The sequence below is a fragment of the Haemaphysalis longicornis genome, unplaced genomic scaffold (genome assembly GCF_048455015.1).
Source record: "Haemaphysalis longicornis isolate Haplotype H1 unplaced genomic scaffold, Haemaphysalis longicornis Haplotype H1 scaffold_6, whole genome shotgun sequence".
NCBI classification, from domain to species: Eukaryota; Metazoa; Arthropoda; class Arachnida; order Ixodida; family Ixodidae; genus Haemaphysalis; species Haemaphysalis longicornis.
The window spans coordinates 31,042,404-31,114,492 of NW_027526407.1; the positions used below are offsets into that span (position 1 = coordinate 31,042,404).

The 72,089-nt window shown below is 47.1% G+C and overlaps 1 protein-coding gene across 2 annotated transcripts; it reads left to right on the forward strand.

Annotated features, from left to right (window-relative positions):
• The first annotated feature begins 8,719 nt into the window (after window positions 1-8,719).
• Window positions 8,720-56,398, forward strand: LOC144142430 (uncharacterized). 2 transcript variants are annotated; one of them, XM_077673935.1, is made up of 7 exons: window positions 8,723-9,236; window positions 14,666-14,762; window positions 16,988-17,318; window positions 32,403-32,690; window positions 40,013-40,491; window positions 45,194-45,596; window positions 53,921-56,398. In XM_077673935.1, the coding sequence occupies exons 1-7, from the start codon at window positions 9,048-9,050 to the stop codon at window positions 55,896-55,898; spliced, it is 3,765 nt and encodes a 1,254-aa protein (XP_077530061.1). In that variant the 5' UTR covers window positions 8,723-9,047; the 3' UTR covers window positions 55,899-56,398. The 2 variants fall into 2 exon arrangements, with proteins under 2 accessions (XP_077530062.1, XP_077530061.1); XM_077673936.1 differs by lacking the exon at window positions 32,403-32,690 and having other exon boundaries at window positions 8,720-9,236.
• The last annotated feature ends 15,691 nt before the right edge of the window (window positions 56,399-72,089 follow it).

A 72,089-nucleotide genomic window follows, 5' to 3' on the forward strand; every position in this document is an offset into this window, starting at 1 on the left:
GAAGAACAGGTGGGACAGGAAGGATGGCCAGGGCGTCGATAGACGCTGTGAAGAATGTGATGGGAGGGCAGGGAAGACGTTTGAGCCTGCCGAATAAGGCACGGATCCCCACGAGTTAGACGGGAACGAGTGGGTGGGTACAGGGTGCGTGATAGGCTTTGGTCGCGTAGTTCGCAACGGCGGGAAGTGCGGTGCCCAATGCGAACCGTCGGCGGGTGGTACGAGGTTGGCCAGGGCATGGGCGGACGTGGGAAAGGTACTCGGGTGGGCGAGTTTCTAGGGCTATTCCGCATATGCCAGCGTGGCTAGGAACACAAACCAGTGTGAAATTGGACCGATAATTCGAAGAGAGCATCGAAGTGACGAAGTCAGTGGTGTAGGGGTGGGTCTCATGGTGAGCGAAATTACGAACGGCTGACTCACAGTCGGAGAAGATATATACTGGCGTGTAGGTAAGAACAGCGAGAGTAGCGTGCTCTATTGCAAGGGTAAAGGCGTATTCTTCGAGAGAGGTCGAATCAGGTGGGAGTGTCTAAAGAAGGGAGTTGGAGAAATGAAGCCGTGCCCGTTGAGTTCGAGAGGATATCGTTGGCGTCAGTAAAGTAAACGATGGAACCGTAAGAGAGTAGAACGTGAATTCGTTTGGAGAGGCCCTGAACGCTCAGTGCACGACGATCAGGGAGTCGGTGAGGATTGATGTTTCGGGGCAAAGTCTCGACCTTTTAAATTAGCGAAAGTGGTCCAAGGCGGGAGTTCCGGTGGTATGGGAGGAGGTTGCGAAGTGGGGTAGTTAAGTGTGTTAAGATGAGCATGACCTTGGGCAGAAGTCGGCAGGTGTTCGAGTTGGGCCTGGCGATGGCACGTGCTGCGTTCTTCAAGAGTATTTTATATCCGGAGTTCCAGAAGTGTGGTGATAGGGGGCTACTCCCGCGGCAGTGCGGTAAAGTGTACAAAGGTAGCCCTCGAGGCACGAGAGCTGAGATGGTGAAGGTTGCAACTGCGGAATAGTATATAGAATACGGGGCATAACAAAAGTGTTGGTATGCGGAGCAGGTGATGTTCGTGCAGTCTTCGGTTGGCAACCCTGCGGAAGAGATAGGAAAGCTGAGTGACCTAATTGTGAAGTGTGCGCAGAGTCGGTACAGAGCCGCCAGCATAATGGAAAGTGAAACCGAGGATCCGGAGGGTGTCAACGTGTGGTACGCGGCTGCCAAAAATGTGTGCCTGATGAAAAAAAAAGCGATTCCGTGCGACCTCGCTCCTATTACTGACTACGAGGAAAGCGCATTTAAAGGCCGACAGACGTGATATAGCACCGGATGGCGTCACACGCTTGCTTAAAGGGACCCAGAAAAGCCTCTTGTAAAAGTTACAAAAGGCCTTTATTGTCGCGTAGTACCAATATAGCGATGCAATGCCGTTGGAATTACTGATCTAAATTCAGTATTAGCTGCACCAGAAGCAATTAAGTGCACCTCTCCCCCCTTGCTGATCGATTCCTCCTCCCTCTCTGCTTCTTTCAAAGCAGCTGGAAACACTGGGAATAGCCATGTGACGTCGCGACGCTCGACTTCCGTTCTCCACTAGCTACATTCCTGCTCCTAGGCACGCGTCAGTCGCTGCAGACCCGCCTTTGCCTCGGGATCGCGCAGGAAGGAGGAAGAGCAGCCCGAAGCCAATGCCAGTGACGTTACCGGCGACCGAAGATCGGCCGAATCAGGGGGGCGCCTCGCCGTTGCGTCAGCCGCGATCGCCGTTGCGTCAGCCGCGGTCGGCTGGCTGCGGCGGCGCGCTCATCGGCTGAGAAAGGCGATCTTCAAAAATTGTTTACAAATTATCCGTACAACGTATGGGGCTCAAGCATGGCTCAAAAATCCCCCGTCATGTGTTATACCACCTGAATGCATTTCATTGCCACCTTCAGAAAGCTTTTCTGGGTCCCTTTAAGAGTGCCCCAAAGTTGACCTGGGCTGCCCGTGGTTGATCAGAGCGTGATGACATCCGCGTATATTGAGTGCGGCTGCACGCACACACATTCCAGCATTCCAAGGCAACATTCCACATTCCAACATTCCAAGGCCCAAGGCATGCGCCGCTGTGCCCGCATTATTTCCTGCGGTACACAGGAAGCTAAGTACACGCTGAGTGGGCATACGCGTGTCTGCTGCTCGCGCTCTATTGGCCTCAGTGAAATCTTACTAAACCCCCGCCACCGGTTCACGCACTAGCGGCTGTACGCAACCATCAAATTTACACATAAGATAGAATGCAATTGCCGAAAACAGGTTTAAACGGGGCATGCTGCAGTTCCGCTTTCTTTGAGCGCACCACTACAGCAGCTTAAGCCGACAGGACGTCATAAAAAGTTGAAGATACAAGGCAACTTTAAAAAAAAGTTGCACTTAACATCTATGTTTGGGTCTTAAGATTTACAACGCTATCCGTTTCTTCTACTCCAAAGGAGCCTTTCCGAAAGAAACTGCTACGTTTACGATGTATGCTTCACGAGCACTGAAGGTCAGCGAAGACAGAAGGACTAGCAGCAACGGTGTTTATTCGCCGTAACCCAAGGGACACTAGGGCCGGTTCCGTGCTTCTTTGGCTTAAGATGTGGCCGTGAAAGGTTGCGCTACAGGGTGTTGGTCAGTTTGAGTGAGAAGGTAGCAGTGGCAGTGTTTTAAACTGTTTATTCCCTAATTACTGTGCTGAACATAACTTTTTGTGTTTTTGCGAACACACAGAGAGAGATAGACTGTGAAGATATTTGTTGAGAAAGAAATACTGCGGTCTTTGAAAATGGCATGGAAAGGCGGAAATGGAGGCCTGGGGTCATGGATGCAGCTGCTGCTTACCTTGCCCTCCCTATCATCGCACGCTGATCTCGGGGTAACGTGCTGGTCAGAGCTTCCTCACATGCTTTGATGAAGTGGAATATGTGATGTGTAAATTGTTCGCCCCTAACCATAGACCTCGTCTGTACAGTCCTTGTATGCATGGAAGAGTGGGATGTTTCCCTAATTAGGCAGAGTTTTAGGTTAATATGTGATATTCCCCCCAACATCTTTGCCCACAATTATTTGTAGATACTTGTGTTGGTGCATCCCCCACAGAGTCCTCAATTCTTTGTCAGTTTTCATTAAAAACCCCTTGTAGCACGGTGGAAGATCGCATTCCGAGGTGTTAGATTAAGAAGGGTTCCTAAGTTTTCCGGGGAGGGGAATGTGCTAGTCGTGGTCGCAAAGAGCATGGTGCGTGAGTTCGCGTGCCTCTTGGTGGATGCCTGGATCTCTTCAAATCTTATGTCTGAGTGTTCTGTTGGCACCGGTAGCTTTCTTCATTGGGGATGGGAGTATCTTAAGAAAAGCATCTAGGTATTCTGCGTGCAGCCAAAAGTTTAATGCTCTTTCAGAGTATGTGATGGCGTTACGCTTCTATTTGAGACTGCCGCTGGTAGGAGGCCAAGAGGATTGCTTTAACTTCTGCTTCTTTGTTAGTGTGTGTAATAGGGTCATGTCCGAATAGTTAACTAGGACAATTACTGCCTCCTACTTCTAAACACCCCAGAGTCGGTCTATACTGTGTTCTCATCATAATTGACCTTCATCAAAATCTAGGTAATCTGATCCTGTCATATTGCCTCTCCTTCTCTAGGCTTGGATTCATGTTTTGGTACAATGTTTTAATAAGGATTCGCACGACCGGTGACATGAACGTGACGGATTTGAGTCGATACTTTTTCCGGTGGGGGTTCCTGCCTGCCATACGATGGCCAGTTCGATTTGGTTTTCTAAGCCACACCCTTGCTGCCAGGACAGCGGTTTCTCTAATTTTTTTAAATGTGTTTCAAAATACCATTTCTGGACCTACTAAATAATCAACATCATCAACATCAATTTCGGTACACGGCAGAACGAAAGGCTGTTCCATTGGCTTTCACCCGGTCCTGTGATCCGCGACCTGGGTTGATTCTTTGCCTGCAAATTTTCTGATTTCTTCACTTTGCAGAGTTATAAGACTTCCCTTTTTCTCAGACCCGTCAGATGGGCGTCTCTTCTGATACCCTAGTCGCCCACTGCTTGTCACTGTCCCACGGTAAACATTTCTATGTGGAGGGCTGCCTTATATACCGTCCTAAAAATAGTGCTAATTTGATATTCTTCGGTGCGGCCAACTTAATCGTGTGGTAGGTGGAGTGTAATCCGACTCCTGATGAATAGCTGAATGAGTCCTATCGTTTGTCTTCTCATTAGGGGCGAACCTACCTCCCAAGAAATAACAATCTTCCTACACAAGTCGTCTTGTAATAATTGCAGTTGTTCTCCGGTTCATTACGTCTCGACTGTTAAGTACTTGGGAATATTTTTCGATTCTGACATGCTATGGAACAGCCAGTTGGTCTACATTTGTTCCCATCTTCGTAAAATTGCCTGTTTGTTATTTTCAATGCGCTCAATATGTTCGTTTTCACTCCGTAAACAGATCGTGCACGCTCTTGGGGACAGCGTACTACGCTATGGTATTTGTTGCTTTTATTTTTGCTCGGCCTTTTGGCGCAACCAAGTTGACAGTTTATTGAAACTGGTATTGAAATCGATGTTGTATGGTACAATATTGATGGAAATGTCTGTATTTTCTCATGGTCTCAGATGCCAAAATTCTTAGTTCTGTATACAGAAACAGTAGTTCTGAAATATGTTTGGACGAAAGAGTACTGTGTTCCGTACATTCCTGTGAGGGACCTTAGTCAACGCAATCGTTTCGTTTTGCCTAGGACACGAACTAGGTATGGGGAACGTATTCGCGCTTTTTATGTCCCGCATACAATGAATCAGTTACCAGACGATGTTTTCTCCCTTAGTAGCCGAAAATTAATTAAGAAATGTCTGTTTGAACTTTTCTATTAACTACTTGCTCATCACTCACCATATTTTTTTTTGTCCGTACCGGCGAAGCGATTGGCCTCGGTGCCGCCAACTGCCGGGCACTGCCCTTCAAGCATTCTGTGGCTTCGGCAAGCCCGCAAATGTACCTTGTATATTGCAATAAACATATATTATTATTATTATTATCGTTCTTGCTCTTCAATAGGTTAGGCGTTTCATGATGTGGGCAAGTTGGTAAAAATTGTCTTTCTTTGGGGGCAAATGTTATAGGCTCTGCTGCTTTACCCTAGAGCCACGCCGAGGATTCTTACGTCTATAATTTTCGTTACCCTAAATTACAAACTTCTGAAAAAAAAATAGCAAAATGGCAGCATCTCCACTCCGTGGATGATGGCAAGGGTGCGGGGTACGGGGACCCGAAATGACATCCAAGTTGCGCCCCGAGTGACATCCGATTTGCGCCCCGGCCTTCAATTCGATTTGAGCGTGAGTTACCCCTTGATTATTACCTAAATGAAACTGCAACTCACGGCTCAAGCAGAATTTCGCTTGATTCTCGCTTGATGGTGGTTTGTGCACAGATGGACGCGGACGGACATTGGGAGGTCCTAAGGTACTCCGCACCGTTTGAAGCGAGGGAATAAGCCGTTTCACGCTCGGGTACTAACTTACAGTCGTAGCCCAATGGGCAAGATGACTGACACTAACTCTGTGGGTACTAACTCACGGTCGTAGCTCAATGGGCAAGACGACTGACACTAACACTGTGGGTACTAACTCAGGGTCGTAGCCCAATGGGCAAGACGACTGACACTAACTATGCCACGTCTACCAGACAAAGGCTCGAGTCCTGCCGGTGCCTGTGTGATTTTTTTTTGCGATTGTAAATGCTATGCACACGGACGCGGACGGACATTGTGCGGTCGTAAGGTGCCCGGGAGCTAAAACATCTGCCAAGATATTGGTCGCCTAGACAAATAAAGCTGAAGCAATTGCTGCAAGACATTTTCGTGCTCTTGTTCGGAATTAATACAAAATTTCTAGGCTCCCAATTGTAAAAAAATGTAACTCCTTATCGGCAAGCCGCCAGCTACGTAGGTGCAGCTGTTATCCAATACCGTAACCGTACAGTGGCGATAGCCAAAGCACTACGGGCAAATATGGTATCAAGGTAAAAAAACAGCGATTAGGACGGCATGAACAAGCAGGCTACACAGAGACCCGCTGACGCATGTGTCATATACCTCCGCTGTTTCTGTAGCTTCTATCTTCATCCCATCCTGAGCGCTGTTTCGTTTCTTCGTAATCAACCAACAAGCTGAAACACTTCCCTTGCAACAAGTCTGAGACGCCACTATGTCGAAATGTCACACTAACTCAACGAACACCGGAGGCACTCAAACCAACATCCGGGGATGGCGTATCCGCTGGCGTCGACGACTGCAGTTCCGCGTCTTCATTGGAAGAATCGTGAGCAGCTAGCTCATTTGCGTATTTTCCATTCGGCCGCTGAAATCGCGACACACGGGCGTGTTCGTTTTCCGTTTCTATCACAAAACGGCCGCCGCGGCCGGGAATCGAACCCGCGTTGTTGGGCTGGACAATGATTGAACGGTTAAGTGAAAGATGTTGCCCATAAATGGTTTGGTGAACACTGTACAGTAGAATCTCGATAAACAGAAATCGCTTAAACTGAATTTCCGCTTAAACGGTACAGCAGCCTGTTAGTTGGTTGGTTTTGTATTTAGATAACGTAAAAAAACTCTGGGTAATCAGAACGGTAAAATTTCTGCGTCACCGTGTAAGCGGAACCAGAAATAGAACTTCTTGTGAAACACACTGAGATGAGAATCAGATTTTTACTGTTCCGGCTGTTTCGTTGTTGTTTTTTTTTTCCTCCATGTTTTTTTTAGTATTGTTGGCCTCACAAGCGCGGTCAGCGTGGTCAGTGGTCAGCCGTGCTAGCCCAATAAATCCCACATCGCAGTTCTTGTTCCAATCGTTCGATCTCAATTGAAGACACTGAGGTGACAGGGCTCAGCTCCTGCAGCCTCGTTGGTGCCACCGTGGTGCTATTCGCGCTTTATTACCGCGTTGCCGTCTCGTAAAGTCGGCGCCTCGTAAGCTCTCGCGAAGTAGAGGCCTCCAGCCTCCGTGATGATGCTGTTGCAAGGACTAAAAAAAATATTTGATGCATTTTGTAGCGCACAGCGACTAATTGTTGCCACATCAATTTTGCGAATGCTGTGCCTAAACCTGTCGTAGTGTTCTTGCTTTCTGAAAAACTACCAGCTATATTCACCTTCTAGTGCTTAGAGTTCCATGAAATGGTAGTGTGTACGCACATAAATTTGCACCCCCCCCCTCCCCCACCCCCCACACACACACATGTATCTCAGTAAACGGAACTCCTGTTAAACGTTCCTTCAAGTTCCATTTGTCGAGCTCCTTCTGCATACACAAATAAAATAGACGATTAGAAACTTGAAGAGTACTGTTCGATGCAGTTCTTGCTTTGTAGGTGGTTTAAGGCAGCCGTGTTCTGCCTAAAAGCGAACGTCTGGCTACTCAGTGTGCCGAGGGGATTGATTGTGATACGTCAAGACCCGTTTTATTAGCCTGAGACTTACTATACGCTCAAACTCCACTTTTACTGGCCACGTTTTTTTTTATATTTTTTTGCTGGCAGCTCGGCAACTTCACAGCGACCTTGGAAGAGATGGAGGAAAGAGAGAGAGAGAGCTAGAGAGAGAGTCCAAATTTATTGTTGAGATCAAAGCGCTGCATAATGCACAGCTTGCTACCCCATATGGTTTATGAGTATGTAACAGAAGTTAAGCGATAAAACGGATATAATAATAAAAAGAAAGAAAAAGATAGACCATTACATGGGGAACCCGCGCATTCATAACCGAAAAAAAATAGCGGCAGACGCAACCACAAGCCCACGTCTAGTTCACAGTCTCCCAGGAAACGAACAAGATCTTTAAAGCCTTCAAAGGAAAGTCTTTGCTGTTACAGGGGCCTAGAAAAACCCTTCATGCTGATATTTTCCGCCCGTGCGGGACTTCACCCCGTCATTCGCGATGCGTAGAACCGTGGACAAACACAAAACACGTGTTCAATGTCGTCTAGTGCGCCGCAAACGGGACACAGAGGTGATGTCACCAGTCCAATTGTTTTCACATATTCTATGAAGGCTTTATATAGGGGTTGAGTATACTCCGCGTATTTCTCTATCACCTGATTGATAGTGTGAATACGGTACATTGTTGAATAGCCTTTGCGCAACCTGGCTTGTTCTTTAGGTTCACTAAAAAATAATCTGGCAGAAATCCTGTTAGCAATTACCTTGGTAAGTGCTTGTAGACGACTGACAGTGCGCTGAGCGGCCTGTAATTTTTTAAGACCTTCATGTCAAAAAGTTTTTTTGGTATATGCTAAAAATTAGGAATACCGCTTTCTAAGATTTATATCATATTTGTGCAAGGTTTCGCGCTTTTGAACGACCATGCAACTCAGTTCGGGATAAGCGTTTCCAACCACATCTACTTTTACTTCTGGGTTTACCACGCGTATTGTCTCGCTAAACATGTCGTTTCCAGGAACTCAAGCCACATGCAGGTATAGTTTATTAGATGAGTATCCAAATGGCGTTATGAATGCCCCGCGGATGGCAGGCTACCTGTTAGTTTGTTATCACCAGATACTTTGACGAACAACAAGGAAGTCTCCCGGCATAACTACGCATGCGTCAACAGCAGCCCCGCCCCCGAACCAGCGAATTCAGTTCATCGCTTCGCAGTCGTTTGCGTATGGCTATTTCCAGCATAAAAAAAGTTAATGCCACGAACCCAGCCTCCTTAGAGCAAAACGGCAAAATGCGCTCATAGAACGCTGACCGCTTCAGGTCTATCTGATAACACGTGCTGTTTCCCTTTGTCATGCTGATTTGAGGGTGTTGCGCAAAGATACCGTTTTCTAGTCAATTCCGCGCACTCAGCAGTTAAAGCCGGACGCAAAAGTGATCTTGGTAGCATTCGGGTTATACGCGACGCTGAATCCATACTGTCCAACGCATAGGTTCGGCGGAGCCCTATTTTTCGGGTCACCTTTGTTCATCCGAGGCCAATCTAAGACAGTACTGCGTTCGCACGCGGGCATATGGAGCAGCAAGGCCAGGACGAGGACTCTGGTACACCGGAGGGATCACGAAAGCGACGTGCAACCCCCAGCGAGCCGACAACAGAAGCAAAAGCTGCAAGAGAAGATGAATCAAGTGATGTGTCCTCACGGCGTCAGCGAGAAGTGGGGGCCTCAGCGTCAGCGAGCACTTCGTCTGCACAAGTTGACGTAAGTGTTCTTCAAAAACTTATTTTCGGTGGTTTAACACGCCGAAGGACACTTTGGGTATGAAATGCGCCACCGAAGATGTATGTTCAGTACATTTTCACCAGCTATAGACCTTAAATGTTGGCTGAAATATGAACGGATGGACGTTCTCACTTTGCGTCTACGCAGATACGCTTGTTATTCGTTGAATAATATTCTAGCAACATTTACTCCAAAGATGTGTCTAGAGTGCTGACAGAAGGTAGAATAAGCACATTACTAAAGCGTCGTCCAGCGCAGTTTTAAGGGAAAAACGCCGCGTGTGACACTACATCACTCTCAATAAACGTAACCTATCGTAAGCTAACGTACCTAATCTAACGAACACTAGAAAATTTTATAAGACCTTAAACAATAGCGCAAAAGACAAGGACTAGGAAAGAAGCACAGACAAGCGCTGCAGCGCTTGTCTCTGCTTTTTTCCTAGTCCTTGTCTTTTGCGCTGTTGGTTAAGATCAGAATGAACCAACTGGCCCCAGTCGAGACGCTAAATCGTTTAAGACACCGAGAATTCAACTAAGTCATGAGAATTTTAATGAAGTTTAGAGACTTAATAAAATAGAAGAGGCAAGAAGAGGGAGCCAAGAAGGAACCTCTGCACCACAACGTCGAACGCTCTGGGCTGTGTCAGCCCAGTATGAAAAATTCGTACGTCGTCGGACGACACCCCAGCCATGGCTGTAGCGCTGAGCTCTAGTGTTGTCGGTTGGAACTCTAGACATTGCGTTCCTTGAAGACAAATTGAAGAGCTTGCTTCCGTAAATGTTTTAGTGATAGCTCCTCCAGGCAGTAATTGGTTGCAACTGAGGAAAATATTCCTTTTGTTTGCCTTTAACAGTGGTGCCACTGATGAACGGTGATGTGGAGCAATTTTTTTATCAGCAAATTAATAATTTTGGAGCAATTTGGAGCACCTAAATGCCAGTTTTGGAGCACCTTGGAGCAACCAAATATCAACTGCTAGATGTGTCCAAAGCTTCTCTCAACACTAAAAATTGACCAGTACAGTTCAGTAATTCATGTGGAGGCCGTCATGGAATGTGCTTCAAGGTGCTTTTACAGATGCGATCACAAATAGACGGCACAGCTGAAGAATAATACTCTTCTTGTCCTTACTAGGGGAAGGACTTTTTCAAAACGCTTCATAGTTGGCAGGCTCGCACATGCATTAAAATAGCTTTCAGTCAGATCTCCTAATAGCCCAAGAATAGCCAAATAGCCAATAAAAAATTTCGCCAGCCACAAGAAAATGTAGCCCTATTTGGCTATTTATTGCCTAACCTGGCATCCCTGGGGCAATGGGATTTTTTTTTTTCACTTATTTCGAAACAGTCGCTAGAAGTGGCCAGACATTTGATGCAATTAAATCCCCTAAGTATTCACGCAATCGCAAGAATGCAAAAACATAATTTGCAAGGTATTTAGTTCCTTTCTGGTGCGGATGAAAGGCAACATGCAACACGATAATGAACATTGAAAGGCTTCGACAAACCTGCGTAGCAAACAACAACGCGTCCCTCGCGCATCTTTTCTAGTTTATTAATTGTTGAGGCAAGCTCTCGTGTTTCACTTTTTTTTCCTTTTATTAGATGCCGGCGCTTGCTATCAGTCCTCGTCCGCATTTCCACGCTAGCTGGAAATGCGCACGAGAAATGCGCATGGAGCAATTTTACATGCGATTTGGGAGCGTCGGCGTTGCGCGTGCGGTTTTTTTCACACCCGCGTAGACGATTCCACGCGCGCGGCACCTTCTGTGTCGCGCAGAAAATGACGCGCGTCGCGCGCGGCAGTGGGAAGCGCCTGGCGGCTTGCGCCAATGGGGAGGCGCGCGCCTGATGGCGGCGGTTTTGAAGCGCTCGAGACAGCCCGGTCATGGCTGGCTGTCTTCGCCGGAGGTGTGTAGGGTTACCACCCCGGCTGGTATTGCATGGACGCTTTCACTAGCGACGCGGATAAAGTTTAATAGTACCGATTTCGCCCACATTAACAGATCCTTTATCGCAGAAGCAATTTCGGGTGTGCCTTGAGCGGTATTTTAGAGAGCGCTCGAAAGTGGTCGCTCGAGCTCCCCACAGCACTTCGCGGCCGAAGCCGCCGCCATGTTTGCGCGCCGCGCGCAGCGTGCGGGTAGTTACGTGGCACCGTCAGCGCGCCTGTGGCGTGCGCCGCGCGTTTTCGCAAGCAGAAAACGCTCCATGAGGTTCATGCTTTAGAGAGACTGGCCGTTTTTCACGGCCCGCTTCACTTGCGATGGTCCACTCCGCGAGCCCAACAAGCGAAGCGGGAGCTTGCAACCGAGCGTGTCATGCATGCCACGAAACGGCGCTCCCGCTGGCCCTCGGAGCGGAGAGGGCCGGCAATAAACTCCACCTAAAACTACCTATTGTTTATAGCAGGAACCATTGAAAACTACAGCAAGAATGAAAGTTTTTAACCGTGGTACGCCAGCGCTCCAACGACTTGCTAGGCGAAAACACTGTATCGGCAGTACAGTGACGGCGCCAACCAAACTCACCGCGGCAAACACGATGACGGGTGCTAGGGGGTTCAAGTTATCAAGCCGAATTAGTTATATATATATACACGTCTAGGGACCACTCTAAAGTAGTGCTTCTAACAGGCTTCACGCGATTTGCGCGACACAAATTTTGGCGCACTTTTAGTGAACTTGCTTGCAAAATTGTGGTTTTTTTTATCACGATGGCGCAGGATACCTCATTTTGTGCGAATTGGCGAATTTGCGCAGGAGTGGAGCACTGCTTTAAATACAAAGTAGAGGGAACGCACTGCGTGGTTCTTTTCTCGTGCGAGGCCGGCTTTCGCTGGTAATACGTATTCAAGTCAACCCCAACCAGCCGAACATTACCACCAGAACATTTTTTTCGTCCTTTTCTTTGCGTTCTTATTGCTGCTGAGCTAGCTCCAGCAATAACAGTTTAACAAAGACCCTCCTCAACTTGCGGTAAAGCTGGTTTTGCAGCGGTACCTAGCTGGCATATTACAGAAAATCCACAAATTAAGAACCGAAGCAGGAGCTACTGTTATTGACAACATTGCACAGAACGCACGCAGATACAAAAAATCATAAGGAACAGAAGCATCGCAAGGCCGAGACTCGCTTCTTAAGTGCAGAGCACTTAGTCCTAGCTCGCTCGCTGGAACCAAGCATATCGCCACGCGTTACGGTGTAGCCTGTCACGGTCCCTTCTCCGCGGCGTAACCCAGAGGCTTCGAAAGCCAAACAGCTATGCCAGGATATACGCAGCGTGAGCTACGGTTCAGCTGGTTATCATGCTTACTGTTGCTTATAATCCAATCCAGTGCAACTCAATCCAATGCAATCGAATCCAATCCTCGCACTTGCGCAGCACGGCTCTCCAGGAGCTACTCTAAACTGGTCAACCTCGGCCAGTGTAGCCAATCCAATCAAATCCAATCGAAGTAACGCAGTTGTTCTCGGCGTACCCCAGAGGCTTCGACAGCCAAGAGGTTTGTATAGTAGACTCATACGCGTTCGAAACTCGTGAAAGGCTGGCGCTTGTCATATATCTTCCCGTTGTTTAGCGCAAAGAAAACTATAGGTACATTTCAGGAAAAAATATACGTAATTAGGAACAGAACTCCCGCTGGCGCAGTTTCAGGCATGGGGTGCGCGAGCACTGCGAAGGCGGAAAATTTGAATTGCGTGGGGTGTTACTGTAAGCGGATAACGGCGGTACAGCTCATTACGGCGAATCACTGCTCTGCACGTCCGACAGCTTTCACATTGAGTGGAACGGCTTTAATTTTTTGTCAGACCAGGCTCATAATCCCCAGAAATTCGTTGTTATTTACGCCCACAGAGATGAAGGGCCTGTAGATTGCGACGCCCGCTGCAGGCAACGCGCGTGGTGGTCGCGCGCCTTCAGGCTGGTCGGTGGTGGTGAAAAACGTTCTTTACTGAGCTCAAGGGGTAGGGAAAGGGGTGTGGTCAGCCTCCTTCGTCCAGGAGGCCGCGGGCCTGCGCGGCTTCCGTGGCGCGTTGCACCAGCGTGAGTTGACGCTCCGGCGCCAAGCTGGTCAGCGCAGACTCCCACTGCTCAGGGGATGGGCGAGCATTGAAAACATTCCTCAGCTCGCAGTGGCGGCTCGAGCTAGCGACCTTCACGGCTGCAGATTGACGGTGCGCGTCGTGGGAAAATACCACGATTTATTCTCGCTTCCTTGCATCAACCGTTTTGTCTGCGCGTAAGAGAAATCTGTTTTTTTTTTTTTTTTTAGCGCCGCACTATTCATTTTTGCCGTTCACGGCGGCTATTGGCAACGCCGACTGCTTCTTGAGCGCCGACAATTCGCAAGTAGCAGACAACACGCTGCCGCATGATGACCCGATGCGCGCCACGAGATCTGTACTCTCCTTGTCCCGGCAACGCGCATGCGCGCTGTTTCCGCCAGGCACCGTTAGACCATTAGGATGCTCTACTAGTAGCTCGCGCCACGCGATCCCGTGTTCCCGCTAGGTGGAACCGCCATAGTACCTGTTGTACAGGGGCCATGGATACAAAACATGTTTGTTTTATTCGAAAGATTTAGTGTTCTATAGGGTCCTAGGCGCTCGCTCGGCTTCAAGCGATGCTTTATTCACTGAAAAATAAATATTTTAGGCCAAAATTTTAACTCTCCCGCTATCGTGTTTTCGTGACGCGAAAAATGACGTATTAAAAGCAGGGCTTTCAAACTAAATATAGCCTGCTGACCAGGCTGCAACCATTTCACAGGCGCCCGCTTATCTTGCTTATCGCCCACTTTCACAGATGGCGCTGCAATACTGCTTAAGCGCCAGTGTCCGCACTTGGCTTATTTTGTTCGGACTTTGTTTGCACTTGCTTGTTCGCAACTGCCGTATTTTTCCCGGTTCGTACCAATCCGTTCCTAAAACTTAGCTATGACCCGACAAACATGGTATTGTAAGCGACCGTGCTGATTTTGTCAGTCGGTTAGTGTTGTTTCAAACAGTCCAGCGCGTCCGACGGCTGTGTGTCAGGAGGCAAAGTGCCGCACTAGCTGCTTCGGTGATTACGTGTTCGTTGGTAACTTAAATTGTTCACCTCACAATTCTGAATGCGCCCTAAATGTAAGCGCAAATAGCTCGTTCGGCAAGCTTATAAGCCCTGCATAATTTGCGTTTGCTTTTGCCGGCGTCAGCCAATCGCAGAGCTGGCGCATATGACATCATAGGTTGAGCTAGTGGGTCGCATAACCATTCGCTTTTTTCGTAATTATGTAGCTTATTCGAGCGAATTTTACTCTAAAAGTGGTGCCAGCATGAATCAAACTTGTTTTTACTCAGGATGGCCCCTTTAAAGGCTGTTATTATGTTATTCGGTTATTCAATAAACTTCGCCTTACAGGACACTGGGGACGAAGAAGAAATGAGCCAAGGTGTAGAACGAGAGCCAAAGGAAAAACCTTCAACTTCGGTGCCGACCAATCTTCCCCTAGACACTGGTAAGATCTTTGCGCCTGTGAAAATGGGGAGGGGAGCTATGGCGTGCTCTACCATCTGTTGTTCACAGTGACAGAACGTGCAAAATATTCGCGTCTAGCCATACGTTTTTAACTAATGGCACATGCAACGGCTATAGAACACGCGACCGAACGCGCTGATTCCAATGTTTAGGCATGAACTGCCATGGCGATATTCTTTGCAAGAACTGATTCATAAGGCCAGTGTCGTATCTTTGTTTTAACAGTGGGCTAGTCTACTACGAAGATCAGAACTAAGATGGTGCTTCCGGGTACTTGCAGGATAATGAATTATTAAGCCTTACAAGTAATTTCGTCGATCGTAGTCGTAAAACCACTAAGTATGAGGACACCCCTTAGCATTCCCTCTGGTGGGGTGACTGCAAATGCCTTTGTCTCCAATTGTCAAACGTGTGCTTTCATTTCTGTGGCTCTTTTATATTCGTCTTTGTCTTTTTTATATTTATATTTATATTTATATTCGTCTTTATCTTTTAAACAATTCACATATTTACCCACCGAACTTTTTGATGGTGTAGGGTCGCCTCACATCCTTCAATTAAATTAGCCTTGCTGTAGTTCGCGTTAAATACGCAATAGATGATTTATTCCTATATTCCAGCGGTTTTTCGTAACTGAGACGACTGTACCTTGCCCCTTTGTTACAACATCTTACACTACCTCCTTTAATGTGGGTAGTGCTTTCTTTTCGGGCCACATCCCTTGGATTTTGTCAGTTATCGCTGTAGCCATTCTTGCGTTCCCGTGTAACCGTTATTTATGAGTATTTTTGTACAAAAAGTTACTTTTCGCCGAAATTGTGCCCTCGATATTCTTTCTGAATTCTTTATTAATCGCTTTTTCTTTATTTCTAAATTGCAGTGTTGTGAAGCTGACTCCTGAGATCCTAATATTCACCATTCCATCCTTGTAACCTTAAACGGGAATGTGATGTCAGATAAGAAACAAATTGATTTCACAACCCCACAGACGAATTTTAACGGGAAATTACTGTAGAATTCCAATAATGCCTTACACATACTAGTGTTAGCTTTGCCAAAGCACTCCTGTATTCCTTCGCACTTTCCGTCGCATACGTTCTTAAGGCAAATGCCTAATGCATTATTCCACACTATTTTAAATGGCTTTAGCCACCAGTGGTGTTTTGGACGCATGCACATACCGCGTTTTTTAGGTACCGTGTTGTATTCCCACCCAGACTCAAATTTACCATTCTTGTTTTCTACCTCTAAACCCGTCGCGGTGGCTCAATGGCTGAGGCGTTGCGCTGCTCAGCACGAGGTCGTGGGTTCGATTCCCGGCCGCGGCGGCCGCTTTTCTGAATGAGAAAAAGCAAAAACGCCCGTGTGTACGAGATTTCAGCGCACGATAAAGAACCCCAGGTAGTCAAAATAAATCCGGAGCCCTGCACTGCGGCGCGCCTCATCGCCTGCGTTGCGTCGGCGCGTTAAAGCCTACAATCAATCAGTTTTCTGACTCGATCACTTACTGTATCAAAGCTCCGGGTAAGGGTTTGTAGTGACTTGAAGCATTCGTTCACCTGTTTTTGTTCGTTCCACATCACGATGCCCTATTTCCATTTGATGGTCCTTTTGAGTGGCATTTCTAGGCAACGACAGTTTGGATCCATCTTCAGGAGTTTACTATTGCTTTAAAAATAGCTGCTCTTCACGCAAACTTTTCGTAATGCCATGGCAGTCGTTAGCCTGTAAACGCTTGGTTCAGCAGTCTTGGATGCTAGTATATATGTGCAGAACGGCAAGAATGCCTCAGCTGGCTTCCGAATCAGAGGAAAACATAGCATCTTACATATTTTAGAATGTATTCTAAGTGCATTGGCATAGAGTGACATATAGAACATGAGATACGTCTTCCGATACCGCAACAAGAATGTCAAGGGAGAAGTATCAGAATTACTACGCCAAATAATGTACAATGTACAGGTGCTCTAAAAATATTACTAGACCGGTTGATGCTATCGCCTATCCAGTAACAATAGCCATCGGTTAGTCTACATATCTTCAGTCTATAATATTGAGCAACCCAGTATCTTAGCATACCTGTGTTTATAGCGTTGTATAATTAACCATACGGTTCGACAACACTTAACTCTTTCCGTATACATGTGTAGCCCGTATAAGCTATCGTGTGACCTGTAGTATGCATACGCTCGGGTGCACTTCCAGAGAGTCCACAGACCTCGACGACCTCGACCAGTAAAGAGCCTAGTGCGACTGGAACTGCCACACCGGCACCGGCTATAGCCGCTGATGTTCCATCTACGAGCTTCGGTGTCTACAGAGGGCACCCAAGTCGATTCGCTGCAATGACCGAATGCAGACAGCCGTCTACGGACAGCACTGACAGCAGTTCCATGGCCATGGCGTTCGAGTCAGATGACGAAGCGGACACGGCGGTATTACCTCAAGAGGGCTCGATCCCTGCTCACGCCATTGAACTGGGCGGTCTCACCATCGGCCTTCAGAACCCGGCAGAGACGACCACAGGACCACAGAGGTGAGTAGCGGACGTTAGGTGGGAACAAAAGGGAAACCGAGGGGGTCATCGGGATCGCAGTAGGAGGAGAAGAATAGACATTTATTTATCGTAAGTGCTGATGGCAGGGCACTCGACCGGTGGAGGGCGTCCGCATTCCGGGATACCCAGGCTGCGACTTGCCATCCAGGCCGTCTTTACCAGTTATTGCTGGTGTCCAAGGTCCGGATCGACCAGACGAGCCATCCACTGCTCAAAAGTTGGGAAGGGTATTTCGGGTAGGTTTGGAGTTTTTTGGCACTCCCATACCTGGTGGTACAGGGTTCCTGGCCTTGGACAGAAATTGCGAAGGGAGGGGTACTAAGTTGGGTAGATTGAATGGAGGAGGGTCCTGTGGGGATAAGAATGTCTGCAATCGTAGACGAGTGGTGGCTTCTTGGGAAGAATTTGGAACTGTCATGCTGTCATTTCAAATTTGTTTGTTAAAAGTTACTGTACCGTTACCCAGACATTTTACCACAAAGCCACGTCTACAGCTTCTCTGCTCTTCACTGCAACTCTAAAGTGGTTCGACAAAGTTCAGTTTCTTTTTGGATATGCGGTCGATCACTTTGAGTGCGCAGAAACGGCTAAGCTATGGCAGGAAAGGACTCCAGAAAAGTGTCTCAACGACTCATAAAAATCGAAGGCTGTTGAAGTGACCAGTGAGACGCCGTCAATTGCAGGATAGTGGTAGGGGTTATCCATATACCTGCCAAAAATATTGCGTAGAAAGAGCCCCACGATACTCATTCCACCCTGGCTTGTCTCATGATTGAGCGCTTAGTAAGAAGGCGCTTTACGGGGAACAAGTTTAGGTATTTTTATCAACATTATGCAGGGTGTCGAAGCGGAACTGAACCGAACCGAAAACCGGAACTGAACCGATATTTTTTGCCGGAAGTGAACCCGAACTCGAACCGTTATTTTTTGAGTAAGTTGAAGCGAACCGGAACTGAACCGAAAAAAGAAATAGCGGTTAGCGGTTCATGCCGAAACGGTTCGACCCTCCGTTGTTATTGCACAGTCAATGCAATTCAGGCCTTTTTTTCTTTCACGTACCATCAACTTCGTGCCCGCTCGTGCACTTTCTCCTCCAGGCAATTGAACATTACCACGTTCTATGTAACAACAGGGGAAATGAGTGAGCACAAATGTAAGAATGGTCTGTTGCTGCTGGATGCGCGAGCGTATTGCAAGCTGACCAAAAAAATGTCACTCTCGGCAGCTTGCAGGGGATATAAAATGACTCTGGCCTTCCCTAGGTGCGAGTTTATTGGAGCAGTCAGGCTGCAGGAGTGCTCCACTGCGCAACAGCGAAGGCCCACACCCGATGTGTGCAAAGTTTTTGCCTTTCATAATTTGTTTAAAAGGTCGGACACCTGCAAATTGTTAATACTTGACAAGTGTTACCGCCGGAGCTGCTCAGTGGCTAAGCCGTTTGCTGCTGACCACAAGTGACCTCGATATCCCTTCCCCAGGAATGTTTTTTTGAAGTAGATGGAAATCGAGAACGTCCGTGTATCGAGATTTTGATCCACGTTTAATATCATCAGCTGGTTAAAACAGGTCTGCCGGCCTGCAACATAAGCTGCGCCTCGGAGCAGAGATATAGCACTTGGCATCAAATGCGGCAATTTTTTTTGTGTTTACATGGAAAACAACAAAAATAAATGGTGAATCTCATTGTTGCAAAACATTACGCAAAAAGTAAGTAAAACCGAATAGATAAAAAAGCAACAAAACGTGTATATTGCTCTATACTTCTGTTTACCCTGCCTTTCACAACCAAACGTGTCATCGATGCGGAAGAAGTGAGTTCCGTGGTCAGTTTTTGAGGACAGTACAGTGGACAAGCTCCGTTTTTTGCAGATTAAAAAACCAACAGATATGTCAGGGAAAACTGTTAAGGTGCGCACTTAATCCCTTGGCAAGAAACTGCAGCCCTCGACCTTGTCTTGGAAGCACGAATAGTTATAAATCATATGACAGGTGCAGGAAGGCAGGCCGGTACCTCACACTATCCCATTCGCCCAGCGATCATCTTTTCTGCTTGTTCTGCTCTTTTGTCTCTTTCAGATCTGCTTTTTTTGGAGGTGCACTCGTACACACTGCCCCACTCGCTACATTACTTCTACTGCTACTCGTTCCGGAGGGGAGTACTACTGTGGACGAATTAAAGAGCGTCTACCCAACAAAGTCCCATCTCGTGCTCCGCGTGTCAAATTAACTTTTCATTTTGTGACAGCATAATCTGTTATAAGATTCCGCAATATAGCACATGGAACGATGGCCGGGGATCAGGCGGCACGATGACACACAGGTTGCAATGCACACATCCGGTATAGCTATCGCAAAAGGAATTGCAGTGGTCAGAGGAATAATGCAGTGACTGAGCGTTAACTAAAGCTTACGTTTAACAAAAGTGCGGCTAACACATTCGATAAGGTGACAGCTAACAAATTATTCAGGGTGACCAAATAATCTAATTCATTGGTAGTATTTGTGTGCCTGATGTAGGATTCTTCTGTTTTGTTACAAATATAAAAAAATGTGCACCATTGCTATTAAGCGCTGGTATGTGAACGCGCCAGTAAGCAGGCCTGAATTTAAGGCTTCCGAGGTTACCGTGACGGGCGATTCCGTAGCGACGATTGCGATTTCAACAAAACGGACAGGGCAGAAAATATATCCCACCATCATATCTCTTGGCGGTGGGTTTATGAATAGTCGCTAGGACAACATAAAGTCTGGGCGAGAAAGTACGTGGTAAATCGTCGCCAGTTCATATGTTTTTCTAATATCTCGTAATTAGGGGTGTGCGAATATCATTTTTTTAGTTTCGAAGCGAATTCGAATAATAAAAACAAAGTTCGAATCGAATTGAATATTTTTCGAATATTTTTCGAATATGAATACTTATTGTTTTTTGTAAAATTAAAGTTTTCACCATCTAGAGACACAAACTGCAACTTTATTTCACAACAAATCATACAAAGTAAATTTAGAAATTACACAATACCATTGCACTCAACAGGTTAAGGTCTGCACTCACTTAAATGTTAACACGGAGAAAGGTTAACTGCTCGACATGTTCGAGGAGCAGTGACAACCTCCTGCTCGTCACGACTCCACCAGATACCGAAAGCAGCCGCTCACTTGAGACACTAGTGGCTGGCATGCCCGAGCCCGTGCACATTGCCGCGCGCTGATACAGTAAAATCTCGCTGATACTAATCTTGCGGGACCGCGAAAAATATTCGTATCATCCGAAATTCGTATGAACCAACAAAGACCAAAAAATTGAGGGCTGAAAAAAGTTTTCGTTTATTTCTTCTCTTACTTTCGCGTGAAGAAATTCGTGATTTTTTTCTGCTTTTTTAACCCCCATGTCGCAAAGCAGTTCTTTCTGGAGCACGTAAAGCTTCGCGCTCGTCTCCTCACTCGCTGTGCCCAAGCTCGCTACACGCCGCAACAGTCAAGCGTGAACCGCATGGTGCGTTTTTGCACGCGATTCGCTCGCCTCGGCTCTGCGAGCGCTGTATTTTCACGCCCGCATCGACGATTTCGCGCCCGCGGTAGCGCCTACCTCGGACAGAAAATGACGCACGACGCGCGCGGCAGAATGGAGGAGCCTGACTACTTGCGATGAGATCGAGACAGCCGGCTTGGCTCCGCCGGAGATGGTTAGGCTTAGCACCCCGGCAAATATTTTACAGGCGCTTTCTAGCGGCGCGGATGATGTTTTATAGTACCGTTTTCGCATGCATTATCAGCTCCTTTACCGCACAAGCAACTTCGTGTCTCCCTTGAGCCCAGGGTGTCGAACCGGAACCGGAACCGAACCGAGAACCCGAACCGAACCCGAATTTTCGCCCGGAACCGGAACTGAACCGGAACCGTATTTTTTCCGCCATTTTGGAACTGAACCCGAACCGGAACGAATTGAAGGAACCGTTCCGAACCGGTTCCGGGGCCTCAAAACTGTGATTTCTAGTTTTCCATTCCGGTACTCTACCTTGCATCCGAAGATATTTTTACCACTCCCCAGACGGCACCACGAAATATTTTGCATAGTCTGCAGTTCCCCATGCCCATAAGGTTCTCATCTTATTATTGCCCAAAATTTAATATAAAGTCCGTATACACTACTAGTTTGCTTTAGGTATTGCCCATTACCCCAAACTATCTTTTTACATTTACAATAACTTAAGTTAGAAAGCATATTTCTTTAGCTAGAAAGCGTATTCTTTATGGTTTCTATCTGCAGTGTGTTTAAAATCGTGTGAAGTTTTCATGTTGTTAATTCGAATGCATCCGTGTCCGCTTGTGAAGGCATTCAGGGACACCATCAACAATAAATCCATATCTTCCACTTATTTTAGTTTGAGTGGGCACTTATATGAAAACAGCACTGAGACACAAACACTCACAGTTCTGTAGTTCACCATCACTTTTTCTTGTACAGTGCCGTTGTGTCCTTTGGTTACTGCCCTAGGAGAACATGAGAATTGAAAAAAAATGGGGCCTTCTCATTATCAGTTTTAAAGTAGATGCGATAGCATTTGAATGAGTGGAACTGCGGGGTTGATTTATATGGATTAGAGGAATTAGCGGGTCAGTTAAGGCGGATTAGAGGGTCGGACCAAACATGATAGCTTTGGGGTCCTTGGCATTTGTAAATTTTGCAGCGTTCTGTTTCTCGACCAATCAGGAAATTTAGTTACGCACAAAATAGCCGGAACGTTATGTGTCGGCCACCTGAATGATGTAAAAGGCCTTTTTTATGCACGTATTACGCTCTTATGTTATTTCTCGCGTAAGATTTACATCTAGAACTTAAGGTAAAAACTAATTGCCTAATGCATGTCTTATATTCACCAAAAGGTTCTCAAAATGTGTATATATATGAGGTAAGACTAGAAAGCAACTAAACTGAAAGAAAAAAAAGAGGAACGATCAACTGGTTTGATGCGAAAGACACCCGATAGCATTCTCCGATACCTTCTCTTTCTTCGTGCTACCGTTCTGCATCCTTCCACAGGTGTAGCATCTCAACCCCCGAACACAGCCCCTTCCAAGGTGAGGAAGCGGTGACAGCACGTGCGTTTAGCCAAAGGCCCGCCAAAAGTCTCATAACAGACTCTTATCAGGCGTGGCGCAACATTGCCAACATTCTATTGAATGCTACAACACTTTGAATGAACAAGCAGAGACCACCAACGAGACCAGCCAGGATTGTATGGGCACCAGCTCATACTGGCATCGCCGGCAGAGAAGATCACCAATCTCGTGGCTGGACATTTGACCCGCTTAGCCAGCGCTGATGAAGCCGAGCCCGAGATCATGCATCCTGTATACATACCAGGAAATTAATTAGCACTATAGGCTCTCCCGTAGAACGTATTACTTCCACCACAAATCGCTAGCGAATAACCAGGAAAGATTATTCCCTGCCCTGCGGACTAACACCTTCCCACACATCACCAGTCTTCACCACACATCACCACACATCACCTCTTTGACCGGACACAATTCTCTCCATTTCGTCGCTTCTGTGGGGAGCCTGGGAACCTCATACACCCAGTAGGCGGCTGCGACACGTCCACCCTAGATCCACTCAACCTACACGTTTCCATTGAGATTTGGGAGAGAGCCTTGGCCAGCTCCGGCCTGGAAGATCAGTTTCTCTTGATGGAAACCACTGTCGACTCGACCCCTTGAATGAGGACACCTCCCTGAAACTTTTCCTCGATTTATTTAAGGTTCATGTTCTCTCTCTCTACGAGGGATAATTACTGTTGCTTGTGACTTCACTCATATATTATCTTTCATAGAGCCCAACTGCTCTCACCTGTCGCTGAAGTTCCATTTAGCAAGTTCCTATCTCCGGTGGTTCCCTATCCAATGCCGTCCTCTACACGCCGCCCAATGAGTCATTAAAGCCGTTCTTTCTTTCTAACTGGTACGTTAGCATATGAAAAATGAGCAGAAGGAAATCGCTTTAAACGCCACCAGCCACGCTTGACAGTCCGAGGTTGACGCCGACGCCGGACTGTTTTCGACTTCTAGCAGTGCTAATGATTTCGTGTTAAAGCAAAAGCGCCATTGAAACAAGGGGTACATGAAAAGCGTAGCAGACCAACCAATTTATTTAAATGCGAAATTATTTGCCTTATTGTGCGAAAACAGGGGTGCATGCGCGCGTGCATGCGTAGACATTTGGTGGAACGAAAAAAGATGTTGGAAGCTCAGACTCTCCTGCCCGCCAAAAAGACTGCCCGCTTGCAAGTAAACTACCTTCCTGCCTGGCTGCCTGCCAGGCAGACGATTCCTGCCAGGACGCGTGATTTGTGGACGAGGGGCGGCCCGCCACGAGACGGCCGGGCGAAGGGTGGAGGCGGCGGAGACGCAAAATACTGTACCATGGCGACACTCCAGGGTACTAAAAAAATTCTGCAGAAATTCAAAGAATTATCCACTAATGCGTAGCATTCCTATACCGCTTGTCCTGAGTGTGAGTTTCTACAGCCAGATTTTTTTGGTTTTTATAAATTCTGTCCGACCAATTATCTCAATTGACGCTGCTATAAATACAAATGGAATATTCGCGAAATCTCCATTATCGTGGAAATTCAGGCAGTTATACGGTTTGCCATTTTCCTTAATTGCTTAATATTTTTCTTAATTTATAGTTTTTCAAAATTTCGTTCGACCAATTATTATAACGATTACATTTGTAACTCGCGAAATCTGCCTTATTGGGGAAATGGAGTGTGTTATACGGTTCGCCAGTTTCCGCAATTATTTTACATTTTTCCTATTTTTTACATTTCTAAATTTGTTCGACTAATAGACCTTATGCGAAATTGCTTGGTGATCTAGCAACACTGATGTAAACGAGACCGTCGGCCATATTGGTACGGGCGCCGTTCGGGAAGTCTCGTATTGTTTAGTGTGGAAGAGTAGGTGACGGTAACGCGGTATGGCTCAAACTGGACGGCGTTTCCCGGCTCCCGACCGCGGATTGTGGACGAAGGACTTGTCTGCGCTGCCGACTGTGTCTGAAGACTCATACCACTCGGGGTGCCGCGCCAAAGACCCATCCGAGCGGCAGCGGAGCAGGGCATGCCGCCTAGCCACCGAGGCGCATTGCTCGCCTTCATCGGTGCGGACAAATACGCACGACTCGCAGTAAGTAAACCCTTCTTTGTTTTTTACTTGACGCGAGTTAACCGGTATGAGCATTTGTATAGCACTTTTTTTCACCGTTGTTTAAAATACAAACGCGTAGTGGCGACCCTGTTGCAGTAACCTTGAAAGAGGAAAGCGACAATCGCCAGACCGTACCGCTAGTGGGTGGATTAAGTATTTTAAAAGGCTGTACATCGAATTTGCGGGATCATTTTTGGCGAAGATGTTTACGGAAAGGTTGCGGCCGCTTTCCGTGACGGTCGTCCGCCCGCGCGTTTGCCGCAAAGCAATCGCGCTTTGCGGTGAAGTCAACTACAAAAGCGCACATACGCCTTGAATTTTCTTTTTTTGTGTGTTTTTATTATTTATTGCGTATGTTCTGCCGCAAAAATCTGTTAGTGTGTCTTTCTTCCCCTTTTTTGGCGGTGGGGTGGTTGTGTTTGTTTCTAAAGCGCATGTTTTTGGTGTGCATGAATAGATAATACAGTAAAACCTCGTTAGCTCGAACTCACTGAACTAGAAGTTTTTTTTTAAATTCGACGGGTCATCGGTATAGCCCGAATGTTTACCTATTTATCTCGAAAGGTTCTGGAATTGAGTTCCAGATAATCATATTATTGCTTGCTTAAGTTATGACGAACACGGTTATGCGGGTACTGGTATCATTACCCACGGTGAGGTTTTTAAATGTTAAACTTCCTTCTCTTGAAAATGCATTACAAAGAATGCAGAGATACTTGCACGCTCGAACTTGACAAACAGTTTTGACATCATTGCTGTTTGAGGTGTAGATTATTGCCCTTGCAACAGTGTTAAGCAAGACACAAAATCTGGTCATTTTGAGTCTGTTCCTTGCGGCCACTTCTTTCTGTTCTGTCCCTTTACCATAAACTGTATCGGACTAGTCATGTTCTTCCCTGAGTTCTATTTACTCTTACTCTCTCTGTTCTTGCATATTGGGCATCATCCATGTGCTCAGCAGCTGCTGTCGCTCCCAGAAGAAAAGTGGCCGGCCCTATGTTGCGTGCCTCACGTTTGAGACGGACAGTGGGGCGATTGTGGAGGCAGCGTGCGAGTGCCCGGCGGGTTGCAGTGGAGCATGGAGTCACATCCTGGCTGCTGTGCACCTACTCGCCCTCTTGCAAGCCGAAGGTTTTAATAAGCGCCACCGGAGCTTGCGTGCACTGAGCTGCCACAACAGTGGGGACGTCCGAGACAGCAGGGCATCAAGCCAACGAGTGTCCAAGATATTGACTGGAGAAGCCCGCGAGAAAATGACCCCTCCCTTCCCTTGCCAATGCGTCTGTTCGATGCACGTCAAGTACAGGAGCACTGCGAGCAGCAACAAAGTGCCTGCAGGCGCTTGGGAGAAAACTTGGTAGCCTTGGGAATGGGTTTTTTGCCCCAGTTGTGCTGGCCTCACCCCCAACAGTGACAGAAACAAGGACTGGCATGGCACCTGAAGGGTCACCTATGAGCTACCAGCAAGCATTCATGCCACATTTCGCCGTGGTCATCTCGCGAGCACGCAGAGGCTGGGCAACGTCGTGTTTACTAGACCGCGGCATGCAGGGGTGCGCGAATGCTTCCCTTTGTTCCATTTATATCCACAGTTTGCTATAGTGTACGCGCTATAAATCAGCGAAGTAGTTTAATTTACTGGGATTTTCACTGTGGATACAAAAAATGCAAAAGCACTCAAGCTGATGCGCGGTGGCCTGATGCAAATCTGACCGTTTCTTTTTTTTGAATAAAACTTGAAAATTATCTCAGCTACCTACATCAATGGCCACTATCATTACGTCGGAGGCATGCATGCAGCATGTGGCAAACTAGAGGAGTGAGCGTGTATTTAGTCGCAAAATATTCGACAGTAAATACATCGTGGCTGAAATGACAATGGGCACCAAGTTAACTTGACGTAACAACAAACCTTTCAGCCCGGAAAATCAGGAACCAAGTGCAAAAGCTCGAATTTTCCACCGTTAGATCATCATAAAACAGTGTACGCCACTTCTGCAACAACACGCGGCTAAATGCAACGTAAAAGGAACCAACAACACACTCCCATACCGTGCGCGCCCGCCAGAGAGGAAATTTTCAACCGCGCCGTGACGGCGTAGTGCGGTAAGAAAAGTTTGTTTACAGCCCTAGGTAAGATAAAGGCTCGTGTAGGGGCTAAGCGGCATCATTTAACATTGAAATAAAGCGGGCGCAGAGCCACACGGACGAGTAAAGAAACAGCCTAATTTTGACAACGTGTGGTACTGTTTTCCCGGTCGAGCGCCGCTGTCAGTCGCATGAATAGGTGGCGCACGCTCAGACTTCATTTCGAATACAAAGGCTGGACCACAGAACTCCAACGCAGCTGTAGTTTTCATCCGGAAAGCGACTACGGAATCCCGCGCTTAGCGAACCAACGACAAATAATCGCTCCCAGCGCACCGCGCCCAGCTTGTCACAAAGGTTGCTCGCGCCGGCATATTTCGCGTCAGAAAGTTCGTTCAAAAGCGTGGAACTTCACGTACCTTTTCTCCATTTGGACCGGTATTTCCGCATTGCGTGCACTGCGGCACGAAGCAATGCTCCGGCATTGTAGTCCATCACCAAGAGCAGTCGATGCCCGCCTTCTATGTTTTGCTAATTGGTTTCGGTTTCAAACGACCGTACCAAAATGGCGGACCTAGTTACCGGAGTCGACGTGAGATGGCGGGGCGCATTTTGCATAGGGTCTATTATCTCCATTTACCCTATTATAACGATTACAGGTGCAAATTTAGCGAAATCCTCATTATTGTGGAAAACCAGGGTGTCACACGGTTTGCCAGTTTCGGTAATCACTTTTTTATTTTTTAGTTTTTCAGAAATTTCGTGCGACCAGTGATCTCCATTTACGGTATTATAGCGATTACAGTTGGAACTTCCGCTATATCTGCATTTTTGTGGAAATGAAGGGTGTTACATGGTCCTGGCTGTGGGCAAAGAATGGTACGCATTGAAACGATTGTGGACGGACGGGTCGTCTGCTTAGTAGGATGGGGCACTAGCAGTCTGTAGGGAGGCTGCCCATTACCAGAAGATTCTGGCGAAGATGCACCGAGGGGGAGGCGTCGGAGGCACCCATGTGCTCCCCACTGGTCAGGAGGCTACCTGTTTGCCTTCCAGAAGACTGTGGCGAGAACGCATAATTTGGAGACGATGTGCGGCCCGTCACTTGTCGGCGAAGGGAGTGGATCACATGGCTGCACAGCGGCTACGTAGAGCCATGCGTTAGAGCGCAGCCCTAAGCACCCGCTCCTGTGATTTTGCGTAGTCCCTCAGCATCGGACTCATTGTAACCGAGAGAACGAAGACGCCACCGAATATAGCTAGCAGGAAAACGGAGGTTGCAAGTATGACGAAAGTGTAAGGGGGAGGGCGTAATTCCGTGACTGCCCGAAACGTGCTTCACGGTAGCGATGCCTAACGAGATAACGACAGAGTATACCGCGTGCCATCGTGCATTAGCTGATGACGCGGTCACGTCCTGAGACACAGCATCTATGCGCCGTCGCCGAGAAGACTACAGTTCACGCTGCACTCAAATTTCGCATTAGCGAGTGTCGTAATCGTCCGCCATTTTCTTCCTCAAGAATACAACTGCGAGGTATAAAACTGCAGTGTTATGATCCAAGAATAAATTAAATTAAATTATAAAAATGAAAGAAACTAAATCGATAAAAATAAACTTGCGGCCACAAAGAGCAGAGCTTTCAAATTCATACAAATACGCAGTGTTATGTGTCCGAGCGAATTTTTCGTTTCGGTTCAGTTAATGTTGTAACCGTGGACCTACTATAGAAAACATTTTGCAGTGCATTTTACAGTTAAAGTAACTCTTGAACACTTTAGGTGAACGCTTTCACTCTTATCTTCGCATCTGGAAGCACTGCGGTATTGCCAGCACAGAGCAGCAGTGCGTGATTTGCTCGTCCCAGCAGATACGCCTTCCGTTTCTGCTTCGCTTTTGTGGATTTCATTTTAATGTCGCAACTTAAGGAAAGCCGGCAAATAGCCGCTACATCGCTGTAATGACGTCATTCTAGCGGTAGAAGAATGCCAAGACTGCGAAAGAGAGAAAAATATTTCAAGCAAGTTTGTAAGTTATCTGATGGGGAAAAGGCAGTACTTTTTGTCTGAGTGACTTTCCGACTCCCTGATTTAAGTACTGGATGTGTTGGTTGACTACTTTCTGCAAGCATTCAAGATTTCGAGCGAAGTTGAAAAAGGTGTTGCAGGGTTGCTTATTTTTGGCCAAAACAAAACATTTGCGCTAAAAAACCTACATTATGGCTTCGTTTTTTACAAGGAAACCTGACAAGGAAACGAAAACCAAACACACAAAAAATTAACAGAAAAAACACGCCTGCTTTTTTTCCTCCGAACCCGTTCGAACCCGTTTGAACCGGTTCGAACCGGTTCGAACCGGAACGGAATGGTGCTCCGGAACTGAACCCGAACCGCACCCGAAAGGCTTGAACCCGAACCCGAACCGAACCCGATAAAATTCCGGTTCGACACCCTGCTTGAGCCGCATTTTAAAGAGCGGTTAGAAACGGTCGCTCGAGCGCCCGCGCCACTTCGCGGCTGGAGCCGACGCCTTGTTGACGCCGCCGGCCGCGCCGCGTGAAGCGTGGGGGTGGTTTCCCGGCGGTGTCAGCACGCGTTGGGCGTGCGCAGAGCGTTTTCGCGAGCAGACCGATACAGCCTGCGAAAGCACGCACCGTTCGCCGTGTGTATGCTTCGCGACTTTGCTGCTGAGACACGCTCTGAATTTATTTATTTTTTGTTTAAGTTTTGGGTGGTTCGAATATTTCGAACCTAAAAGTGTCCTTCGAATCGAATCGAATACCAAAAAATTCGAATCGAATATTCGAAGTTTCGAATATTCGCACACCCCTACTCGTAATTGTTTAAAATTTGCTTAGCAATTGTGCCACTGCCATTGGGGAACAGCAGCAATTTTGAATATTTGTTTGTATTTTGATTTGAGTGTCGTTTTAAACTTTTAAATGTTTTTTTTTTCTAATTTCAGGGATAATTCAACTTATCGAACCGGTTCGGTACGTTATTTTCTCGAACCGGAACTGAACCAGAACGAAATGATTTCGCCTGAACCAGAACTGTAACCGAAACGGTATTTTTTTCGGTTCGACACACTGCAATATGTAAACGAAGCACATGTTCGCTGGTTTCTAAAAGGGAGCATTTGATGGGGAACAGTCCTGTTTATCTTCTCAAATAATGTGTTCCAGCTACACACCAGTTCCTCGCCTCAAAAAATGGGTGAAAATGTAGACGCAGAACTGCAAAAGAACCTTTCTCATGAATATGTCGTCTCGTGGTAGTGAAGTTGCGCAACCGTGGCCAGGATAAGTTACATTCGCACCATATTCCACTCTATCGTACAAAAGGCACTGACATAACTCATTATGAGTGGGGCATGGCCCTATACTGTTTCCCTATGCAACACATTTCCTCTAAAAGGCCGGGATATTTTCACTGTTAGACTATAAAAGTCAGATACTAAAAAGAACCCCTTGTCTCTATTTTAAATCTCCTTGTCTAAACTTCTGCAACACAAGCGAGGCGCCCTACAAACCGATCCCCATGGGATAACGTGTTCCGGCCGGTGCATTCGGGCATACAAAAGCTCGTTCATTCTTCATTGGTTTGACGTTTCCTCTGATATTGAGGAGTTGAAGGGCAATATTCCATTCAAATCAATTCCTTCTTGATCTTCCTTTCAGAGGGGAGGGGGGGGGGGGGGAGGTCGGCAGGGCTGGAGTTAAAAGCTGTGGATCCGGGTTGAGAGGATCCAATCCCGTATACATTGGCATCAGTACCAGCAGTGCGACACTCGTAATAGGTTAAAAATAAGTGCAAAAACCATATACAACAAACAAACTCAACATAATAAAAAAATTCGTTATACATATCGTAAACAGAACTTCCAAAAACTGTTTTTAGGGTATTACAAAATGTTACTGACAAAATATCAAAGGCATATACAAATACAGGCTTATTGTACACTCTTGCTTTTAACAAAAAGCTCAGGTGCTTCCTGGGCAACCAAAAAGGCATTGAGCATCAGAATAAAAAATCATTCTGAGAAATCTAAGGAACACACTTATGTCCAAAGAACGCGTGAGCTCAAACGGTGCTACACAATTGATGTAATGCAATCTAATATGCGAGTTGGGATGGCAAGTTACATCAAATTGTGAGTATAGCCTGATAAGCAGGGCCGGCAAACTATAGGTTAGCGATTGTGTGTCATAAGTGGTTCGGGGAGTCGGTACAAACCATTTGTCTCCATGCGTTGTCGGACCAGTTGAACTTTTTCCTGTCAGTTTTGACAGACATGTAATGAAGTCAGTTCTATTAGTGAACGATCTATACGTTATTAGTACCCGGTAATTATATAACGAAAATACAGAAGGAATGTCATATTTTAGAAAAAGCTGGTCGGTAGAGGAAAGTTGGGGTACATTTGAAATGCACCGAATAGCTCTTGCATTAAAAACTATTCAATATTGAAGAGCAAAGCACGTTATCTACCCAGACAACGCTAACTCCGCCACTCTTTTCTATTCCTGAAATTCAGCATGTTTGTTACATTGTACCGCAGCTACATAAAGACGTCATTTTTTTACTTTCATATTAATAATAATAATTTTTTCAGTGTACGTATGCAAATACATGATCCAGCCCGCCTAAGCGTATGGGGGTCATTTGTGTGCGTGGCTGGGCAGCCCAGCGAATCAGTTTGAGATTGAGCGAAATAAACATACATATAGCCATTGACAACCAAATACTAGATTATCAACGTATAAAAATAAGCTCGGTGAATAGGGACACAAGTGCGGGAAATGCACGACATTCTCGAAAATACTGCTATTGTGGAAGCTTAACGACAAGGAAAGAAATGCAACAATCGTTACATAAAGGAATGTCAAGCTTTGTGTTCAGACACAGTAAGAATTACAAACCGAGTAACACGCCGTGTGGAAGAATGGGAAACTTTAGGCATCTGTGCTCATCCACAGTCGAACCAAGCGTTTCAATGTGGTGAAGTTAGGGATATTGGGGCCAAAGTGAAGCTTATTTAAATAAAATGGAATTTAGAAGCGACGACTTCTCTTACCAAAATTATTGTACAAGCCAGGTAGGACGCATCGTTCAGCGTAACGTAGCGGCTTTACTTTAATATTTAATACTTTGAATGAATCATTAAAATGTTTCAATATTACATCAAAAATACATTGCTGGAGCACAGACATGTCCAAGGAATGCATAATTGATTGACGACCGTAATCATGGTACAACGTTTAATTTGTAAGGGGAAGTAAAACCATGAACAGTCAAACCATATTTGATAAGACTAACCCAGACTTTTATACACCATTTTCCTAACGGAAACGTCACAGCACGAACTCGGAGAATACAAATTTATACAAATCCAACGCAAACGTTTAGCCACCTCCTCAATCGTTTCTTCCATTAGTAACGACTAAATTGTATACCTAATACGAATTTTCATTTGAACTGTTAAATTCTACAAAACGTCACTTTGCAGGAGAAGCCGAGCGGAAACGGTTTGTTAAAGGCTTTGCCTCTACCGTTGTATCCACGATTTTAATCGCCTCTATCAGAACCAACACATGAGTTTTTCCAAAACATCCAGCGTCGAAGCCTAAGGCCATTAAAGGCAAAATTGCGGGAAATTAAAAAAATTCTCTAAACTTCAATTTTTCCCTCGGTAACTATTTCGTATTGTTTGGATCTTACGCAGTCACAATAAATAGCACGTTCTTTTACTTCTACCCGCAGTTCCCGCTGTGAAGACAGCGCGATTGCAAAGAAACGGGGGAAGAGGTTCGATGCCTTCCAAAAGTGCATGGATACAGTCACGGATATTATAAAAAAAGTCGCGGCTTGCTGTCGTGGAAAAGCGGAGATCATCCCAGGCGCTTCCGGAACGTCTCAACCTTCAGGATTGACAGAAAACGCAGGGGATCAACTGCCACCGACCCGACCTGGACAATCCAAAATGGCTGCCGCTGACAAGCCTGACACAGCGCCACCTCAGCCGGTGCGAATGATGGCGAACCCTTCCAGGTAATAGGGAGTGCCTCTTGGTACCTCATTCAATTATCTCGCCCACTTTACAATACCGTAAATCAAGGGGAGAGGGGTGTAACTACGTATTTCTTAAAATAAAACCATTAAAAGAAGAACCAGCGCTAAATGACGACTAACAAGGTCGCAAACTGGAACAGCGCTATGTCGGTCAGTGCTGTCTGTCTGTAACCTTCTTTTGCGTCGTCGTTTGGCGCTGGTTGGTACTTTATGACGTACCAACTCGCCCCATCGTCCGTGTTAATATTAAAAAAACACCTTCAATACTTCTCCCCGAATGTGTCCGCTTCGTACGGCTATACCTTATTTACTCGATCCCAAGCACCCCCTTTTTCCCATGATCGCAATGCCCAAAGTAAGGGGCGGTGCTTGAGTTTAAAAAATCTAACCCCCTCCCCCCCCCTCCCACCCTCCGCAGACACACACACTTTCGTGGTAGTAGCAAAATGATACAGGCGCCATAAGGAATGTTTTATACAGTAAACGTTAAAAAAGTAGGCACAGACAGTGAATTCACCGCTTACGTCTAATACGCAGTATCTCTCCCCACCACCTGAGTGTGTAGACCTGCTTGAGCCGCTACTCTCCTTCAAACATTTCTTTTAAATGACTCAAGATCAATGAAAGGCTCAATAACGGCGAGAATGCGCGGTTGGCGGCCTGGGCCGTAATAAAACTATATCCTGAGCAAGGCCTGTTTCCTCGCAGAAAAGGGGTCCCTAGATTCGCATGAAAACCTTTTTTCGAACTGTTTTTTTCTGAAAGTACGGGGGGGGGGGTGCTTAAAATTGGGGTGTGCTTAGAATCGAGCAAATGCGGTGTATTTGGACCTCACGCACTTTTTACTTCAATTGTAGGGAGTCGCGGCTTATTTTGGCTACAATGCCAATACAGGGGGGGTGACGGCTGTCAAGAAACCAAAAAAAATGGGGGGGGGGGGGGTAGTGGGGCTGACTTAGCTCAGAAATTTCTTTCTAGGCTTTCACAGTACATTTTAATGACAAGCAAAACAACTTCAACTTTTGCTTTAATTACGACCGCGCTTGGAAAGCAATACTGAGATAGCTATTGAAATACATTCTAACGCAAATGTGAAATTTATTACCTACATAAGAGCCTACATAAAAATGGCTTTAAGCAAAACCGTTTTTCACGTACGGACTTTGATATTTTCTGTCAATTGCGAACCTTTCAATAATATGGGTACAAAATACGCTCCCCACTAACACGCAGTATACTGTGGTGGGTAAGATACCGTAGATAAGGAAGGTAACCATCCCGAATCTCACTGAAGAAAACTCGAAGTATTTCTACTCTAGTTTACTGTCTGTGTTTTATGAATGCGTATCACCACGCCACATTTAGAATTACGTAGTATTCTTTCTTATCCGGAGGTTTTAAAGTAGTACTGACACGAAATTTCAAAACTGGGATAACTACGTAAAAGGCTTCGTTTCTATATGGATATATCTTCCCGCAAGTTTTAAGTAAGCGTTCAGTATAACTTTTCAAGTTCATTTCAATATGTGCGAGCACGAGAAAGCTCAGAACGGATCCCCTTTCGCGTTCGGCATCAGCATGACGCTATTTAGTGCTCCTGGACCAAAAACTGCCGACGTGAGGGCTCCCGAGAGCGAGGGAAAAAATCACTTTAACTCCAAGCAAGTTGGCTAGGAACGCGTGATGGCTGCCGGCCGAAGGCTGGAGGCGAATGTGGCGGCTCGGTCAACCAGAAGTAGCTGCACCCCCCGGTTGCGAGCTGCCCAGCGCGTCCTCCCACTGCTCGACGCTGGAGATAGGGGGAATGGGTTAAGAGGACAGGCCCACATCCCGTGGGTTAGTGTGTCCAGGGAGTCACAGAGGGGACAGTTGGGCGCAGGGAACTCAGAAGAGTGGGTCTTGGGGAGGAGGGATCGACGTGCGAGGGAGTCGGTCTGAAGGAGTCACCATACGCGCTTCTGAGCGTTGGAGAGGGATGTGTGGGCAGGAGACGCGTTTCTTAGGACGGTTTGTCAGCTGCGACTTGGGAGACTTTTGCCTGAATTTGTTGTGAGCTCTGAGTACATGACTGGAACTGTACGTAGATTTTTTAAGGAGGTGGTGTGGTCATACCGTTTTCTTTCAGTGCGTTTTTCTTTAGAGTACTTAAGTGGGGTGAGTCGGAAGAAACTGTACGAAGATATCGTCGAGAGTGTATTACCAGTGCCAATATACCGCAGCAAGTGTAATCTAAGGCCTGAGAGAGATGTACTTAAGCTAGTGAAAAGAATGACGGTCCCAGGTGGAGTGAAATCTTTTTTTTTAAACTCCATTCTGGAACACTGTGAGTAAAGACCTGGATGGAGGAAAAGGGATGGTTTGTGCCATGCGGTGTGCACTGTTTTCTGTGTCGAAAGCCAGAAACAATTGAGCACGTGTTCTTGGACTGTTGGGGAGTGGTGTTCTTTTGGGACATCCTACAGCGAACACTCAAAAAAGATTCGCCTGTTGATGCTTACGGTATTAGGTTTTTGAACGTTGAAAATGAGGACGGTGTGCCGCTTGCCACAATTATGCTGTATGGACTACATAGCATCTGGAGAAACAGGGTGGCGGTACGCTACTCCGACCCAAATGCAAGGCTCATCAGACACTACTTCAAAGATTCAATAGGTTCTTTTGTGCAGATACTGAAACTTCAGCCCTCTAAACCCGAGTGGCTACCCACAATTGAAGCATTGTTGGTAATGAAAGTAAGTAAGTAAGTAATAGTTTATTTTTCATAAACTGTACAAGGTTATGGGGAAAGAAAGGGAAAAATTCCCCGCATTTCCCCGAGGGGAAGAATGTGAAAGTGCGAATGCACGAGTTGAATTTGCGCGGTTCGGTAATGTTCGCGAAAGAGAGATCACACACACACACACAACTACAAAGAAAGAAAGCTGCATTTATTCACAGACACCTATTTGTGTTGTCGTTGTACTTGATTGCTAGAGCGGATCTCAGCATTGAAATTTCGTGTCAGTACTCCTTTAAGCGGGTGCATTAGCCCTTCTCACGCCCGATTCCTGGCCAATCCCCCACGTGGGTATGTGCCATGTCAGTGGCCAGGCAGCGCGCGCCCATCTCCCCCCGTTGCCAAGGAAGACGAGGAGATTCCTGGCCAATCCCCCACGTGGGTATGCTATGCGGACATCGCCAATTGATTGCTAGAGCGGATCTCAGCTTTGAAATTTCGTGTCAGTACTCCTTTAAGCGGGTGCATTAGCCCTTCTCACGCCCGATTCCTGGCCAATCCCCCACGTGGGTATGTGCCATGTCAGCGGCCAGGCAGCGCGCGCCCATCTCCCCCCGTTGCCAAGGAAGACGAGGAGATTCCTGGCCAATCCCCCACGTGGGTATGCTATGCGGACATCGCCGGTGGACGCAGGTTCAGGGTCGCTTAAGAAGTGCATCGCACTTAAAAAGTTGCACATAAGCAACTTGACTGGCCCTTACAACCCGTGTAAGTTGCAGCAGCAGGGCGGAAAAGCAACAAAAATATACAAAACGTAAGGAAAGAACGTACATATAGATATACAAAGCTTATATATACACAATCATATGTACATGTAAAAGTGCACGCAAAAACGCATGACCGAGCGAGGGACGAAGGAAATTAATCCAAGCACATGGATGACAAGAAATACCACGCACGGCTGTGCGCGTACAAAGTAGAACTCCATCATTTTACCATGACAAAAAAAAACATGCTAACATAGTAAGCAGGAACATAATAAGACATAGCCACACAATTTACTGCAGATTAGCAATGTAAGTAGAACGTTTTCAGTTGAGCGGTTGTACAAGAATTATAATTGAATTTGTTTAAATTATGGGTATTTAATAATGCTGGAAGATTGTAGCGGATCATTTGTTTGCCAAAATTTGTTCGGGTGTAAGGTACATGCCACGTTTCTGCTGATCTTGTGCCGTAATAGCGCACAGTAGGTCGTAGGTTTGCTAGGCAGCATATTTTACGTTGTGTAGAGCTGCGCTCTTTAATAAACATGGTCGACAGTTGGTAATTATGCAAACTTGGAAATTTAATTACTCCAAATCGTGAAAATAAAGGTGCAGTGTGTGCATCAAATTTTTCATTACATACAGAGCGTATAATTTTTTTTCTGGAGCAAAAACACACGGTTAATATTAGTAGCAGAAGTCGTGCCCCATACAAGAATACAATAGTTCAAGTGACTGGCAAAGAGAGAATGGTACGAATGGAATGAGAGAGCTTTACTTTGAGAGGAAGGGATTTAAGTGCGAATACTTGACCCGCGATCTGCGAGAGTTTTCCGGCGAGGTAATTAGTGTGGCTACTCCATGACATATCTTGATCAAAAATGATACCTAGTGTTTGGGCTGACGTCACCACTTCGAGATTACAATGGTTTAATCTTATGTCACTTTGAAGACTTACGTTCTTGTTTTTGGCTTGAAATAGAACTGTTTTAGTCTTATTTGTGTTAATCGTGAGGCCATTTTCGATCGACCATTTATATAGTTTTGCTAAGACCGAATTGGCAGTGGTTACTAAGTCTTCAGAGTTATTGGATGTGAAGAGTAACGTCGTGTCGTCGGCATAGATTACATATTTGGTAGAAGTATCAACATTAACGATATCATTTACATAAATATTGAAGAGAAGCGGCCCTAATATGCTGCCTTGGGGCACGCCTAATTTGATAGGCTTGAGCTGAGAGGAAATACCGTTTACTTCCACATACTGAGTGCGATGGTTAAGATATGATTTTATAAGATCGTGGGCGACGCCCCGAATACCGTAATGAAGTATTTTCTGAAGTAGAAGGTCATGATTTATACAGTAAAGCGCTTTGCTAAAATATATGAAAACCCCCAAGGTCAGTAAATTATCCTCAAAGTTTTTTAGTATGAATTCTTTTTGTTCTAACAGAGCGAGTTGCGTACTCATGCCTCTTCGAAATGCAAACTGACATTGAGTTATAAGATTTTTACTTATAAGAATACTTATAAGAAAGAATATTGAAATCACCCCGCTTGCCCAAGAAGGGCTGCAGTTCTAGTTTTTGTATTGAGTATTGAGTGTACAGATTATCAGTTACGTGTGTCTTTGTTTTGTCATCCTGTCAAAGAAGGCAATAAAGAAAAAAAAAAGGCCAGGAGGATAGCGGTGGCGGGAGAGGCGGTAATGCTCCGTGACTTCTTGGTCCGAGAGCAGTCGACCGCGGGCCGACCGAGCACCGTGGTAGGGAGTAGGAGCGAGCCCAGCACGGCTGGTGAGTTCTCGTGCTGCTTTGTGAGCCGCCTCGTTGCCCCCACCACTGAGTGAGCCAAGGTCCAGACGATGCCGACTGAAAAGTGGCCAACGCGATAGCTTCGGTTGGTGCGCGCTGTTCCGCTGTGTGTATACGCCACGGTTTGGGGACTGACGTCATGGTGCCAAGCGTGGAGATGGTGGAAAGCAAGGCCGGTCTAGGCGCGCAAACGAGCGTCCACACCGGCACTGGTGCGACGAAATCGGTGACGTCACGAGCGTCCTCTGTCATTGTGGCCGCCTCGGTTTTCGTTTACTTGAAAACGAAACTGACACAAATGAGCGAGGCTGTAAATAACTGTTCTGCTACCGACCGGCTAATGTGCTGCATACTTGGCAGTAATGACATTACAGTAATGAGATAACAGTAATTATATTACGTTTGCTGTAATGAGTAATTTAATGAATTACTTTTGAGTGTTAATTTAGTAAGGTAATACATTACTTCGGGACAGTAATTTTATGAAAATCGCTCATCCCTTTCCCAATTACTTCTAACTACGATATACCTTACGGCATACAAGTTGACCGAGAAGAGTTGACCAAGTAGAGTTTCCATGCCCAGGGAGTCATTCGAAGTCTACAAATGCGAAGTAAACAACGCTTCGATGACTGCTCTGCCTTTTTTCTTGTGCCTCTTCGTTCCTTTCTCATGCGTTCAGTGAATGCCGTGGCGACAGTCAGTCTGGTTAAACAAAAACGTGCAGACTTTTTCAAGGCTTGGTTGCACTGGTCACTGGTGTAAGCCCGCTGCTAGGAAAGCGCGTTTTTTCATGCGGCGGGGATAAGCACGGAAGCGCGTGAACCATTTGAGATGTAATAGATATCTAACATATCAATGTATAGCGCTGTAAATAAACTCTACATAAGTTAGTGTACAAAGAAATATTTTTGAGATTGCAGTGTGTATGTATGCGAGTGCAAATAAAGTGTATATGAGTCGGTAGTGTATGAGCGATGAATTTTTGTTAAAGTAATTACAAAGCAATTTCCTTACTTTTGAAAAGTAACAGTAATGTAATATCATTACTTAAGGCCACCTGTGATTTCAAATGTAATTTAATTACATTTTACACACTATAGTGAGGTATAATGTAATTTATTTACTTTTTAGAAGTAATTTTGCCATCTATGACGTGCTGTACAAAGCAGACTCGGTACCATCGAATGCGGCTTCCTGCATTTTATTGAAGAGCGGGCCCGGCCGGAACTTGGACGAACAGCGAAGACGAGTGACCGCCCAGGTGATTAGTCACGTTCGATCTCCGAGGCACGAGTACAGTGGCTATGCACGAGTCAAAGCGGACGCTGATGATGATTGTGCTTCTGATGATGAAGATGACGGTGGTGTCGCTACAGTGCCAATCTATAATTTCTGGGCTTGTAGGCACTCGTAGCAGCGGAAAAAATGAACATTTCATGTCAGTGCTCCTCTAACCCCCACCTACGTGTATTCGGTGCACCAAGCCGCGTGCAGACGACGCCAGTCGACACGAGGCAGCCAAGAAACCGGTTGTGAGGGCTTATGTTGTTGCTAGTTGGTGCTACATAGCTAATGCCCTCATCCCCTTCTTCAAAGTTGAGCCTCTTTTCCACTTTACCTAATCACTTCTGTGTCACTGCTGTGGAAAAGTGAAAGCTTCAGGCATCATCGGCCATGACAAATCAAAGGTCCTGGTGTGCTTTCCAAGTGTCACAAACCCGAATTTTTGGAACTGAGCTGATCAAGGTACATGAAAAATAGCTGCTGATAGGCCCTCTTCAATTCGCATCCAGCTATTATTCTGTTGTCTCGGTATCTTCAATGCCAAGCATTTACATCGACCCAATACGGACGCTGGCCATTTTTATGCACTGATGCGCCCGCCCCGCTGTCGCCACACCTGATAAAATTGCTTTGTGTTTATGCCCTAAACCTCGCTTATCGCTTTGGTCTAGTCTTACCGCCTCGGTGCAGCCAAGACTTCCCTCTTGTTCTTCGCAGGCCATCCTTCCTCAGGCTTCCCAGTGCCGCCTGCGCCTCTACGTCAGGTGCGACGTCCCAGCCGTCAGGCAGTGCAGGACCCAGCAGGTCACAGAGTCAGCCTTCTTCAGTGTCAAGTGGAAACTTGGAACTGTACAAGCTCAGTAAATTCCTCCACGAGAAACAGCCAAACATCTTTCCAACACCAACAGCCGCATTCTTCTCAATCGAGCAACTTCGATCCCCCAAAGATACTCCGTCTGCTGGCTCCACCGAGGACCCTGGGGCAGAGGTTGACCTGAATGCTATCTGCACGCATACCGACCAGAACGACTGCTGGCTGCTGCAGTGTCAGCAGGTGCTGAACAGGGTCCTTGTGCCCTATGGGCTGGAAATTGCGCAGCTACACATGCGCACTTACACGCTTCGACATGTGGGCGAAGACCCCACCCAAGCCGAGCTGCCAGAGGATATGGATGGCCTTAACACACCGGAAACCCGTAAGTTCCGCATACCAACGCTGCCATTCGGGGGCTGCTGCGGCAATGCTCTTAATATAGAGACGCGAAATCACCTTTGTTTTAGTTTATATCATAACACAATAGAAAAATCGCACATCTCCACCCCGTGAACGATGCCGAGGGTGTGAAGCACTGGGGCGCAAGTTGTGTATTGCCTGTGTGATGAGCGTCATCGTCCGTGCGTGCTGATGCACTCTAAGTTTTAAATGATGTTGAGGTGCAGTAAATGCACTGCAAATGACAAGCGCCACACGAAACACAAATCACGTCCCAGTACTTCGTACCCTCAGCATCGTTCACAGCGTGGAGATTGGCTGAATTGGCACAAATTAGCACGCACTTAACGCATTAGTGAAAAGACAAACGTGTGTGCAGTGTATATATAGTGTTTTATTGACTGTATTGGTGGTACGTTGTGATGAGTTCCGGGTTGCGTTTCCCCTTCACGATCACGATCATTGGTGAAGTGCAGACAGTGGTTCTTCGAGGGGGCTAGATTTCAGTTGGCAAAGACGAGATCGATGTACGTTTCCCTCACGGTCCTCGGTTGATTCCGGAACGTGCTTACATACGCATTGCACCGCAGCGCCCTCTCGCAGCGCTCTCTAGTCACTGTAGTTTCAACAGTAATTGCAACTGCTCTTTTTCCGCGAATTATCGTTGACAGTTTATGTTTTTTTGCTTTTTTTCTGCATTTTGTGCCCTTTGAAATTCACTCTCTTTGCTACTGCAGTTTGCGGCGCTCTCCCCAGATGGTGCGCTGATGGTACTATGTGGCTTGCCGCATTATGCACGCGCATGCTAGAGAACGCACGGATAACAGACATTTGCGAAGTCCTAAGGTGCTTCGCACCTAAAATTGACATGCGTAACCCAAGACGGCGACTCATTTACCCGAGGTAAAACTTTTAATTGGCAAAAAGAATGGGGAATTTTCGGTTTTTGCACGGCGATAGAAACGTACTGTAATCTCTCTTCATGACGCTAAATGTTCATCTTCTTTTCGTTTATCAAGTGTTCGTGAGATTCCACAAAACTTGAGAACAAAAATTAGGCATCACAAGGCAATTGTTCCTTGCTCACTTGTCATTTCCTGCTATTGTTGAGACATTTTTGTCATGCTATTTGCAGGAAGATTTGGCTTGGCTAGAATTACAAGAATTATTACTTGTACATCCGCCCAATTTTTACCAATATCTCGAGAGCGTCGACAGTTCGGTCAATCAGTGCCGCGTGATGGAGTGATACGGCAAACTCGGCGACAGTAGCCGCATGCGCACTAAGCAACGACCGCTGCTGCCGTCGTCTGCGAGGTTCCAAGAGGAGAGGGCCGCCCCCAATTTTTTTTATTCCCTTGTCAGACTGCCGGCCATACTCGAATTTTTTCTTCAAGACCAGGCACGTGGCGACAACTGAGAAAAGTAATCAGCGTCGCCTAATGAACCTTGTGCTGAACGAACCTTCCGTTCGGCAACGCTGATTACTGTTCTCAGTTGGCGCCACGTGCCTGGTCTTGAAGAAAAATTTTGAGTATGGCAGGCTGTCTGATAAAAGAAAAACATTACGCCCACCTCCCCTCGCGGGAAGCCTGGTGTGATGCGACTCTGAAAGGGGTTCCACTGTGCGTTTCCGTTGGGTCGTTTACTCGAATTGCGTGAGCAATCGTCGAGTAATGCGAGAGAGAGAGGGAGAGGGATAGAGAGAGAGAGCAACGTAGCGCGGACGACCGTCGACTGAGAGACCGGCCGGAGCGCGGCACTCCGCTTATATGCGCAGCGCCGCCCACCGGCGGAGTGAGGGTGCGCTGCGCAACGCGCCCGCAAATGTTGGGCGAGAGTGTTCGCTATCGGAGAGAGGAGAGGGGGTGAGCGGAGGAGAGACGCAGCTGTGCGGATGCCGACGACGACGGACTCAGGACAGGGCCGCCGGCAAGAGATGCTCCTCTCAGCGTCGCATCTAATCACCATTCGGGGCGGCCCTCTGCTCTTGGAGCAGCCTCGCAGACGACGGCAGCAGCGGTCCTTGCTTAGTAGGTATGCGGCTGCTCTCGCCGAGTTCGCCGTATCCCTCCATCACGCGGCGCTGATCGACCGGACCGTCGACGCTCCCGTGATATTGGTAAAAAATTGGGCAGGTGTACATTAAGACACCCTTTATCAGCGTAAAAAACTGAGTTACTCGAAACAGCAGGGACGTTCATTGTACCCTTTAAGGAAAAAAAGTCTAAAGCTTCAAAACCGTAAAACATTATGCATAAACTTCTAGAAATAGTTGAAAACTAACATAAATACGCGAAATCGAAAGCCATTTATTTTCTATACATGACCTCTTCCTAAATAGAGTAGTTGTTTAACAACCACTCCATGAACGAACTCTTGTAGAAAACGCAGAGGCGTTTTACTGGTCAAAACCGAACAAAGCCCTCGCATAAATAGACACGAAAATCTTTCTCTGTGGTTGATAAAGCACTAAAGCGCAAGCAACCCTTCTCGAGGAACGCAAAATAACGTTTACTTTTAGTATCTGTCATATCACGTGGGTGTTAGCACAGTTTCCCTTGGCAAAACGATGGCAATAGGGGTAGCGTTTATAGCGCTGAAGCTGGAGTGTCTTGCTCCACCCGGCATGCCAATTTTGTTGCAAATAAAAAGCCAATGCATATTCACGTTATTGTACTGCACCCGCACTGCTTATCCACCATAATTGACTGTTTTTTACACCCTTCTGGCGACACTCCACAATGGTCCCCTTTCCCAACAGTTTTGGGTATCAGCCTCACCTTCAAGTATGGGTAGCAAACATGTGACTTCAAATTTTGCATTCACGACATTGTAATAGCCAGATCTGCACGAACGAAATCAAGTATAATCTTGCGTATGGGCTCACAACTCCTTATCCCCGTGTCATCTTTTTTATTCCATAAATAAACTAGAATAAAACGCTGCCAACTCTATGCTGGAGCAAAATAAGCCCAGTGGAATTAAATTTTATTGGCATAGTTAGTGGCACTTCTGGCAACCAGTTACAATCGCTAACTCGAGCAATTGCTTGTGTACGTTCAAGGACAAGTTAAATACGAACCGCAGAACGCACGGCCGAAGATACCGGTGGCGTCACCTGGCAGCGTCCCTGGGAAAGACACGGGCATGCGCAGTAGAGATGTTTGGAGCGAGGGCGCATGTCTCACTGGGAGATGTTGCCCTCTCCCCGCTCGCATGCCTGCCTTGTCGCCATGGCACAAAGGCGCGGCGAGAACTGGGAGTACTACCCTCCAGCAGGTGCGAGTGTTGGTCATGCTGAGAGCAATGTCGCACGTAATTGCTTGCAGCTGCGGCCAGTGCCTGCGTGGGAAACGCGCCCTCGCTCTCGGAAAGCCTACTGTTGAGTTTATCGTGCTTTTTTCAATAAAACCAGGTTACATAAATGGAGATGAACAAAAAAATCACACACTAATTTCGGATGGCACCGCATTGTTTCGCATTTATGCTGCCGCGGCTCGGGAGCTCAACATACTGCTGGCCGCCAAGTTAACATTTTTGTTTGATGCAGTCATGGCTGAGCCACTTCGCGGATTCGGTGCTTGTAGCAAACACTATACCACCAGAATTCTTCTCCAATTATCTATAAACATCAAGCACTGTGTGGGTTGGGATACTTATGGGCTGGTATCCACAAAAATTAAGTTAGGCAGCTCCAACCATTCTGACCGGCTGCGGTGGCTCAGTGGCTCAGGCCTTGCGCTACTCAGCAAGGGGACACTGGTTGGATTCCCGGCCGCGGCGGCCACTTTTCTGAGGGAGGCGAAAAGCAAAAACACCCGTGTGTACGAGATTGCGGGCTACGTTAAAGATCCCCAGGTGTTCAAAATAAATCCGGAACCCTCCACGACGGCGCGGCTCATCACCTGCTTTGCGTCGGCGCGTCAAACGCTACAATCAATCAGTGTTCTGGGCGTGACGCTGGTGTTCATCGTTAGGCGCTCGAGTTACTGCACCTTACGTGCAAAGCTATGTCGGCAAGGGAACGCCGGCCAAGACAGCGAGCGGGCGCGTGTGTGCGCCGAGCATGCAGTGGCAGCAGTTATCTCTCGCCGCATTGCTAACAGTTGTTTTCAGCGCCCTTGCGGCATGACGACAAAGCAAGCATGCGAGCGAGGAGAAGGCAACATATTGCAGTGGGACACGCACCTTCACTCCTGGCATCTCTACTGCGCAGGCCCGTGGCTTTTCCAGGGCTGCTGCCATGTGACGCCAGTCACGCCACCGGTATCTTCGGCCGTGCCTTCCGGGGCTCGTATTTGATTTGTCCATGACTGTACATCTCCAAAATCGACGAAGCGGCCCAGATCCGCATGGAACAAAGTGATGGCAAACCTGATTTTACATTGTATCAAAAAAAGGTGCGGGTTCCTCACCTAAAGCGTCGTGAAATTTTATTGTGATTGCGACTGCATACCATGAATAAACCAGTTCCACCCCTGCTTTAGATCTGCCCCACAAGGCGCATTCGACACAATCAACCTGTGCGTACTAGGTGACGTGATTAGAAGCACCAGCATTGATTGGTAGATGTCAATTATGCACCAATTACGGTGCTATCAAGAGATACGCGTTTTTTTTGCGTGGGACGTAACGAAGTGCCGTGAGGTATTCCGTGTTTCTGTGCGCTTTCTTTTTCGCAGAAAGTCAAGTCAGACGAACGGACCTTGTCACGTGGTTGCTTCGCTATCACCGCTGCATTGCCTCTTTGCGCCTTAACCTCTCAGCGGTCACACCTCTTCCGATGGAATTTTGCGATGGTTGGCAGCTCCACAGAGGCTACGTGGCCATTGAACTGGGGGTGAAGAGCAGCAGAACTGGTGTGCCAGAGAGGCTCAGGGAGGCTGACGAAGACGGAGGTTTTGAAGAAGGGCCCCTTGGGTTGCGGCTCTTTCAATTCCTGGAAATCGTCTCTCTGCTCACGGAACTTTCCCTCTTCGGGCTGTATTTCTCCCGCGAATCGGACGAGCAAGGGCTGCCCAGCCTGGTGTCCGCCAACAGACGTCTACGAAAGCTGTCGTTTCAGCAGTGCCACATTGTGAACAGGTAAGGAACTTGCGGTACCAAAGTTAAATATCGCCTAAGGGGAGAGCAGGATTGTGCCACCTTTTCAGTTTTATTGCGATTCGCAACTTCAGGTTCTATTTCTGAGCCGGCGGGATAAAAAGAAATGACTAACGAATTTGTGCCTACCGTAGAAGTTAATGGGACTCACCAAATCGAAAGCCTCGTTTTTAGTTCACGGCGATTTAAACCATTTGTAGAAGTATCACAAATGTCTGGCTATCTATGAATTAAGTGTGCTTGACTGATCTGCTTAAGGGTCTGCATTTGAAATTCTGGAATGAGTCACAGTAGTCGCCGTTGACACTAAAGACGTACTAGCACAATGACTCAGACTGAAAGGATAAGCTCGCACAAATATCCACAAATAGCCATTACATCAAACTTAAAAGGGCCATCCGTATTGAGGAAGACTCCGTTAAAGAAATGACCACTCCCTTGCGAATAAAGCCTATAGCAACTTTATCGGTGTTGCCCGAGGAACAGCACATTACTGCAGGGCTAGAAGGCGAGTATGCCGTCAGGCGTCTATCAGCTAAACTTGATCGGAACCACGCAAGATGTGTTGAGTAACGTAAAAGTAATTATTAATTTACATACCGAATGCACCCACCTGCTGTGGTAAATTAAGCTATGCGACCGCTATTTCTCGGACCTTGTCCAGCTATTTAAAGGTGCTGTATTGTTCAAGCAACACTAACTAATACGTATTGGGGTATTCCAGTGCTGTGTGGACATCAGCGACTTTTATATCGGCTGTACTATGGTTCGTCCCCCCCCCCCCTCGGCGTCAGCATCACCGGGGTTTCATGAAAAGTGTGAAAGCCATGGGATTTTATTGTTGTTTGCTTTGGCATAATTTGCTCGAGGCCGCGGACGGCGCAGCTCACCCCTGCGGTAAAACAGTAGTAAGGGGATGGTGGCAGTGGCATTTTCGTTGAGGCACTAGATGTCGTATTCTTCGTGCTAGACAAAATACGCGCTCAGGCAATAGAAATAATGTTGGGAAAGTTCTTTACCTGTCAATATAATACAGTAGCCTTAGAAACATACCGATCATTCTCAATTCTCCTCAGCGGTGCGTACACGGCCTACAACGGGATAGAGCGACCGTAAGGCCCGTTCTACATGCTGCGATTTTTCCTGCGAATTCGCAAATTCGGCGCCGCTCGTGCGGCAAATCGACCTTTTGTCGTTGCTGCAGCAAAGTGCCAAACGTTTGGAACGGTCGAGCATCCCCGGCGAACGCCGCTCGTGCGGCGTGAAGGCGGTGGGGGCGCCGGAACTTGGGCCCAATAGGAACTCAGCTAGGTGATCGTCAGGGCATCACGATTTGCACTCTTGGCAACCAGATGGCGTTGCTTGCATAGCTCGCCGCAAGCGCAGGCACACAAACACAAACGTCTGTCCATAACACGATTTCGCGAGCCGTTTCCAACGGCTGCTTAATCGGTGTCCGCACAAGTCGCGGACATCACAGCAGTTCGGAAGAAATAAATACGAACCGTCCGAGGTACACAAAAATTGCTAGGCACACACAACAAGCGAACCCATTGTTGCTTGCTGTGTTTGTCTTCTCGGCTATGTGTACGTATATTGAAAAATATTTAGCGATTGTTAAAAGAAACTGCTAATACACTCATTTACTGCAAAACACTCTGGAACAACTTCGCATGAAAGTAAAATAAAACCTATTTTTCACATCACAACAAGCTTTGCTCGTGGCAGACCTAATTCGGTCTGCAAACAACGTGCCTCTGAAGTGTAAAAATCGCGACGTTCAGAGGCCATGTAGACATTTCAAGGCATTGCGAACTTCGCAAGTGCGAATATCTGTTTCGCCGAATTCGCAGACAAAGAAACGCACCATGTAGAACGGGCTGAACTCTTATCTTGGTAGGAAGGAATTAGGCTGTTTCATCTACTACATTAGTGTAACGTTCACTCAGCAGCCGTCTCGGATAACTAAGTAGCTGCTTTAATAAAATCAGCAAAAAGCCGCCGGTCCTAAGGACTTCCACAAGCATTAAAAAAATAATACACAAAAATCTACTCATGCTGGTGTCGCTAGCCTTGGCCAGGGACCCCCCCCCCCCCCCCCCCCCGCCGCCCCGTTTTGAAGAGCAACTAGCACTTTTCTTTCATTTTTCCGGATGGTTTCCCTAACCCCAGGTCAATTAGCAGCAAGCTGCTTATAAATTGTCCAATTTTTATCCACTATTTTACCGTCAATTTGTAATGCCACTCCTTATGGATTTATACCACGTGGCGTCCCGGAATTAGAATAATATCATTATTCTATTCTTTGGTTCCAGTTTTCGAAAGATATCATGTACACAATTGCATGGTTGTACGAGCGTGTGTTTTGTAAGAGGGGGAGTATATTCTAAAACATATTTTCCCTAAATCCCCGTAATTTTGATGACAGCCTATGCGAAAATCGAAATATCATCTACGAGACACATGGCCATGTATATATTTATTTATTTATTTATTTATTTATTTATTACTTGTACCTTACAGGCCCATTGAAGAGCATTGAGTAAAGAAGGTTACAGAGCATTAAAAATGGTGGAGAAAAACAAGAAGTACACAATATAAAGTTTGGGTAATCATCTTACAGACGTAAATGAAACACCCCATACACGTTTCTAATAAACAATTATTACTGCTAAAAAAATTAATCGGCGCTAAAAGTGGGACGAAGAAGAAACACGTAACACACAACACGGTACCGAACTTCCAACTAGATTTTATTGAAAAAAAGATGCTGCTTACATACCCAAAATAAAATACTAAAAGCATTGTTACGACAAAATGCATCACATTTCTAAAAACGCTACTTCTTTATCTGTCAGTGATATGGACGGAGTACTAACGCAGTTATCCCCTGCCTGTCTGATAAAAAGAGCTTCCATAATTTCGCGCTCAAGCTTACCTCTTGCTTTCCGCAAAAACTTTGTCCTATCTAGCAGGGGGCTACACTTGCACCTTTTGCAGTGCTCAGATAGGTTGCCACCAGCTTTATTTGCAACTGTCCAGTTGTGCTCCTTTGCCCTCTCATTGAAGCACCTTCCAGTTTGCCCTATGTGCACTTTTTTGCAACTCAGGGTAATTTCATAAACTACACTCTTGCTGCAGTCGGTGTAGCGAACAGCGTGGTTTTTAGCACAGGGTTCGGATTTTTTCTTCGGAGTTTTGCTCATCATAGGGCAAACTTTTGACAGCTTTTCCGGGGCACTGAAAACGATATTTTCCCCGTATCTTTGCGCCATTTATTTTACATTGTGCGACACTCTGTGTAAATACGGTATGACGTGTACCTTTTTCCTTGTCGGCCTGTCTAGTTCGTCTGGGCTATCTTTTCGCCTCATCTTTTGTAGTAGAGCTTCATACACGCTCGAAATCAGAAAAGAAGGGAACCGGGCCCGGTTTAGCCTCAAAATCTGGTCGTGGAAACTAGCCTCCACTTTGTGCACGCACGATTTTCTCAAGGTTTCCTAAATACACGTCATCGCTACACCCCTTTTTACTAGTTTTGAATGCGCACTATTGAAGGGAAGAAGCTGTTTTTGTGCCGTCGGACTATACTGCCAGCAAACATGCGTGCCTCCTCTGAACGAAAGCTGCAAATCAAGGAAGCGGATTTCATTATCACATGGCAACTCACATGTAAATTTGAGAAATTTTGACGCCTGTGTGAAAGTGCTAATCACATTTTTTACTATCAAATCTTGATGCGCTATTCCCTTACTCACCACCACAAGAAAGTCATCCACATACCTACAAATGGTAAGGTCAAGCGAACTATCTAAAGACAAGCTAACGCGGTTATCAAAGGCACTCAAAAACAAGTCGGACAAGATGGGGGCAAGGGAAGAGCCAATACAAATTCCACTACGTTGAGCATAGTGTTTGTCCTGAAAATTAACCACCGTGGAATTCAGGTAAAAGTTCAAAAGTTCCAGAAAATTTTCGCTGTTCACTCCCGTCACGCCATTGAACCTTATTTCACCATAATCATCAATTTTATGCCGCAGGACACTGAACAGTTCGTCGTGAGATATATTGTAGTAAAGGTCCTCCACGTCAAGTGAGAAGGCAAATACTCCACTCTACATCCCTTCTTCCAACTTCTGGATGACCTCGGTGGAGCTGCGGACGAGAAAAGCATCATCCAGGCGCAGCTGTAGCAGGTGGCGTTGCAGGTAGTGCCCCACTTGAGACTGCCAGGTGGTTTTCTACGAAACATTAACGCGGAACGGACACTGGGGCTTATGAGTTTTGCTGGTGAAAAACACTTCTAAAAGCCCCGCTTCTGCCTTGCTTATGGCTTTCCTACGCGAATCGAGATTTAGGTCCGCAAGTAATTTCAGTGCCTTGGATTTCTGTTTCTTCGGATCAAATGCCACTGTCTTGAAATTCTTTTGAATGGCGCCTAGAGCTTTCTCTCGAAACTCGCAGTCTGGAAGGACCACAAAGCCGCCTTCTTGATCTGCTTGCACAATAGAAAGGTCGTCCTGCCGAAGGGCGCTGACCACCTTCCTAAAAGGAGGGCTCACCACAGGCTTCGTACTCAAGGTGCGCAGTAAGGTGTCCACAGCATCTCTTGTGGCCCTCTCGCGCTCTTGGTCATCCGCACGCCCGCCCACTCTCCTAACCATGGCAAGAAGGTCGTGCTTCGTGAGGGCAGGCTCGAAGCTGTACTTCGGACCTTTTTGTAGTATCTGGGTGACATCGTCTGGAAAACTGGCTTTTCCCAGAAAGGTGACACTGCTGGGCTCATCGTTGTACCGCTTTCTGTACGGCAGGCCAAGTCTTGCACGCTGCCACAGGAACTCGTACACCTGATCAGCAATCTTCCTGTGGTCGTAGAAGGCGCGTGCGTCTCTGTGCTGTTCCACACCTTCGTGGGATAAAACGCACAACCAGTCGTTGTACCTCCGCAGTTGTCTCCGCTTCTCCGCCTTCAAAATCTTGTAGATTCTTTTGACGTGGCCCCATGAGGGCTCCAAACCCCCAAAGAAAACCTGAACTTCAGGTGCGACAATTCCTTGCTTCTGGTAGTACGAAAGGATCCTAGACTGACAGGAGATAACTGTGATGAGGTTTACACACGTGATGACTGGGGATGGCTTGACTTGAAACGACAGGAAAGAGTCCAGTGTATAAGAAATCTGAAGTAACAAAAGCTTGATGAGAGCGAGTTGGTACATACTGCTAAAAAATTAATCGGCGCTAAAACAGGGACGAAGAAACACGTAACACACAACACGGTGCCGAACTTCCAACTAGAATTTGTTGAAAAAAAAATGCTGCTTATATACCCAAAACTAAAATACTAAAAGCATTGTGACGACAAAATGCATCACATTTCTGAAAACGCTACTTCGTTATCTGTCAGTGATATGGACGGAGTACTAAAGGTGGTGGCAACCTATCTGAGCACTGCAAAAGATGCAAGTGTAGCCCCCTGCTAGGTAGGACAAAGTTTTTGCGGAAAGCAAGAGGTAAGCCTGGGCGCGAAATTACGGAAGCTCTTTTTATCAGAGAGGCAGGGGATAACTGTGTTAGTACTCCGTCCATATCACTGACAGATAAAGAAGTAGCGTTTTCAGAAATGTGATGCATTTTGTCGTCACAATGCTTTCAGTATTCTAGTTTTGGGTATATAAGCAGCATCTTTTTTCAATAAATTCTAGTTGGAAGTTCGGCACCGTGTTGTGTGTTACGTGTTTCTTCTTCGTCCCTGTTTTAGCGCCGATTAATTTTTTAGTAGTATGTACCTACTCGCCCACATCAAGCTTTTGTTACAATTATTACAAACGAACAGGTTTTTTGCGGAGCCTACAGCAACAGATAATGCTCAAATACAAGAGGTAAACATCCATAAACGGAAGCAATATTATTCTGGCAATACATAATTACACAACTACTAAGAAAAATGTCTGTGTACATTTTCGGTAAAGCTATCATGACTAAGTAGGGATGCACTACGGTCAGGAAGATCATTCCAGTACATGATTGCTCGAGGCAATGCTGATGAATTGAAAGCAAACGTCTTGCCAAAAAGGCGTGTTAAACTGACTATTATGAAGGCGTCGTGATGTACGTACTGGAGCGTCAAGAGACAGCGGGTTAGGTCTCATGCTAACTATGTATTTATTGAGAAGGCGTAATAGCGCGCTAGTGCGGTGGGTATCTAGCGGCTGAAGTGATAACTGTTGTTTGATTTCGGTAACGCTAAGATTACGGTCAATATTTGCGTGTAATAAATCTTGCTGCTCGGTTTTGAATAGATTCCAGCAGGACAATTAGGTAGTTTTGGTGAAGGGACCAGATTGCTGACGCGAATTTAAGCTGTGGACGAAGATAGGTGAGATACGCGTGTGTGCGCACAAGTGCTGGTACGCATTGTAAATTTCGTCGCTGATAACCGAGGGATTTAGAAGCCTTTGCGCCGTCTGTGCAGCAGGTGCAGAGAGGCCCTATCCGTGATCCACATCCTCATACAATTAAAGGCACTCGAAACACGACACAGACACTTCTCACAACTATACAAACGCAATCCACTAAACCCGTCGCAGTTTTTAGGGGACGACCCCATAATCACCCACAAGCGTAGTGTTTCTTGGCGATGTCAAATTTTTTCTTCTCGCTTCTTACCATGCATATTGATACCCTGGCCCTTTACACCAGTCATCTACATTGTCTTTTATCTCATTTCACGTGTAATTTTAGTTCAATATTTATTTATTATATTTACTTCAGGATACTGTCAATCCCGTAATGGGATTGTTACAGGCATGAAGTCACATTGCAAAAAAAAAATATTTTACATTTACCATCACATCATCATAAAACAACTTTTCCTTAGAGCTCTTTTCCCGTAGTCGGCCTTCCGCATTAAAAACCTAACCATCATCATCATCAGGATCATCGGAAGCCTCGCGCAGGGGGCGGAAACGGGGGTAGCGGATGGCGGAAATGCTCACTTTGCTGCAGTTGCCATCGAAATGAGATCTGCCGCCTGGTGCATGCCTCTCTTTCTCTCCCCCGCCTACATCTCGTGCTGTTGCCCTCCCGTCTCGCTAAAGTCAATAAATTCAGTCTATAAATAAAGTCAATAGGTTTGCTAAAGTCTAAGTTTTTTCGCGCCATTTCATGGAACCTTTGGGTACTGCTGAACTTGGAACACTTCCATGATCTAAAGGGTCGCGCAAGCTCTTTTTGTATTTCTGTGGAGAAAACTACTATTTTGAATTAAAACACTTGAGTTGCAGTTGTGCATTACTGTACTGCATCACTTTTATCTTAGTTAAAAAGCCGAGAACGCTGAGGACGACTCAGCGAGCAATGGAACAGAAGATGATAGGTGTAACATTAAGGGACAAGAAGAGAGCGGAGTGGGTCAGGGAACAAACCCGTGTTAATAACATATTAGGAGAAACAAAGAAATGCACGTGGGCAGGGCATGTAATGCGAAGGCAAGATAACAACATTGGTCATTAAGGGTAACAGTGCATTCCTAGAGAAGACAAGCGTGGCAGGTGTTGGCAGAAAGTTAGATGGGCAGACGAGATCACAAATTTGCGGGGATAAATTGGTCGCAGTTAGCAGAGGACCGGGATAATTGGAGATTAATGGGAGAGGCCTTTGCCCTGCAGTGGGCGTAGGCAGGCTGGTGATGATGATGATGTATTACCTCAAATGTGCCTAATGTTCTTTTTGCTGAACAATGCTTACACGGATGAACAATGTTGCAGATTAAGTGGTGCGGAAAAGTGTAGTCTATATAAACTCCATCAAAAATTGTCTTCTCTTTGCCGCACGGTTAATGTAATCATAGACGCGGAATAAAGTTTTTGATTTAGTAACAAAAAGGACTATCGTTCTCATTGTTTCAAGGGCAACAAAAATCACGGATGGCGAACGTCAAGTAGACAGGATAGGCGCCTGTCTTGTCGACTGTGTTCACCGTCCGTCTTTTTTGTCGTGCTTCAAATATGGGAAGCACTCACCAGACAGCCCAGCAGGTGTGCCTCTATTCGGAGAATATCATCTTTGAAAACTAATACCGCGAAAATCGGGCTCAGACATTGGAGGAACAGGACAAGAGCAGTTGTAAAATATCCGATCTGCTATCGTTGCCCTTATAATTCCCGCCTTAGTTTATTGTGCAGCGTTTGTTTTTCAACATCGGGAATTAACAAGCCAGTAGCCAGGTCTTTCTGTTTTCACTTTTAACCTTCTTAGTGTACTCATTGGAGGTGCCCATAATATTTTCCGTGTTTTTTTTTTTTCAGAAACGTGGCAGCGCTCCTCGAAGCGGTCATGAACCTTCCATCCCTTGAAGAGTTCAGCCTCTCTCTGCGAAACACGGGCCACCCGGAAATGGCGAGCGCGCGTTTGGAGCAGCTAATCCGCCGACCCAGTCAATTGAGAAAGCTTTGTTTAGAAGTGGACGCTTCTTTCGTGCATTTATTCGAATCCCTCGCTGTCAACACTTCAGTGACTGATCTCCACATAAAGACGCTGGTTAATCTAGGAATATTTGGGGCTCTCCACAGGTCATGCATGGCAAACAACACTTTGAGAAGACTGACGCTAAACGTCGACTTTTCGTCCAAAGAGACTTTTGATGTCGGTCGGGACATGCTCGTGCAGTTCCTGAGCGAGACAGGACTAGAGTGTTTGACGTTTGAAACTCCCGCTATGACGGTCGATGCTGCGGAAGCGATTGCAGTCGGACTGGAGATGAATGGGAGCTATAAAGAATTCCGTGAAGGCAAAACATTTCTGGAGAAACTTTATATCAAGTGCTCCCACGTACATTTCAAATATGAAGCTCTGAAGCGCTTGGTTCAAGCCCTAGATCTCAACAAAAAGCTCGACTTCATTGACGTTGGCCTAGTTCATCACAAGCTAGAAGATAAACCGTTTGAAGTCACAAACGACATTTTAAATTTCACAAAGGCGAGGATTGCTTCGGACTCTCCTGGCGATACAACATCCGGAAAAGTACTATTCCCACTGGTTAAAGCGTACTTTGCGGAAGACCTGCCGTTTCTGATAGCTGCTTTGGAACGAGGCATGTACTTCCACAAGTTCACAAATGTTTTTTTGCGTTTTCCAGGACGCGAGCCGAGCCACGGTCAAATTGAGGACTTCCACCGTTTGCTCGCTCTTTTTTCACGCTACGACACCCGCGATGAGATACAATCTCTTACTATCAATGTTCCGTTCATGGATACTCCGCATGGTTTAGCTCTGTCTACATTGTGCAGCCTGAGTCCTTCCCTTACCGAGCTCTCGGTTAACTACGGAGACGCGTGCTCTCCCCTGTCCTCGATTCTTCTATTCGAAGGAGTGGCACGTAGCACATCTATTCGTAAACTCACTGCGAGTGGATTTTGCTTAGAACAGCCAGTTCCAAAGTGGTTCGAGTATATGTGCAGGGAAAGTACGACCCTACAAGATCTTCACATTCACGTGTGCCGTTTGTCAGATGAGGCAAACGCGGAATTTTTGAGGCTTCTGCCCATGGCATTGAGGGAGTGCCTTACCCCAATTTTGCGCTTTAGACTGACGCACGGTGGAGAGAAGCAGTATGTGATTTTACCTGAAGGGCTCCATATCATCGAAATAGACCAAATACTTCCAGTGCTTGTAGGAAACGAAATAGACGTGTACTTACCGGAGGTGCTCGATATCATAAGAATGAACCAGATGCTTTTCGCCCAAGCGCTAAGATTGGTCCTGGACTTAGAGAGGTTTAGAAGTGAAAACCTGAACCAAAACCCACACCAAAACCCACAAGACCTGCCTCTCTGTCCCGACGCTCTCACTACCCAGCGGGCTAAAGCGTTTGGCTCGGCTCGGCACATGCCAGGATTCCTGGACTATGTACGCGACAGTACGGCTTGGTCTACTGAGAAGGTTGCATCTGAACTGAAACTAACCAGGGATTTGATTGCGCGCTATTTCCTCTACCTGACCAATGTGTGTCAAATACTGCAGAATGCACCAGGCACGCCGGACCATCTGCACACAATGGCGGGTTTGCCGCTAGAAGTGCGCGTTTTTCTTTTTCGCATGCTTAAAATACAGAACGTGCGTCAGCAGAGAAATGAAAGGCCTGCTGACGTGACCCACCAAGAGAACATCCACGGTCTGGGAAACACGGTGACGGCTATATTTGTGAGAGAAAGATCTCTAGAACTGGAGCACTCGGGACTTCATAATCCTGATTGCGAGCTTTCTCCGAAAGGTACAGCGAATTAAAATTCCCAGAAGGCATATGCCGTCAAAATACTCGCAGTTGCAGCGTAGGAGCTCAGTGTGTTCAGATGTGAGTCATTTAAAAGTTGTTTTTTGCATACCTCACTGGTCAGTTCATCGCATATATTCTTTCCTAGTTCCGCGCTGATTCTTATCCATGGTGTTCCCGATGTGGGTGGCCCATTGCCATCACCACCTTTTACACGTACATTTTGCGTGGGTCAACGTCCCTGTGCATGGTTAATTTTACATTCGATATAGCGCATGTACTGAGGCGCTCACATTCTTTTCTGTGTTTAGCAATTTTTATGCCGAGTATTTTGAGGAGTTCAAATGGTGGTCTTGTTTTATTGAATAATATATAAACGCCCTTCCTTAGCAATTTTGTGCAACTGTGATTGTTCCTGCAACGTTTGTTTTAATGAATGCGATGTTGATGCTTATGTTCATGTCGTTAGTTTCATAAACGCACTCAGCAATAAATACTGTCAGTTTACTGCTTGCATTTCTGTTCATTCTTTTCTCTGCAGACCGCGCAAAATCAAGAGGATCAGCACGCGCATAATGGGATAAATTTGGACATGTTCTAAAACTATTTAAATTCTGGTCCTATTGTTAACCGGCCTGCGTGTTAAATGGCGTAAACTTTGTAGTACCATAACATTTTCTAGGTAGGCGTTCCGCTACTAAGCATGATGTCGCGGGTTCGATTCCCGGCAGCGCCGGTCACTTTTCTGATGGAAGCGAAAAGAAAAAACGCCCATTTGTGCGAGATTTGGGCACCCGTAAATGATTCCCAGATGGTCAAAATTAATCCGGAGTCCTCCACCACTGCGCGCCTCATCGCCTGCGTTGCGTCGGCGCGTTAAACCCTACAATCACTCAAAACCAATCATTTTCTGGATGTTCTCTTACTTGCATATACTCTTTTAAAGCGGCACGCAAGTTAAAACTGCATGCTGAGATCACTGTACATGTAGAAAGATTGATTGATTTGTTTCACGCCGACGCAACGCCGGCGATGAGGCGCGCCGTAGTGGAGGGCTCCGGACTAATTTTAGCCACCTGGTGATTTTTAACGTGCGCCGAAATCTCATACACACCGGCGTTTTAGGGGTGAAGCACCTTAAAGGGACCCTGCAACACTCTTTGAGCAGTGCAAGTAAACCTGCGCAACGTTTAGATTACACTGCCAGGAATACCTGAGCCAAATATTACACGTGCACGTAAAGCGGTGAGCGCGCAAATCGATGTGAAAGACGCGGAAAAACAAACCGCTCTCTCTTCAGTTGTCCTCATTATGCATGGCCTGAGGGACGTCACATAGGCCATGGCTGCCCGATCGGCTGCCACTGGTCAACTTCGCGGGTAGATTCTCCCATTTCCGTCGTCGTCATCGCTGGGTACGAACAACTTCAATGCCTGAACCTGTAGGCACAGTTTTGCCGTTTCTTTTGTGTTTTGAGTGCGCGCGGAGTTTGAGTGATGAGCTCAATACTTCCCTTTCAACGGGACCACTCGACTACAAACGTTTATTGCTTCAAAAACGCCCTACGAGCCCGAGCGCGCACTTGCGAGCAGGCACCCATGCCTGCTTTTTTGTGGCACCAGACCGGAAATAGGCCCCTCCGCGTTGCGGAGAAAAGGAGAAAACTACCCGGCATGTGATATATCGAAGGCCGCCGAAGAGAACGCCGCGAGCCGCCCCCCTCTCCGGGAGAGAGCGCGCAGCTTTCGTCGCGTTGCCCCCGGTCGAGGTGAGAGGGAACGATTATGCGCGATTTCTCATCGCGTGTAGTTTCGTTAATTGTGAACGGATTTTCATAATTCTTGCGGGAGGAGATTTCTGGGACAATAGACTTTATCCCAAAATACATTACTAGTAGCCGATGGCAAGTGTTGCAGGGTCCCTTTAAGGCCGAAGCTTGTCCGCCGGCGTACGGCGTCCGTGCTCGCAGCAGAGCCCCGTGTAAATCGAAACATCTGTGAACCAAAGGTTCACAAAAGGATAACGAGTACAAATGGTTCGCGAAAGGTTAGAGAGGGAGGGAGGGCTCCTGGAGAGCCGTGCTGCGCATACGTGATGGGCATTGGATTGGAATTGATTGGATTGGAATGGGTTGGATAGGATTGGAACTCAATTGCAATGCAGTGGAAATTGTTTTAGCAGCAGTAGGCACGATCACGAGTGATGTTCGGTAAGAACGGTCGACTGTGCTACGCCCACTCGTCATGATTCACTTCGTGGAGATACGTAAATTTTTTTTACTGCCCGCCTTCACCAGAGAATCATCGTACTAGCGAACCCTAAACAGCGACAAAAAAAAAGAGGCGACGAAACACACGCTAGCGTGTGTTTCGTCGCCTCTTTTCTTTTGTCGCTGTTTAGTGTTCGCTAGTACGATGATTTCCTTAGTCAATAACAAACTCGCCCAACTTACCGCCTTAGTTCACCAGAAAAGCGGCCGCCGCGGCCGGGAATCTAACCCACGTCCTCGTGATCAGCAGCAGAACGCCTTAGCCACTGAGCCACCACGGCGGGTATGAAAAAAGTTTGACGCGCGCAAAGGATCTGCTCTCGAAAATTTTCTCCCCGACGTAAAGATTTTCGAACGCTTTTTGGAAAGTGGCTTTAGTAATTCATGTCTCGGCACATTTTAGAGCAGCCCGTTTTGACACAGGGAAGTTCGGCTAGTTGCTGCAGATTCAGATTCATAGTGAAAAACGGCACAAGAAACACAGGAACAAAAACAAGAGGTGACGACGCACGCACAGCGCCGGCGTCGTAACCTCTTCTTTTTGTCCTGGTGTTTTTTCGCTGTTGTTCACCATGACTCTGACTCATGATTAGCAGCCGAAGAAAGTTTGTTTTCAGGAAGGCTCATTTTACACAGAAGCGGTGACAAAATATTGTCTTCAATGCACGCTCTGAAGGTGGTCGGAAAGCAAAGCTTTAAAAGACACCCACAACAATTGCCCACCCGATGTCACTTGAATTCCCACACGTGGCTCTGCAACTTCAAGTGAAACCACAACCTCTGCCAAACGTTATCTGAAATTCACGGGGGTGGCGTGCCGAACACCGCAGCGTCGGCCACGGCCGGGCTAGACCGGGGACGGCCGTGCTCTAGCCCGGCCGTGCGTCGGCAGAAAGAAAACGTAGAGGAGCGTCTTTCAAAGGGTGAGACAACGGAACCTACCCATCTTAATGGGCTAGCTCGGGGCTACACCACCGCGCGACACAAGCGGGGACACCCAAGCAATTCGGCATGTGAGCTTAGTGATTTCTATTTATACCAATTTAAACTAGTTCGTTTAGTAAGGTTGGAATTACAGAAAGCTGATGGAACTTTTAAAATCGCTCTTTATCAGAACCCGTTCCTGCTTTCGCGTTTTGTAACACCTTTTTAAAACACAACTGAATTGGTATCCACCAATTTAGAAAACAGAGCCCCATTCGTGGCAAGCAGGGCGCAAAAGGTAGCGTTTCTCGAGTGACCAAATGTCTGTAAATGGTCTCTACATTTTGTTGTCCCACCCTCAAACCAATCCTTCACGTATCTTTGCCGGAAGACCACTTAATTCCGTCGGGTCCGGGTTACCCACAAGGTGCTGTCGAACAAGTTAAGCCGTGCGAAGGAAGCGCGATATGGACGCGAAGCTGCGTCAAAACAGTCCCAAAACAACCGTCGCTAAAGCAGACGACAAAGCCATCCCGCCGACACTCCCGCCGGTGTAAGCAGGCACCTGCACGCGGGGAACACTGGGTAACCCTTCGACCCGCCATATACACTGTGCTCCGTTAGTGGAAACCGCCCTCCCCCTTCCCAGCTGCGTTGTTTCTCGTCGCGCACGCCACGAAAGAACCGTTGGCTGGTAAAGGTACGCAGCTTTTTCGTAAAACCTACAGTTAAAACCTGAAGCAATTAGGCAGAGCAACACTGAGAGAACCTGTTGGTGACGTTACGAGCGTCATGCGTTTGGCACGCAGCCTCATGATCAGGAGATTCACCTCATATCAGTAGCTGCATATTTTCACACGCTTCGCTCTGCTGAAAACCTCACTTCCGAAACCACCGCTATGGCTCAGTAGCTAAGGCGTTGTGCTGCTGAGCACAAGGACGCGGGTTCCATTCCCGGCTGCGGCGGCCGCTTTTCTTGTGGAGGCGAAAAGCAAAAATCAAAAATCAAAATCAAAAAAGCAAAAATCTCGCGAACAGGGCTGCGCGCACAGAAAAGGAGCTGCGGCCGAGTTCGACCCAAAAGGAAAATGCTGACCGTGGAGCGAGTGAGTGAGTTAGTGAGTGAGGGAGTTAGTGAGCGAGTGAGTGAGAGTGAGTGAGGGAGTTAGTGAGTGAGTGAGTGAGTGGGTGAGTGAGTGGGTGAGTGGGTGGGTGAGTGGGTGAGTGAGTGAGTGACTGAGTGAGTGGGTGAGTGAATTAGTGCAAATGAGTGCAAGAATCATGTTGTCTACAAGATTGTTCCACCCCGAATACGTTTTTGCACCCCGAATTAAGCATTAAGTCAACCAAATTAGCAATGTAAAAGCCGGACCATGTCCACTAACCTGAAACCTGGGGATGGGCTCAGCATGCAGTGTAAGTTTTTTCAACGATGGTCTCTCCCTGGCCACACAGCGAGCGCTGATAAATGCGACATCCCAATTACGAAGATGGGGGTGAAGTGAAATTCGAAACAGAGAACTGCAAATTTGAAATTTGAAGCGAGTACGGTGCAAAATAGAACCAAGCAAGCATGCGGGAATGAGAAACGAGTGTCCCAGTCTATTCTTTTGGTAAGCCTTTTTGGCCATTGAGACTAAACTTTCTAGCGCAAAAAGGTGGAATGTGAGTGTACCGGTGTTTTAGTACTGTGAACACATGCAAATATGACGACAAACGAGGACGACATGAAACGCCAACCACCCGAACCCCTTAGGTGCTTCGCCCCTAAAATTTTTTCCACGTTACCGGACTACTGTTAATGGCTGTCTCATCCCATGTCTTCCGCAAACGTCGAAGAGTATCGGCCAGGCCTCCACTTCAAGAAACCGCCGCAGGTGGGCTTCGCAACAATGGCGAAGATGCCCGCCTTGCGCTGTTGTGCCACCACAGGTTGTATTTGTACTCCGAGTGCATGCGTTGCGCTTCGACATTCGCACATTTCCCACATTTGGTCGCGCTGATTGGTCAGTCTTCGGCGTTGTGGTGAAGCTCACCTAGGGCATTTTTTGATGTTCTTTTTAAAGCTAACTTTCTACTCTAGAGGGAAGGAGTGACACAATACCGAGTTGTATCCTCCACTCAAAGTTGCGACAAAAGCACATGAAAGTCAGACGTGGTTCGCGAATACTGGCCGTTTTTTGCTTCTGAAGTCCGAAGGGTGACATAAAAGCAACAAAATATTACACTTTGTGTAGTATATACGTACCGAACAATTCATAAAGTTCCACTACAGGCAATACACATTGCTGATAAGCTAACTCGCATCCGCCGGCCAAGCGTGTGGTAGGGGACGAACCAAAAAAGGGGACGTCAATATCGTCACACTACACCAAGCAAGCGCATCAAAATAAACAATCGCTTAGTTACAACCCTTGTTAACTGTACTAATTTATTAGGATAACTTGTTTGCAAAAACGAAACAAGGTGCGGAAACAGTTATTGATTGAGACATTTTTAGCAGATCGTAGAGCACGCTGAGCAAGCTGACTACTCCACGACTCCAATATAAGTTTAAATACAAACATACTACCGCAAAATTTCCCAAAACTACTGTACGAGACTTTGCAGTAAAAAAAAATTTCGTAGTCTTGGATTCCAACCAGGTACACCTCCACACGATGGCAGTGACTTTCCCATATCAGCTACGCCCTGAGGCTGGCCGTTTATGGTGCTGGATAGTGTGGTCCAGGTTGAACTAGAAATATTTACTGCCAGACCCGGTGGAGAAGTATGTTTTCATAAAACATTGCGCTTAGCATTCACCGCAAATGCTACGCATGGTTACCAAGAAAAAGTAATACGCAACATTCGCAGAAAACGGTAGAGTTAAGCGCATTTTTCAGTTTCGGACGAACGCTGGCCAGTTTTGGGCGACTCCTTTTTTAAACCTTAGGGTTTTATTTCAAGTCGTAGACAATTATTCGTTTTCAGACGCCTATTGTGCCTAATGGTTTCCCCGGAATTTGTCGAATAAAATTATGTAATAAAACTGCCTGCCTATCCCACAGCGTTATATTTCTTTAAGGAAGAAGTGTTATGCCACTTTATCTTTAAAGATCTTCCTCTTTCATCCTCGACCTGGCGAGAAAAGCAAGGCATATGGTCGCTTAAAACGGTTCGCATATCTCTAAGGCAGGTGCTGAAATGACTACCGTAAGGTATGTGGTTTGGTAAAGGCACCCACCGCCAAGTTCCATTAGCAGAGTCATTTCGTCACTGATCACAAGCTCACATATTAAATTGCTTGCCCTGCAGTGCGCACTTCTAATTAAAGCGAGATAGAATACAGTCGAACACGGATATATTGAACACGGGTATATCTAATTATTGTCTATATCGAACTCAGAAATTATCCCCTTGAAAATTCTGTGTAAAAGTATAGGAATTCGTACGTTTATATCGAACCGTATTTTTCCGGACATTCAGTATATCGAACGCCGCGCGAGCTGGAAGGTGCTCTTCGGCGGTCGCTGCACCCCCGATTGAGGTTGAGGAGGATGTTGAGGAATGCGCGGGCATGGCGAAGACTGGCTCGCGGAACTAATTCCCCCTACCGGAACGAATTTGCGCTTACCCAGTCGGGCCCCGCTACCGGCCGCCGTAGCGTTAGCGGACGGAGCCAGGTATGCTAAATCTCTCTAGGCACACAAGCCCGAACGCTCGGAAAATGTGACAGTGCGAGGTAGGAATGCCCCGACTGCGCAAGTCCTTTTTTTTTTTTGCGGCTGGGTACGTTCCCTGGCTTGCCGAATAAGAGTTTTTTTCTCTCTCTCTCTCTGGGTCTGTCTTCCCCCGATGTCGTCTCGGGAAAGGGAAGAGGGAACGAAGGCGGTGGCGGCCTCCTCCTTCTTTTGCATTTTGCTGCGGTTGCTGCTGTTTGGCGAGTTGTCCCGCACCTTTCGGAGATCACTGTTTCTCTCGGAGATGACCATCGCGAGCGCTTTGTTGGAGTCCGTTCAGAGAGCCTTGGAATTGTTACCTTCAAAGTTCTTGTGGTACGTGCGCGCGGTTCTTCTTTTGCGTGCGTGTTGTGCATGGTGTGCGAAGGCGCAGCGTACTGCTGGAATTTTCTAGTTGTGCAGCCTCGAGAATATCGAGACCAGAGTCTTTAATTTCATTTCAAGGACGAAGAAACAGGCCAAGATAAGCGATTTTTTTTTTTTCACGGAAATAAAGCGTCCTGTTGCGTCGTCAGTGCGGAATTAGTTGTCATTCTTGAATGCGACGTTCGGTAAGTGACCGTCCGCCATAGGTGAGGTCTCAGAGCCCATATTTTTTATATCGAATTTTTCATATATCGAACTATTTCGCGATCCCCTTGGAGTTCGATATATCCGTGTTCGACTGTAGCGCTTTTGCGTGCACGGCGCTTTGACGAACATTGAACACAGCAGCATACACGACAAGTTCTATATTCTACCGACGTGTATGTGAGCATAGAACCCACTTGTATGGCTAAAGCAATAAGCTCACTATATGTCAACAAGGACTGTTCAGTAAACCTCAAAATAATCCGTAGAACATTTTCCGGGAGAAGATTAGAGTATTGAAATAATCTGAAGACGAAATCATAATTAGACCTTCTGTTGATGAACTTCAACTTTCCGGCCGTGCCTGTCACCACTTGACCGGCCGAACTCACCATTTGAAGCTCGTTGCGGTCACTATCAATCACTCTGAACATCCGTATTGCTCGCCCGTACCTTTCTAAGCGATTCGTATAGCACATGCAGCACCGGCCCAGCCTACTTTAGCGCCGCTGTTACCCTTTCCCGGCCCGCGTTGTATCGCCCTTTCTCAGAGCCCTCCTCCGACACTCCTCCTGCACTACTGTTTCCCTTTCCTGGCGCGTCAACTCGGCTCCACGCTCCAGGGCCCGGGTCCTTTCCTAGCACGCTTTCGAAGCATGGCGCAAATTCCACTATTTTGCAGAAGTCTGCTCACTTCACGACCAGTTTCTGCCCCGCACGAGGTCCTAGGAGAATAATGGTCTAAAATTTTAAGCCGCTCATATGACGGCGGATTACCGAGCGAAGCTGTTTCAGCTTCGTTGCGTTGCGCACATTCACGAAACAAAACACAATCGAATGGCAGGAGGGCAGCCCGTAACTTCTGCAACTTGCCTGCCGACGAAGTCCACGTGACCTGCGGCGTGAGCGGCGGTGTCACGTTCGTCACTCTTTCCCCTAGTCCCCCGCGTATTCCACGTGGTGTACCATGTGTGCCCCCCTCTCCCTTTGCGACTGAGGTCACCTCCTCCCTCTAGGCGACGCCTCACTCCATCCTCGTGCCTCGGCTTTTGCCGCATCACGCTCGCTGCCTTTTCGGCGCTATCAAAATATTAGGCCTCAGAATACAAGAAAACGGCTCAAACACCGAGGCGGTCAACGTCCTGGAGAGAAACGTAAACCAGACCATCAGGCTCATATCCAGGGTAACCAATCGACACCACGGCCTCAAAGAAAGCAATATAATAAGACTCATACAAGCATATATAATATCAAGAATTGCGTACACGACTCCCTTCTTGAAATTGAAAACAGAAGAAAAGACCAAGCTAAACAGCCTGATTAAAAGAGCGTACAAAAGGGCCATAGGAATACCGATCAGCACCTCAAATGAGAAGCTGGAGGCCCTTGGACTACACAATACGCTGGATGAGATAATCGAGGCCCAACAACTAGCACAGCACGAGAGACTCTCAAGAAGCAAAACAGGCAGATACATCCTAGACAAACTAAATATCAGAACCAGAACACAGCAGGAGGGACCCAAACAAGAAATGGACACAAGAATCAGAGAAACGTTCATCATAACCAGCATCCCAAGGAACATGCATCCAAATTACAACCAAGAAAGAAGACAGGAGAGAGCGAAGGCTCTCCACAAGAAATATGGTGAACTAGAAGGTACCCTATACACAGATACGGCCTTACAACAAGGACCTAAAAGAAAATCTATGCTATGTGTAGTCGTGGACAATGCGGGATCTATTGTGACAGCCTGCACGGTTATGACCAAATACCCGCAGATCGGAGAGGAGGCGGCAATAGCCCTCGCCATGGCTACCGGAAAGGCAAAAAGAATAATTAGTGATTCGAAGACAGCAATCCTAAACTTCTCACGAGGCTACATCTCGACAACAGCATACAGTATTATTAAAGACATAAAACGAGACCCTGAAGCCAAAACCGCACTAATATGGACTCCAGCGCACTCCGGAATGCCTGGCAATGAAGTCGCACATGAGGCTGCTCGAGATCTAGTCTACCGAGCCCCCCAACCACCTGCGGACACACTGCCAGATGAAACAGCGGATGACAGAGACCCACTCACAACATATAGAGAAATCTTGTACCACTACAGATGCAACAGGAAAAAGTACCCAGAGGCACACGGCAATCTGAATAGATCCCAGGCCATCGCCTGGCGACAAATACAGACAGGAACTTTCCCTAACCCACTTCTGTATAGCTACTACTACCCCGGGACAGTCAGCGACCTTTGCAAAGCATGCGGCCAAAGGGCAGACCTCAAACACATAATATGGGCATGCAGAGAAAAGCAAAAACACACACAAAGAATAAACATCTTTAATGAGGAGCAATGGGAGACGGCGCTGCTCAGCTCCGAAGAACTACTACAGCAACTACTGATCCAAGAAGCTGAAGAAGCCGCCAGGGGTCAAGGACTCCTGGCCGACGACTGAAAAGAAGGGCAGGGAAATCCCCCTCCTTCCCCTTCTGGCTTTCTGGAAAAAAAAATAAAGTTGTTTCTCTCTCTCTCTCTCGGCGGCTCGAATCAACGTCCAGATGCCAAAGGCCTGCGCCGCTACCTTCCACAAATAATTGATTGATTGTAGGGTCTAACGCGCCGACGTAACGCAGGCGATGAACCGAGACGTAGTGGAGGGCTCCGGATTAATTTTGACTACCTGTGCATCTTTAACGTGCGCCGAAATCTCGTACACACGGGCATTTGCATTTTTGCTTTTCGCTTCCATCAAAAAAGCGGCCGCCGCGGCCTGGAATCGAACCCGAGTCCTCGTGCTCAGCAGCGTAACCCCTTAGCCACTGAGCCAACGCGGTGGGTCCCTTCCACAAATAAAGTTTATTCCAATCTCGGCTGCCCCATTGTGACCTCTCTCCCTATCCAGATTTCTGCCCGCGGGCACCCACTGTTCGTAGAAATTTCCATGCTGCACCACCCGCCTTGGAAACCCATCGGCGCTGCAAAAAGGACGCATTGGTGCACCAGCATGGAGGACACTAAGCCGACATACCTTTAACCAAAGCCTTAAGTGTAGTTAGCTCCGTTTAAATACGAACGATGGTAAAAATGCGCTGGTCATTTAGGGTATTTTTACGAGCTGGTAGAGCTAAAAGTCAAACTCGCCCCTTGTCATTGTCGTTCAGTTTAAGAGCGCAAAATGGCAGTTACTTGCCGCTATTTCGAGAGACACTCTCATCAGCTTTCCGTGCGTTCAACATCGCCCCTTCCAGGGAAGCAGTATAGCTAGCATGTGGCCTCGCAATAGCCTAACACCCACCTAGCGCAGCGAGGACGTCGGGAGACTCACCTTGAAAATGCACGATTTTAAGCGGAGGTCCAGGCTCCTTTAGCGCCGGAGGAATCTTCACCCAAGACGCACACGGCCCACGGCCCACCGATCGAATTAGGTCTCGCGCGTCTCATCCCACGCACCACGCACGCGCTTCTTCATCCTCTTCTTTCCCTCAACCTCTGTTTGTAACAGTTAAGACCATTCGAGCCAAAGTTATTTTGATCAACCTGATGACTGAACCCTTATTTATGCTCTAAGATTCTTTAAGTTTACCGGGGAGAGCTGGTGATATCAACCCCCGTCAATTCCATTTTAATAAAAGCAACGGGCTTCGTTTGCCAATCCCAGGACTCCATCATGACGGGAGCAGTGGAGGGTGTGTTCCCATTCCTAAAAGAGGCAGGGCATTGAGAGAGAGAGAGAACAGACTTTATTTACAGATCCTGCGTGGGGTTGCCAACCGGCCGCGCAGGGCTCGGGGCTTCCCTTCTAATGCCCTAGTCTATTAAAAGTCCTAGGGCACTGGGCCTAGATCTCGGGGTGTGCTCCTGGCAGGGCGTCCGGTACTGGGGTCCCACGGCACCCGGTAACCGGGTCCTTGGTCCCCTTTCTCTTCTGCCTAGCCAGGGCCTCCTCGAGCCGCTGGATCGCCCATCTCTGTGATGATGAGTCTATGGAGCGCAACCAGCGTTCCACTTGCTCGGGGTACGTGGCATCCAGGGACTGCCCGTCCCCATCGCGCACTTCACCGCCGCACTTCATGATGTGGCCGAGTGTCGCTAGTTCCCTTTCACAGACGCTACACACTGGGTCTGCGAACACCTCGGGGCAGATGTGGCGCGCCAACGCCGGGGTTAGCACGCATTCCACTTGCATCTGACGAAGCATCACCGACTCCGCACGGGATAGTTCGTGGTGCGGGGCCGGGTACTCCATCCTCTCGCCCCTGAATCGCTTTAGGATCTCTCCGTAGTCCGTCAGGGGCTCGAGGTCTTCCTCGGCGTTGGTTTCGCCTGCGTCCGCGGAGAGGCTGGTGCTGGGTCCCGGCATCTGACGAGTTCACGGGCCGCCGCGTCCGCCTCCTCGTTGCGGTTGTCGACGCTCGGCAGCTCCCCCATGTGTGCGGGGAACCACTTGATAACGGTAGTCGGGCTAGCGGGGGTGCTCCCTGCAGCCCGCGAGGCCCTGGCGAGCCCCACAAGCCGCTCGGCATCCCGCCAGACCGTGCTCCTGGCGAAATTCTTTACCGCCGTCTTTGAGTCACTTAGCACCGTGCGGGTGCCCGGTACCCCCATCGCCAGGCCTATCGCCGCCTCCTCTGCCTGGCCGGGCGTACTGGCCCGCACGGTGCCTGCGTTGAGTAGATCCCCCGTAGATGCCTGGACGACTGCGACCGCGTAGGCGTCTCTCCTTCCAGGGTACTTGCCTACGTCCACGTACGCAGCGCCCCCGTCGTGTTGGTATTGCCTGGCCAGAGCTGCCGCCCTCGCCCTGCGTCGGTCCAGGTCCCTCTCCGGGTCCATGTTCTTGGGCAGCGGGAGCAGGGCATTGACACTGCGCGGTCCGGTGTCATGTCTCGGACGCAGGCGTGGATGAACGTCCATCACGGCAGATGGAGGCGGCTGCCGTCTATAATAGCCAATATCTCCACGTTATTTTCAAACAGCTCTGGAAATGCGTGGCTATCCCTTCTTGTAGCGGTTTGAAAGCCTGCGTGTAGGTGGGCGCGTTCACGTCACCGTCAATAGCAATCGCTAAATCAATCCGTGACGTCTGTTCTCATCGCCACTGCCCAAATAATATGAAACGTGAAATTCGGAAAGTAGACGTCGAAGGCATATTGGTCGTGCGTATAGACGTTTGCAGCTTCTAGCTTCCTCGCCCTGGGCGGATTTATTTTATCATGGGTCTGTGCTAGCGCCCATTTAATTAGAGCTGCTAGTGCGCAGAACAGCCTAATCGCGCATGCGCAGGACAGGCCCCAACATTCTGACATCTAATGGGGGCTTGGAGCATGAAAAAATCGTGCACACCTAAGTCTAATGATGCCGATGGTTTAACGCGAAGCTTTCTTGTGAGAGATTTATTGGTTGTTGCTTGAGCTTGAACTCTACTTGCAGACGATTTGGACTTTGACTCGTGGAGCTTTAACTTTGAACTCGCACGCAGTTTGAACTCCTGATCCCAGCGGCTTTGACCTTGGCCCTTCGCCATTTTATTTCGCTCGAAGAGACCTTCAAGTTCCCCCATCGTCGTTGTTAGACAGAGGGGTGCATGAATTTTCTCTCTGATTTTGCACGTCCATGCCCCCGTTTTTAAATTCGAACTGCTTCGGTCGTGTCGGGTTGGGGCAATCGGATAAACGTGGACTTCATAACGCGAGGGACCTCAGTTCCGACCAAGGGACGCGTTTTTTCAGTCACTTCACCCACGATCATCATCATCGACTCCAGAAAAAGTTGGTGTCCTGCCGTGCGTGTTAGACGACATACGCCATCAGTGAAACATAGAAAGCTTCGCTTAAAAGACTATTGGCCATGAGCTTCCCACTGCAGCAGAAATCACAGCATAAGACTATTGGTCAATCCCCTGGACTGGATATGTCTGAATTGTGGCACTGTTTGTGACGTGCGCGAGGACTTGAACCACGTATTATGAGAATGTACGCGGTATAGAGGAGCTAGGACGCCTCTTTTAGTGTCATTGGGCCTTTCTCTTTCCGGAGGACTAACTGTAAGTGATTTTTAGGCCCTTGGTTGAACTCTAAACGAGCATTTCGACCGACAAAAGCACTATTGTCTTTCCTGCGAAGCACAGGCCTTGATGAGACTCTTTAAACAGGACTCTATTAATGAGCACGTCACCTTCATGACAGTCATCATCATCACCTCTCCATAGATTTCATTTTTTATACATCTGTTGTAGCAAGCTAAATGCCTTGGCCAGGCTAACCTCACCAGTATCCTTACAGACTATTCTCTCTCTCTCTCTGAATTATGAGTGGGTACGCCGACATCTTAGTCAAGTCAAAACATGTGAGTAGGACAGACGTGAGCTCCTGACAGCTGCTGTTTCCGTCGCTGGCCAATCCACCTCCCTGGGTATGTTGGGTATGGAGGTAAGTAAGGAAGAAGGTAATGCCAAGCGAACGCAAAAGTTGACAGCCAGTAACTCTGTGTTGTTTAAATGCACTGGTGATATGTTGTCATATAAATTTTATTTTCATTTGCTTCTGAAAACTTTACTTTTCTTCCCCCAACTTTTCTCACTTATACCAATGCCTAGTTTTAATTCTTCACATTCTTCGCCAGTGCTTTCTCAGTCCCACTTGGCCAATCATTCCCATTTGTAACGCGTCATTTTCATCTTCGCTCCATCCAACCCGATAATGCCATGAAGAAGAACGCGGAACCACGGCCGTAGCCAAAAATGTTTTCTTGGAGGGGGTTACGGGATAGCCGCAGGGAGGAGTTTTACCTAAAGGAACACTAATGCTCGATTACGCAGTGCCTGAAAAACATTCGGGAAGGAGGGAGAGGGGTTCGAACCCACAAACCTCCCCTCTGACTACGTCACTGGGGAAATCCATGTGTGACCAAGAGGTTTTCCCATGGGATTTCCACAGCCATGGCGGACGCTCGACTCGGCAACCACCTGCGACAGGACGGCCGTGGAATTCTTTCACCAAGCAATGTGGTGTCGTAGATGGCCGTGGAGCACCGCAGATCAACAAGAATTCGGGGCCCCTCGGAAGGTTAAACACAGCTGTTCAAGGGTGATTTCTCTTTCTAGGGTCTGCACCAGACCAGATACGCCTGTAGCCTAATATAAAACCGGTGAGTGACCATAGGTACCGAGATTCCAATTTGGTTCCTTCCACATACCAGGTGATTGCTGCACTTCCGAGCCTTCGATGCGGTTGCTCCACAACTTTTTTCAATAAAAAGCTACAGAGACAAATATTTCACAAAAGCAATGTCCCGCCGAATGAGTGATTCGTTATTTGCCATTAAAGGGAGAAACATTGCTCTAGTTGGGATTTCAATGCCCTAATTGTTCTACTCAAGAATGTGGCAATCTCAAAGTACAAAGCTCTACAAGTGCAAAACATAGTCTCATAGGATTCTCATACGTCTTTTATTTTTGGCTGCCCATAAGTTATCCCCCATTTTTATTTGGAGTTATGCACGAATAGTGGTAGAGGGGATTATCAGTTGTGCCGTTGCAATGCTCCCCCTGGAATACCGTTAGGCAAAAACCACGGTAACGAAGAAATTTATTTTTTGCCGCTGTCACCCATAATTCACACCAAGGTTTTCCTGCGTTATCTGTAATAGTGGAATATGTAAGCATCAATTGTATTTCTCAACAAAAGCAGCAGAATGAAATTTTTGAGGCGAAGCATGTATGATTATTCCGCAATTTTTAATGAGCGCTAACGAACTCTACATGTGGTCTGCTATCTGTGAAGCGAGAGGTGTTCCACGGCATCAAGCATTGTGAACGGACGCCCTGTGTTTGCAATATTAGCCTACCGTAGCCTTCAAGGAAAGATGGCGTTGAAAACATGATTTTTGCTTAAGATCGTGCGTCTCATCACTATCTACCTTGTCACCATCCCCTTTTTGTCGCTGTTTGAAACAATTAACCCTCAATTTTTTGTGCAGCTCCGCGGGGAGGCCAGTTTGTGTACCCAAGGTCCTTCCTAGCATGGCTGCAGCTTTCTAGTTTAGCCTCTTAGGGGCCCGGTATGGTAGTTCCTTCCGGAGTAGGTACTCGCAGGAGTTGTGGTCTGGTAGCCGGGAGAGGAAAACAGAAAAAAAAAGAAGAGGGAAAATCAAAAAATAAAAACGAAAAAAAAGAAAGAGAAAGGGAAAAATAGAAAAGTTAGGGAAAACAGACCAATTAACACAAATAAACCAGGCTAAATACCAAAAGGATGAGCCCATTGCGAATGCACGACAGAAATGTGCATTATCTCTACACATGTACCCTACTCTGTGTCTCCCATACGAAACTCCGCCTCGCACGAGGAAATTAGCATTGTAACATTCCTCGCTGGCCTACATCACATTGTGATGATCGCGGAGAAAGACCCTACGCGCTTGCAGCGGCTAAATATATTTGCGTCAACAAGCGGATCCGTTCGCTCATAATGCAGGCTGTTGCAGCCACATCTAAGGCGACACGCTGCAGGCACATCCGGAATGTTAACCGTCTCTGTAAGGTGGTCGAGAGAAATTGAACACGGAAATGAAAGGAAAGGTGGTTACTCGCGCTTAGCCGCTCACCAGTAAAGAGGGGTAAATGTATATTATTGTTCCGTTCGGTAGATATATATCAACAAGGAGGGCCTTTCGCAGTTATTACAGATCTGAAATGACAGCGTGGCGCATATTCACGCAA

Bases quoted from the DNA above. Each gene is read 5' to 3' on its own strand.
- LOC144142430 (XM_077673935.1), top strand. From the start codon at position 9,048: ATGGAGCAGCAAGGCCAGGACGAGGACTCTGGTACACCGGAGGGATCA. The intron at 9,237-14,665 runs GTAAGTGTTCTT...TTCGCCTTACAG, and splicing joins CTTCGTCTGCACAAGTTGAC to GACACTGGGGACGAAGAAGA. The intron at 45,597-53,920 runs GTAAGGAACTTG...TTTTTTTTTCAG, and splicing joins CAGTGCCACATTGTGAACAG to AAACGTGGCAGCGCTCCTCG.